Source organism: Chenopodium quinoa, unplaced genomic scaffold (assembly GCF_001683475.1).
Source record: "Chenopodium quinoa cultivar QQ74 unplaced genomic scaffold, ASM168347v1, whole genome shotgun sequence".
Lineage (NCBI taxonomy): Eukaryota > Viridiplantae > Streptophyta > Magnoliopsida > Caryophyllales > Amaranthaceae > Chenopodium > Chenopodium quinoa.
Window position 1 is genome coordinate 4418103 of NW_018742951.1, and position 58373 is coordinate 4476475.

The 58373-nt window shown below is 35.0% G+C and overlaps 1 protein-coding gene and 1 pseudogene across 1 annotated transcript; both read left to right on the forward strand.

Moving 5' to 3' along the window:
- The first annotated feature begins 17279 nt into the window (after positions 1–17279).
- Positions 17280–20135, forward strand: LOC110728540 (UDP-glycosyltransferase 76B1-like). Its single transcript, XM_021908180.1, has 2 exons — positions 17280–18320; positions 19164–20135. Exons 1-2 carry the CDS (start codon positions 17801–17803, stop codon positions 19589–19591), a joined length of 948 nt encoding a protein of 315 aa, XP_021763872.1. The 5' UTR covers positions 17280–17800; the 3' UTR covers positions 19592–20135.
- Positions 20136–22727: 2592 nt separating this feature from the next.
- Positions 22728–28665, forward strand: LOC110728542 (annotated as a pseudogene).
- Positions 28666–58373: the final 29708 nt, after the last annotated feature.

The window sequence follows — 58373 nt, forward strand, 5'->3', positions numbered from 1 at the left end:
ACCGGTTGCCTGGCGGCATTAGGAAGATTCCTCATCCGTTCAGGCGACAAGTGTCTCTACTTCTTCCAAGCAATCAGGAAGAGGTCTAGATTTGAATGGGGAGAAGAAGCTGAGGCGAAATTTCAGAGGTTAAAACAACACTTGCACTCTTTGCTAAGACTAGTGAGTCCCCTACCTCAAGAGGTTCTCTACATGTACTTAGACATCTCAGATCACTCCCTTAGTGTTGTTCTCCTTGCCGAGAGAGACGGCAAACAGCTCCCGGTGTATTTTATTAGGCATGTTCTCAGAAATGCTGAGCTCCGATACCCAATGATTGAAAATTTTGGGCTGGCCCTTTACAAAGCAGTCAAGCGGTTGAAACCCTATTTTTTGGCTCATCCGGTGATTATTTATACTAATCAGCCACTCAAGCGTCCAATGACTACTATAGAGTCATCCGACAGAATGATCAAGTGGGTCGTTGAAATACAAAGCCTGGAGATAACTTTCGAACCTAGGCAGGCAGTGAAAGGCCAGGCGTTTGCTGACTTCATTGTCAAAATGATCAGGCCGGTACAGTCAGAAAATACTGATCAGGTTTGGAAGTTATTCATAGATGGTAGTTCTAGGCGTAATTTGCAAATCTCCGGAAGGGGATACATACGAGTATGCACTACGGTTCAAGTTTCAAGCTTTAAACAATGAAGCTGAGTATGAGGCCCTGCTAGCTGGTAAAAGCATGTGTAAGGCGGCAGGGGCAAGAAAAGTTGACGCCTACTCAGATTCTCAACTGATTGTTAGCCAATTCAATGGTGACTATGAGGCCACCCATCCGACAATGATTAAGTACATGCAGGCGGTCAAAGAGGAGGCTGGGACACTTGATGAATTTCATCTAAGTCAGGTGCCTGGTCAGAGAACAATCAGGTGGATGCTTTGTCTAAACTGGCCTCATCCGCCACATGTGATACGCGTAGGTCAGTCTTTTGGGAGGTCATGGAAAAAAGAAGCATTGAACATGATCCCATTGGAGTTCTTGACCGAAGCTTTACCTGGATGGACCCCATCCGGGATTATTTGGTAGATGACACTTTACCGGATGCCCCTTCAGAGGCGGCATCATTGAAGAAGCGAGCTCTGAGCTTCAAAATGTATAAGGGGGAGCTCTTCCGGAAAGGCTACCTCCAGCCGTTGCTGAAGTGTGTTACCCTTGAAAGGGGAAAAGAAGTGCTAGAGGATCTGCACGTGGGTTTTTGTGCTTCACATATAGGCGGCAGAACTCTAGCAAAGAGAGCCAGGCGGAAAGGCTATTTTTGGCCCACTCTTGAGGCAGACGCCATGGAATTGGTGAAGAAATGTGACAAGTACCAGAGGTTAGGCCGGCTCATACACCGTCCGGCAACAGACTTGACGACTATCTACAGCCCGGTCCCTTTTGCAAAATGGGGCAAGGACATCTTAGGTCCTTATACGCCTGCCACAGGCGGCAGAAGATACATTCTAGTGGCTGTAGATTACTTCACCACATGGATTGAGGCAGAGGCACTCAAGGGAATCAAGACAAAGGATGTCATCTCCTTCATTTGGACAATGGCCTTGGACAATGGCCCTAAGTTTGAAACGCCTACCCTTAAGAGTTGGTTGGGAGATCAGGGGATCTCACATTGTTTTTCATCCGTTGGTTGGCCCCAAGCAAACGGTCAAGTTGAAGCCTTCAACAAGCTCATCTTAGACGGCATAAAAAAGAAGAATGAAAGAGCTGGCGGTCTTTAGGCGGATGAGTTACCTCAGGTCCTTTGGGCCATCGGAACAACTGAAAAGGGGGCAACCGGTGAAACCCCATTTCTCATGACATGCGGCATTGAAGCCGTCCTGCCAATTGAACTTTATGAGCCAACACTTTGAGTCATGCTTTATGATGAGGAGGTTAATTGGGAGGCCATGCGTCTTGCATTGGATTCACTCCAGGAGCGCAGGGGCAATGCCGCCTTGCGTCATGAGATATACCGTCTGAGAATGAAGAGGGCCTACAACAAAAGAGTACACAAGCGGCCCCTCAAAGTGGGGAACTTTGTGCTACGTGAGATGGAGGCAACCGGTAGGGCGAATAAACAAGGAAAACTAACCCCTAATTGGGAAGGCCCCTACCGGATTTTTGAAGAAGTTAGAGGCGGCACCAACCGCCTGGAAACACCAGAAGGCAGGCAGCTAGCAAGAACCTGGAATGTAGATAATTTGAAAAAATACTACTTCTAAGGAGTTGTAAATATTTTTGTAAATAGAGTATATTAATGAAAAGAATACTTTATTTCAATTGTTTTGTATAAAGTCCCATGTGCAATGCACAGCCGGGCATCTTCTAAGTCCCATGTGCAATGCACAGCTAGGCATCTTGTAAGTCCCATGTGCAACGCACAGCTGGGCATCTTCTAAGTCCCATGTGCAATGCACAATCGGGCATCTTTCAAGTCCCACCTGTGCAATGCACAACCGGGCACCCGTTTGCTCAAAAGGCCCAAGGCCAACATATTTTAAACCGCCTGCTCTAACCATGAGCAGGCATCCGCGCGACGCCCATTCGGGTGAATTCGTCGAAGAGAACATCTCCCTTCCGGGTGGTACATTTTTCTACTTGTCATAAACTCAAACGGCTTTAACCGATTAGGTTAAAGATAACCTATGGCCGTTCAAATGACCTGTCGCAACTAAGATACAGCCGGTTATTGCCTCAAGGCAATACAGACGGTGGAATTAAATCTTGTTAAGAAGCCGGCTTTTGCCCAAAAGCACTACAGCCGGCTCCCGCTTGCATGCTGAAGTTCAACCCTGTTGACTTCAAAATTCACCTGGCTAACCGCCCCAAGGCAAAACAGCCGGTGAATTATATCATAGATTGCAACCGGCTATTGCCCCAAGGAAATATAGACGGTTAAATCAACCTTGATCAGCAGCCGGCTTTTGCCAAAAAGCACCCCAGCCGACCCAAGCTCCCATATGTAAAGTCAAACCTTGTTGACCTCAGCATCCACCTGGCTATTGCCCCAAGGAAATACAGGCGGTAATCTATATTTTAGTACGTAACCGACTTTTGTGAAGAAGCATTACAACCAGCTACGATTTCAAAAAAAAAAAAACAAAAAAAAAAAAAACAAAACAAAACCCTTGTCGCATAACTAGCAATGGTTTGATATGCATACGTATGACCCAAGGCCGCCTGCATGCAACCAACGGCACTGGCAGGTACCCAAGCGGTAACCTTCAGCCGGGCAAGCGCGTAACCTGAGTTTGATTTAGTTGGCACAGCCGGCAGATTCAACTTGGATCAATCCTGTTGTAAAACGGTCAAGGACTGCCTATTCGTTCATCCAGATGCTTATGGACGGTTGTCTGCTTAGAGTTGGTAAATATAAGCAAACAACCATCCAGGGGCAGACAGAGCCAATGCATCCGGTATATAGCAAGATATTTCATTCACAGCAAAATTGCAAGAATTGAAGAAAAAAAGAAGTGAAATGAATAAAGAAAACCGACACAATCAGCATATATATATATATAAATTAAAAATTCAAATGTTAACCGGACCCCCGTTCGGTGAAAAGTGATGCATAAATACACGGCTCACAAGCCGGATGAAAAGAAGAAGTTTAGCTATTGTTGCTGCTGCTGCTGTTGTTGTTGTTGCTCCAGCTGCTGGCCCTAACCGGCAATAGGGGAACCTTGTGTCTCATCTTCCTCCTGCTCGTCCCCTATGCCGGCCCACTCCACAAAGGGCGCCAGCTGTTGAAGACCGAGTACTTGAGTATCAAGCACCTCAGTTGCTTATTTGTACCTCAAGTCGAAGAAAGCATAGTCGGTGTTTGGGTGGATCATGGACCATGCCATCTTCATGCGCGCTTCATAATCGCGCTCATTCTCGTTGACCAGCTAGTTCTGCTTAGCCGACAGCTGGTCCAGAGCCTCCTTCTTGGTCTTAACCAGCTCGTCCTTCAGCCGGGTGACCTCGCCTTTCAGCTCAGCATTCTCCTTGTCCGCCTCCCCCAAGGCCTTGATGTCAGCATTGAGTTTTTCGACTTGGAGTTTCTAGTCGGCAGCATTTTGATTGGCTTAATCAGCAGTAGCCGTAAGCTCCCGGATGAGTTCCTCTTGTTTCATCTCCCGGGCTTTAGTTTGGATTTCAAGCATTAGGGAGTTGTATTGATAGACATCAATTAATTTGGCTGCCTGTTTATGGGCATCCCTTACCTCTTCTTGCTTCTTCCACAAGGGGGTTTACATCCCATCAATCCCTCAGAATTACCTGCAACGTCAGCCGAAAAAGAAGTTAGTTAAGTTAACAACCGACAATTAGAAAAATTGCCCAAAAATACCTCATCCGGCAATTAGCAAAATTTCCCGAAGTATCCCAACCGGTATTTTACCTCAGCAAGCAGTGAGGTGATGTGGTCAAGGTTGACATGGTTGAATCCCGGTACCGCGTCCTTCTCGAACCAGGTGAGGGTTCTCAGCATTCTCTTGGCGTAATTTTGCATATCTGGCCAACGAGAAGTAGTATCTGCATCATGAGATATATTTGTTAAGTGTTAGGAATAAGCAACTCCTATATTCAGCCGGCCTCCGGAAGAATCCCCCGACTGAGAAGTTTGGGACTTGACTCGAACAGGTCCAAGCGACCAGGGGGGGTCAAAAGAGAAATCTGTAACTTCGTTTTCTGGCTGAGGGGTAAGACCACCCCCAGCCGCATTTGAGTCGGATGTAAGCACCCGGCCAGAAGGAACCTCAGGCTCCTTAGATCCGGCCTCAGCCGGCCCTGAGCTTAAACCCAGGCTTTGCAGACTTTTGCCTGCGGTTGTGGGCCTTTCAGGAGCTGGTGTTCTATCGGCTGAGGTTGGTGCGGGGCCGCTTGAGACCCTCCGCCTCTGTGAAGCTGGCTGAGGGAGTTCCTCCCCCGTCCTCCTCACCATCTGCCTTATGGAGCGAGGAACGTTCTGGCTCCCCGTCTGCAAAAGATAGCAAAGCAACAAGTTTAAATCAAAACTATTTGCAAGACATACAGACGGTTAAATATCAGCCGGTGCTTACCCCACCGCCTCTGGCCGCAAGTTGGGCCCGTTTCTGCTCGAGCTGCTCCTTCCTTATTTTGGCGGTGACTTAGCCGGCGTTTTCTCTGGTGGAGTCATCTCAAGTCCTTTCTCTACAAAATAGTAAAGAAAAATGTTAAGAGCATTCAAACACCACACAGGCGGCATAAATCGCATGTTAAGCAGTAAACCTTTGTCCCAAAAGGTGCTAAGATCGCAAGCGGAAAGGAACGCCTCGTCTCTAAACCAGTCCGGATGAGGGACCCAGAATTTGGGGACCATGATTTGTGTCCCATCATCCAGTGGCATTGTAGTCTTCTTAAATAGTCCCGGCTCCATGATGACATCCCAAGCCTCAGCCGGTACCCTTGGGAGGGCACATTTCTTTCCCATTAGAACCGGGTTCTTGTTGAAATGGCGCATCCGGTGATTAGCAGCCGTAGATGGGAAAGAGACGAAATAAAACATGCTCTTCCAGCTAGTCCACTTAAAGAGCTTCTCCAAGGTCATCATATATTCCGGATACGTGGTGAGTGTGTACCACGCATTCCAGCCGCCTGAGGCACGGCTCAGGTAATGCATGTGCGCGAACGCCTCCCAGCTAGGCGTCACGTCCGGCATCTCGCAGGCTGCGATATATCCCAAAATATTCACCCAAGATTTGGGTGTGAGCTGCCAGACGCCAAGGTCGTAACCCCTTAGAATGGCTTTGATTGTTTTGTGAAGGGGAAACCGGAGGCCGACTTTGAATGCCGCCTCATAGCAGCCAAAATAATTATCGACATTTTTCAGGTCGTCATCCCAAACGACGGTTGCATCAGCAGGCGGGACGCTGACCTCCCAGCCGGCCCCTACCGGGCGCTTCTCCAAAAAAGCTGGGAGGGTTGCGTTTAACGTCACAACATCCCGGACGCTCATGTGCGCCTCCGTTGGATTATTTATTGAAGGCCAGTTATATGCCTCCTCATCCTCTTGAGGGGCATCCGGCGTCATTGTAGACTCAAAAGATCCAGCTTCATGATCGGTTTCCTCACCTCTTGAGTTCCCGGATTCTTCAAGAATCTCATCACCGGGCGTACTCGGGACGCCCGGTTGGTCAAAAAGAACATCTTCAACCGGAGTTTCGGCTGAATCATCTGATTAGTACACGGGGTCAACATCCGTTTTCCTTGTCCGAGCCATTCTGTCCTGCACATGAACAGAGACGGTCGGATTCGTAGAAGAGTAAGGGTGGTCCACACCCCCCAGACAGCATCCCCATTCCTAGATTCAGCCGTATCCGGTGACTGGTTGACAACTGCCCTAGGCGGTGCCGTGTGTGTATTGGGAGAGTCCATTATTCTCTAACAACCTATACAACCGGTAAACTCAAAAGGTTACAAGGGGGAAAAGGTGATACCTTGAATTTGTGAAGACGTTTGTAGAAGACTTGGCTGAAATCCCAAAATGTGGCTTGAAGATGCCATAGGCGGAGAAGTCCGGATGCGTATGAAAAGATGAAGCACAAAACAAATAGTCAGGCATTTTGGAAGAAAATCACTTAAAGATACCCCAGACGGTATCACAAAAGCTTGCTCAAATATACCCCAAACGGTATCAATGATGTTTCTGAGGTTTTCTCAAAGATACCCCAGACGGTATCACAACAGCTTGCTCAAAGATACCCCAGGCGGTATCAATGAAGATTGCTCTAAAGTCCCCCAGACGGTGTTAAGACCGGCTGAGGGCCCTATAAATGCGAATTGAAAGTGGCTCGAAGATGCCCCAGGCGGTATAAAGACCGGTTGTGGGTCTATACAAGGAAAATTATGAAGGTTGCTCAGAAATGCCCCAGAAGGAACATTTTCGGCTAAGGACCCATTGAATGGTTTTATTGAAGACTTCTCTAGGATACCCCAAACGGTATCCGTGGAGAATTGCTCAAAGACCCCCCATATGGCATAAGGACCGGCTGAGGGTCTTACAAATTCAAGTCAAGAGCGAATTATGAAGAAAATTGCTCGAGCATACCCCAGACGGTATAAGCCCGGCTGAGGGTATAATGGATGCAAGCTTTGAAGGTCTTTTGTAAAAGGATACCTCAAACGGTCCATAACCGTCTGTGGGTCTAGCTTTGAAGATCATTTGTAAAATAAAAATAAAAAAATAAAATAAATGTATATATATATATATATATATATATATATATATATGTATAATACCCCAGACGGTCCATAACCACCTGTGGGTCTAGCTTTGAAGATATATTGTCTGAAGATGCCCCAGACGGCATGTAACCGTCTGTGGGTCTATTGAATACAACCCCTTGAAGACAATTGCTCAGAGATGCCACAGGCGGTATATCACCGTCTGTGGGCCTATGGAATGCATTATTGGAAAGTCCATTGTTTGAAGATACCTTAGATGGTCCAAACCGTCTGTGGGTCTACCAAATGCAAGACATGAAAGAAAGGGCTTAAGGTGCCCCAGACGGTGTGTGGTTCTACTCAAATCAAGAGAAAATCAAGAGTCAGACGGTACCTAAATAAGTTGATTGAAGAAGCACTCAACTGGTATCCGGATGCGTTCGAAAGAAGAAACTGGTTGCACAAAAAACAGCCGGTATCAGAGCTCTTAAGAAATTTTTGCAAAGTTTTGTAAAGTGAAGAGGAGGGAGGGGGTTGTCTCTATTTATAGGCAAACCCAGAAGGCGAACTGCCACCTTCTGCCTCAACCTTTCAAATTTCAAATTCAAGAGAGAGGCGGGAAGCAGACCAACCGTCTCCTCCCCAGCGTCTGACACCTGTCATAGGTGACACGTGGCTAAGCCACGTCACACCTGTGAGGGGAAAATGTTTAGGGTAAAAATACCCTATGCCATGTGGCCTAATATCATGATGACATGTGGCAGCCCACCAGAGGCCCAACGGGATCCAATCGGATGCTGACACGTGGCATTGTACCCCCAATGGGGGAGCAGATCTTCATCTGCTACCCATTCATAAATACAAACACAAAAATCGAGTAATATTAATTGCGGAATCTCTCTGAATCAGGGAGAAAAACCAATTTACTTTCCGCCCTTTTACCCATCCGGAATCATACTAACTTGATCGTTGGAGGCAGAACTCCACCTAACCGAAGTTTCGTGGTTTTGCAGGTATAGACGTCAGGCGCGCATACTCAGGATTGTAACTCTCCTGAGGGACTCCAAAATCCCCCGAAACACCTATCACTCACAATTGTTTTTGGCATACCATGCAACCGAACAAATTCTCTAAAATAAATATCAGCTATATGCAACGCATCATCAATTTCGCGACAATCAATAAAATGAGCCATTTTAGAGAATCTGTCAACTACCACTATGATAGCATCTTTACCCCTTTGAGTTTGAGGCAATCCAACTATAAAATCCATGGAGACATCCTCCCAAGGAAAATCAGGATCAGGTAAAGGAGTGTAAAGACCTTGATGGAACACACTCTTTGCGTTTTGACATGAAGCACACCTTGCAATCACGGATTGAATATCCCCTTGCATCTTAGGCTACTAAAAATGCTCTTGTAGAATACTAAGAGTTTTATTGATACCAAAATGCCTCGCAATTCCTCCACCATGAGCTTCTCTCACAATCAACTCATGACTCGAACACTTGGAAACACACAATCGATTCCCCTTGAAAAGGAAACCATCTTGAGTCACATAGGAACCTACGGCCCCCTTTGCACAATTCTCGAGTATAGGTGTAAAATCTTCATCACTTGCATAATACTCTTTGATCAAACCAAAACCAAGTAATCGAAAATTCAAAGCACCAAGTAAAGAATACCTTCTTGACAATGCATCTACAACAATATTACCCTTCCCCTCTTTGTACTTAGAAGAGAAATTAAATGATTGTAGAAATTCCACCCGCTTAGCATGTCTCAGATTCAATTTTTGTTGTCCATGTATGTACTTTAAAGACTCATGATTCGAATGAAGCACACAATTATTAGGACGCAAATAATGACTCCAATGATCTAAAGCCCGGACAATTGCATAGAATTCCTTGTCATAAGTAGAGTAATTCGATCGAACACCATTCAATTTTTCACTAAAGCAAGCAATAGGTCTCTTCCTTTGAATTAGAACCGCACTAATTCCTACTCCACTTGCATCAGTTTCCACCACAAATGGACTAGCAAAGTTAGGTAGAGCTAAAATAGGAGCTTCACACAATTTCTTCTTGATTAAATCAAAGGTGTGCCTCTTTACTCCATTCTAATTTAACTCTTTCTTTCTTCAAATATTCAGTCATAGGTGCAACAATACTAGAATTTTTTTTCACAAATCTTCTATGAAAAGAAGCTAAACCATGAAAAGAACGTATCTCCAAAGCATTCTTAGGAACCGGCCATGATTTAATTTCTTCTGCCTTAGATGGATCAACGGAAACACCATCTTTTGATACTATGTACCCTAGAAAAGTCACACTTGGTACAAGTAAGTAGCATTTTTCTAGCTTTGCATACAACCTTTGCTTTCTTAGAACTTCAAACATGCCTCTTAGATGGTTAAGATGATCATGCATATTTTTAGAGTAAATCAGAATATCATCTAAGTAAACCACAACACACTTAACAAGGAAAGGATTGAGAAATTAATGCATCAACCTCATGAAAGTACTAGGAGCATTAGTAAGGCCAAAAGGCATCACCAACCATTCATACAACTCTAACTTAGTCTTGAATACAGTTTTCCATTCATCTCCTTCTCTCATTCGAATTTGATGATAACCGCTCATGAGATCAATTTTTGAAAATATTTTCGAACCATGTAGCTCATCAAGTAGATCATCTAGCCTTGGAATTGGAAATCTGCATTTGATTGTGATGTTGTTCACACTCCTACTGTCTATGCACATGCGCCAACTCCCATCTTTCTTAGGAACAAGTAATGTAGGCACCGCACAAGGACTTATACTCTCACGCACATAACCCCTCACCATGAGTTCTTCAATTTGCCTTTGCATCTCCTTAGTCTCTTCAGGATTACTTCTATAAGCAGCTTTGTTTGGTAAAGGAGCTCCCGGAATTAAATCAATTTGATGTTCACTAACACGAATTGGAGGCAAACCAGGTGGTAATTCATCCAGAAACACATCATCAAACTCACTCAAAATAGGCTCCAAAACCGAAGGTGTTTGCACCTTAATTTCTTCTTTAATTTCCTTTGAAACTAACACTTAAAAGCAACCTTCTTGCGCCACTGCTTTATCAAATTCTTTCTCATTAATCATCAACAAGCCTTTCGAATTAGAAGTGATCTTTAGTAGATTTGAAATTAAGGGTGATCTGGGGACAATAGGTCGTTGGTCTACTACCCTAGATCAAATCAACAATTTATATTCCTAACCTAACTCTATCAAGTTTTCACTAGATAGTGGTAAGCTAGGGTCGAACCACAGGGAAACGGGGTATTGCACTATCAAGGTGAAATAAAGAATCTATTGCAACTGACAAGGGGTATATTGGTTTGTATTTGATAATATCCAAGATTAAAATATCTACTAAGAAGTGATTAAAACAAGCAAATAAAAGAGTTAAACTAGAGTCACTAAAATAGAGATGAAAGATAAGATATTAATGAAAATATGATCAAAAACATTAGGGAGTGGGGGTTCCAATCATGATCTACTAAGACAACAATGATAATCATCATGGATTCATGCCAAGGAGTATAAACTCTACTCAAAATGATTCATTCTCACGCAATCACCCAAAGCAAGTCAATGAAGTCGATCAAAACTAAACTAGATCATTCTCATGCATCTAATCTAGAACTCAAATATTGGGTCTAGAGGTGCACAACAATAGCTCCAAGCATAATAAGCAAAAAATCATCAACTCAAGGCAAAACCCAATCAAACATCAATATAAACTCAATCAATCATGATTTTCACCCCCTTCCCTAGCTAGAAATCTAATCTAGGGAAAGGAAAATAGTAATTTAAACTACACTAAGCATGTATGCAATCCCAACAAAACTAAACATGATTCAAAACCAAAGAAAAGGCAATAAAATAAGTAAAAGCAAGAATCTTTATGGAAATAAACACTATTAAGAGCAATAAAATCAAATAAGAGATAGGGATAAAGAGATTACTATTATTAAACTTGACGGATTAAGCAAACATGGACTAGTTGTATTGAAAAGTTGAAAGCTTGAAGAAAACTTGAAAATATCTTGATTACATCAATGGAAACTTGAAGGTTAAGCTACTTTCTCTCTTTAAAATCTTGATGCTCTCTCTCTACAATGTTTTTTAATGGAATAGTGAATGATAGTAAAAAAGAATTTGTCATGAAATTCAAGCTAAAGACTATATATATCTTCTTGATAAAACAAAGGAAATGGGTGAGGGAGAGACCTCTCCAGCAAGGCTGCCACGCCCTCTCCGTTGTGGGTACGTAGTTGGCAAAACCCATCTCGCCGCGCCTGCGGCCTAGAATATCGCGCCAGCGACCTTTAGATGTCGCCCCCGCGGCTACTAGGGACGCACCCTCTCCTTTCCATCTCCCATCCATCTCCAGAAACTGGAAGTTCTGATCAGGGTCTCTGTCCGCGCCCGCGGCAATGGCACCCGCGCCTGCGGCGATTACATTCCTGTTCGCGCCTGCGGCTGTAACCCCCGTGCCCGTGGCTTGCTGTGGCAGCGCACCCTCTCCCCTTTTGCCTTTCCTTTCCTTGTAACAAGAAACTCTAGCAACTTCGACTCTGCTTAGCATTTCCAATTCTGCTCACGAGTGCTAGGAGCTATCAAAGAGAACAAATAAAGGGTAAAAATCGAAAGAAAAGATAAAAGAAAAGGAAAAACACGAGAAAGAGCGAAAGTAACTAAAATAAAGGTAAAAAACGGTAAGAAGAGGTACAAACAAGTGACAAATAAGGGGAATTTACTAGTGAAAAAGGGTGAAATAGTGGCATAAACGCCACTCATCAAAGGGTTTCAAAGCAATTGGTTTGTCTTTTTCTCCCTTTTTAACAACATACACATTAGTTCTACCATCGTACTTCACAAATCTATTAAATTGCCAAGGTATCCCTAGCAATAAGTGGCATGCATCCACAAGACAAACATCACAAAGCACTTGATCATTAAATTTTCCAATAGAAAAAGAAATCAAGGCTCGTTTTGTTACCTCCACATCACTAGTGTTGCTTAGCCAATGGAGCTTGTATGGTTGAGGATGCTCGGTTGTAGGATGCTTCAATTTATCAATTAGAGCAGTAGACACCACATTAGTGCAACTCCCTGAATCAATGATCATGTCACACAATCTCTCTTTCACTTTGCACCTTGTAAGAAAAAAATTCTCTCTTTGATTGTTCTCCATAGGTACGGTTTGGGAGTGTAGTGCTATTCTCAAAACCAAGCTTTTACCATGTGTCTCGGGCTCTACTTCACTCACATGCTCCTCCTCTTCTTCATTGTTTTCTTGCTCCTTATCTTCCTCATAGTCGCCAGCATTCTCACGCAACACTTGCTCTTGTTCCCACTCATGTGCAGTCATCACTCTCTTTGAAGGACAAGTACTTGATATGTGACCATAGCTCCCACACTTGAAACACTTTCTCTTATCCTCACCTTCAAGCTTCTTGTTAGGTTTGAATTTAGGTTTATCTTGCTTGGAAGTAGACGAATTACTGAAATTCGGCTTTTCAAAAGTCTTAGAACCCCCTTTAGTGTACGACCCCTTCTTCCCTTTTAATTGCTTTTCAATTCGAATGGCAACCTAACACACATCATCATAGTTCCAATATGGTTGTATCTCCACCTTTTCCGCAATATCTTCATTCAATCCAGCAATAAATGTAGCTACTTTATGCTCTTGCCTTTCATCTAAATCACAAAGCATATCAAATCTTTCAAATTCAGTAATAAAAGATTCAACACTAGATGTACCTTGCTTGAAAGTTTGCATCTTTATGTAGAGATCTTGCACATAGTATTCAGGAACAAATTTCTTCTTCATGTGCTTCTTAAGTTGACTCCATGTTCGAATCCTATCCCTACCTTCTCTTTCCCTTTTCTTTTACAAGTTATCATACCACAAGCTTGCACATCCAACCAACTTGCATTCAGCCACCTTGCATCTTTTTCTCTCATCATAGTCCTCGAAATAAAATAGGATTTCGTCTTTCCTTACCCACTCAAGATACTTTTTGGGTTCAATTAGACTACCATGGAAACTGGAAGATCTAATCTCAAGCTTTTATCATCATCCTTGCGCTTATCTCTCCTTCTAGGCCTTGGAGATTCATCACTTGAACTTCCCTCATCACTTGAGTCTAGATTAGAGTCAGAATTGCCCTTCTTTGAAGAATATTTGTCACGAACATCAAATAATCTCCTTAGTACCTCATCCAACCTTGCTGCAAATTCGGTTATCTGTCGATCTCTTCGAAGGTTCCGTGCTTGTTCTAAGGTTAAATTCCTTGGAACTACTAGTCTCTCTTCGTCACTCATAATTTCTACACAAACACAGTTATTTTATGCAAAAATCTGAATTAAAAAATCAAACCTTGGATGAATAATAAAGCAAAACAAAATCGGGTTCTCAACCGCAAATCAGTGCAGCAATACCAAAAGTTTGAGGCTGTGTAGAACTCGTTACTTATCCAAAAAATTACGAAATTTTAGGACGTGGTAGCCGGACGTTTTTAGAGTCCAATGCAAAAAGAATCACTCAAAAACTCCCAGTAGAACGTTCCCAGTTTAAGTTTTACCGAACCTGGCTCTGATACCAAGATGATGCGTATGTTCAAGAAACTTAAACACACACAAGGATTATTCAAGCCTAATTCTCTATAGGATTCGTCCACCAAGAATTAAACAAGAAGACAAGTAGATTAATTAAGTTAATGGTCACATCACCCCTTAATTAATCAACTTAAACAAAGCTTAAAGAACCTAATTACCAGCTTCAAGAAACGAATGTTTTGATTGCAAAACAAACAAATACTTTGATTTATTAATCTGAAAAATTCTATATCTAAAAGCCATGAAATTACAACTATTTATAGACTAAAAACTAATTAATTCTAAGTCTAATAGGAGTAGGACAAGTCCCTAGCCTTTAGCCCCAAGTAACCTTAATAGAATAGGAAAACTAATTCCAATTCTACTTAGATTAGGAAACTAATTCTACTTAGTCTATAATTCCTACAATAAATAAAATTAATTCTAAGTGCTTAAACCAAGAAAACCCTTTCAAGTGACAGGTAAAAACTTGCAAGGAAAAACTAATTAAAAACCACTAAGTAGAGTAAGTAGAGTGATCCGGAACTTGAGCTTGTACTAGACACCAAGTTCCTTTGCTTGAACCGTCCAAGAACCGCCAATTTGTCGCTTCTAATGAGTTAATATTAAAGTTTAGGTTGTCCTTGTAAAGATTTAACAAACTCTCGAAGTTCTCAATATCCGGATCAATTAGAGTCCAAACCAAGCCCAAACTACTCCCTCTTATCACCATATGGTCGGCCACCTCTTATGAGGCCCAATGATGGGCCTCTTCCTTCGTTCAATCCATCACCACATTGTATGGCCTCATATGATCCATTCTATTGGGTTTTAGACTATTTGACTTGCTCAAATATCATTTATCACGTTTAACAACAGACAATAACGACCCAAAAGAAAGAAGTTATTATCTCCATAATATTGATCCATTATATATCCAGTAATTGCACTTGACCAGACATGAAACCTTCAATCTCCCACTTGTCTGAGATAAGTGTACAATATTCAAATTCCTTAAGTTAATTAGTGTCTGATTTGATAATATGATTGCATCACATGTCGAGATCATATTAGTCTACAAATCATGTCTTGAAATCTGAGTTAGAATTGCAAAGTAAATAATTACCTGAATAATTCATTTGAGCACGACCATGCATTTTCTCAATTCTCCCTCTTCAAGGGGCCATGACACTTAACCATTTAAAGGATGAGTCAATCTAATCATGTGGCAACAAAAACTCCCACTCAACTTTTAGAATAACCGAAAAGTACCCTGTATAGTCCCCTTTCACGGCATGGCGGTGGAGCACAATCATAGTTAAAACTAATCATCAACCAAGAATAGTGTTCTACTCATGTCAAAATAATCCACTAATATATTTTATACATGAACTTCAAAGTAGGTCAAAGTTCATTCATGTATCATCCATACATATCCATGTGATTGACTGAACATCTCTATGTAGTCCCTATAGCCCATGAAACTACGCTATCAATCAATTTTACATGCTACTTCATTTATTGAAATCATTTTTGTCCAATTTAATTATTTCGAATAAGGAACTTAAAATAATTTGTGAATTTAGTTCACCTGTGGGGTTCCAGATCATGTATTTGATGATCCCAACAATTCATAATTATTTTGGACATATTATTTAATATCAAACCACAATTAAATAAGTGAAATAAAATTTTATACTCCGTAATAAACATAAACTGTAAGTCAATGTATTACATTTGTAATAAGTTTTCTCAAAACATATACAACTTTAATTCCATTCAAGCACTTGCTTCAATCTTGCAGCCCTAGTGTGACTCTCATGCTTAGGCTGTGGAAGGGGTTTGGTGAAAGGATCAGCGATATTCTCATCAGTATGAAGTTTGCAGATCTTGACATCCTGCCTACCAACGATCTCTCGAATGAGATGATACTTTCTCATTACATGTTTGGATTTGTAATGTGACCTTGGTTCCTTTGATTGGACAATGGCACCATAGTTGTCACAAAACAACTCAATTCCTTCTAGATCTTACGATTTGATATAGTTTTGGTTTAAGTAGTTTTTTACCCGGTTCAAACGGTTTCAGGTTAGAAACAATTCGGGTTAACATTGGTTCAATTCTGTTTCGGTTTGTTAACACTTCAGTCCATTGACATGATCGATCAGTTTGGTTTGTAAATTCTTCGGTTCGTTAATAGGTTCAGTTCTTGTATGGTTTAGCATCATTCCAATCGGTTCAGTTTCGAGTTTACTAATTAAATAGCGGTTTGGATCAATTTTCGATTTCAATAATCGATTTTTAATCAGTCTTGTTTTCATTTGGGTCGGTTGATTTTGACTATTCAAATGGTTTCGGTTTGGAATTTGACGGTGCTAGTCCCACAACTTTTCTCTCAAATTAATTTTTCTTATGAAAAATTTAAAATAGAGACTTTAACGAAAGATGCAAACAAAATGGAACAGAAGGAGTACTACATTACATATGTCACCCCTAAAAATATGTGCTACAACACGAGGTTAGGATAGTTGACAATAGACTTGATCTCAGATTTTATCCAATAATATTATGTACTCCGTATCTCCGTAGTAATGCATGCTTCTTGTGCCTAAATTATTACTACAGGTTCAAATGTGCGCAGGTTGTTGGTTGCACATTACATATTGCCACGAAGTCAGTAGTCCAATTCTAAGTAATCAAAAGAAGTCAAATAAAAGTCTTTCAAAGAATATTCTAGGAGGGTCCAAGTTGAATGAGTCAAGAGAAGTGTCATAAGAATCGAAATTATAAACTACAATTAGCTGTTAGCATGGAACAAGTCAAAACTACAATGGATAAGTTTATGCAGGACGTGGCAAGAGATTCGGAACTGAGCCTAGTAAATGATTCTGAATTCTACAGAATCTGGGAGAAGGCCGTTGAAGCACCCTAGGAAGATTTTCTATTATAAATAGAGAAATAATCATTGTTAAGAGGTATCAAAAAATATCTAGGCCTTATATTTCACAGCAATTAGCAATTATTAGCAGCGTTAGAAATCTATAGTGTACTTGTATCAAACATCAACTTTGTAGATTGGTAGCCTCATAGCCACCTGCAGGTTTTACTCTTATTCCTGGGTTTTTTGCGTCATCATCTTGTGTCTCTTCCTCCCTTCCCCCTTTGTTCACTTCTTTAGATTATTAATCATTGTTTATTGAACCTGCATCATTATTTGCATATTGATCAATCTAGCTGTTGTCCAATTGAATCTGGTCTTATCTGGCAATCAGATTTTGACCTAAAAAATGCTCTTTAAGTAATTTAACTGGATTTAGTCGTAGACTTGTAGATCCACTAATTATGCTCTCTCTTACGGTCTTACCCAAAAACATGTTCACACGTGACTTAAAATGTAAATATAGTACTGAAGTAGGTATTTTTTTTTTTTTTTTTTTTTTTTTTTTTTTTTTTTTTTTTTTACAAATATTGTCTTGTGTAAAACGTGAATATAGTTGAAAGTAGCCAGCTAGCAACTAAGCAAGTACGAGTAGCCACTAGTTTGTTAATAAAAAAAAAGTAGCCACTAGTTAGTACAGACTGAGGATAACATAAAAATACAGTATTTAAGAGGAATCTGATTGAGAAATTTCAGAATTAAAAACAGTGAGATTCATTTAAATAAAATTGGGCAAAGTATATAGAATCTTCATCCATTAGCTAATCATCTCCGGTCTCCACTCTATTGAACTATTTTATACGCATACGGGTGTACCGTGCACCCAATTAAACCAAAATTAGTTTTTGCTCTTCATCTGATGATTACATGAAAAACACTAATCAAAATAAAAACAAAATGCTCATGGGGTGTACCATACCCCCGGGTGTATATAACAATCTCTACCACTCTATAACATAAAGGCCAGCAAACCCAACTCTTCTAAATCAACAGGAAACACAAGCTTAAATCCAGAGAAAACAACCATAAGCTCCAATGGAAGGGACCATGAAACAGATGAGCAAGCTCGGTCGTCGACTACTACTATTTCCTGCACCATTTCACGGCCATTTAAATCCAATGCTACAACTAGCAACTCTCCTTTACTCCAAAGGCTTCTCCATTACCATCATTCAGACTCCTTACAATCCTATAAATCCTACCGATTTCCCACACTTCACCTTCTGCTCCTTTTACAACAGCTTACTTGAGTCCTATTCCAAATCCCTTCCACCAGATTCTTTTACCATCATATCTGTCATGGAAACCTGCTGCGAGCCTTTCCGGGATTGCTTGTCTCAAATTTTACGCGAGGCTGCTGCTGCTGATATTGATACTGATGCGCGCAAGGAGCCTGTTGCTGCCTTGATAGCAGATCCTATGTGGACATTTGTTGGGTCTGTTACTGCAAGCATTAACCTTCCTAGGATGGTGCTCAGGACTGGTAGCATCTCGGCTTTGCTGGTTTATCTTTCTCTGCCTTCTTTACGAGAAAAGGGCTATCTCCCTGCTCGAGGTAACTTCTAATCTTGATATAGTTTGAAGTGATTTTTGCCAAATGTTCTGAATTAATACAGTTTATTTGATCTGACAATTAATAATATGTGCATATCAATACATACCTGAATCGCTGGATGTAACTAAACATTGGCACATACATCAGCTTTTCATCCCCTACAAATGCCAATGTATAAGGCAATTATGTGTTTAGATCGTGTTACCCGAGTGCAGGTAGACACGGCATTATTTTATTAGTTTATGTATTGATAGAGACTGCTGACCAGGTTCCCTGAAGAGAATTAATGGCTTTCTCAAAAAAATAAGGAAATCGATGAACTAGATTAAACAGAAAATATGCAGAATCAGTACTAGCTCCAGATTTTATTTTATTCTTAGGTACTAATTGCTTACTCAAATAAATTATGGAAACCAACAAACTAGATTAAATGAAGAAATATACAGAATCAGTACTAGCTGTAGATTTCATTCAATTCTTAGAATCAACCTCTTAGGCCAACACTCTCAGCAGCAGCATAGTAAGCAAACGAGTTGCAGGTTCCGTGTTCAACTGCTATGTCTATGTAATTGCAGGGTACATACAATCATACAATTCATGCAAACTCATATGTTTCAAAGGACTTCTGCAATTAATGTCAAGTAAATCAAAACGGTGCTAAAAATAGTGTTTAGAAGGAGACAACCTTCAAGACTGTACTTTCTATGTAATATTAATAATCTGCTTTATGACCCATTAAGAAATTTTAATTTTTTGGAATGTTTACCTTAAATTTTTGAATTTCAGGTTGTTGTATTTCTGTCAAATGCTTGACTTTTCTCTTTTTTTTTTTACACATTTCAGATAGTAATTTAGATGAAACACTGCCAGAGCTTTCCCCTTTAAAAGTCAGGGACCTTCCTTTAGAATGGCAACATCATTTACTGGAGGCACTAATCCGAGAAATCGAGACCTCTCATGGTGTCATATGCAATACCTTTGAAGAACTGGAAAGTTATTCAATGGCTCAAGTTAAACGATCCCTTCCTATCCCCATCTTCCCTATAGGCCCCTTACACAAACAATCGCACACTTCTGATACCAACATATGGGCAAAAGACCAAACTTCCATCGCGTGGTTGAATAACCAAACACCCAAGTCTGTACTGTATGTTAGTTTTGGGAGTGTTGCAGCAATGAGCAAAGCTGAATTTCTCGAGCTAGCTTGGGGACTGCTTGAAAGCATGGTGCCAATCCTATGGGTGGTACGCCCCGGATTGATCCAAGGTTGAGAAGTCAACAACTCATTGCCAGAAGGCTACCTTGGTATGTTGGGTGAAAGAGGACATATTGTAAAATGGGCACCTCAATTAGAGGTTTTATCCCACCCAGCTGTTGGAGGATTTTGGACTCACAACGGATGGAACTCGACTTTGGAGAGTATTAGTGAAGGAGTGCCAATGATTTGCCAGCCTATCTTTGCTGACCAGGATATGAACGCGAGGCATGTGAGTGATGGTTGGAAAATAGGGATGAAATTGGAAAAGGGGGTCAAAAGAGAAGAAATAGCAAGGTCGATAAGAAAACTAATGCTGGAAGAAGGGGAAGAGATGAGGAGCAGAATCACAGCTTTGAAGGAAAAGGCAAGTCTTTGTGTCAAGGAAGGCGGTTCTTCATATACATCTATAGAGAGGCTTACCAGCTATCTACTATCATTTTGATTTACTTATCTATTGTTTCATTGATTGAATATTGTCATCAACCGAATAAACTGAGAAGATATTTCTTTCTTAAGAAAAAATGCCTGTCCTATGGATGAGGTTTCGTTCCTTAAAATGTTGAGCACTTTGGTTTAGAGTGATCTCTCTGTGTGTATCAATGGAAACTTCATCCTGTAAATTATTTTCTTGGTAAGCAAAGTGGTTTACTGCAAAATTCTTCAGAACATTACATTCTACAGTCTAATGCAAGGGTATACACCTTAGAACGACTCCTCACAAGCATAAGAGTAAGCAACTTAGTTGGCGTTTACAGTGGCAAAGTAAAGGTAGAAACTCTTAACAAACTAGCAAACCAATTACTATTGATTAGGCTCTTTAGTAACTATACATCCGCTGCATAATGAAGCTGCTATAATCACCTTTCGTCTAAACTGTGTGCCTTAGGTAACTTCTGCTCACCCACATACTACTTTGAAAAAGGATGAATTTTATAGAAGAGACACCACTGAACTATTTGCAAGCATTTAGAGCTAAAAGTAGCAATTGAAGTGGATTTCAGTTGCACTGGCAAACACTAAGCAGAGATCAGTAGCACAGACCCCTGATCTTGATCAATGTTTTCTTTGTCTGATCTGTTGTCTTTCTGTTAGAGCAAGTTATAGGATAAATCTGTTTTTCGGAACAGAAATTCTATCCAGACCCCTTCCAACAGAGGTTGGTAACTTGGTACTGTGTATTATCAGCGGGTCAATCATGTATGGAGTAATTCTTTGATTGCCAATCATAAACTTGAAAACGCTGCTACTACTAATTTTTCAATTTGTATTACTCTATATTCTTATACTTCAGTGCTTTGATGTTGTCTGTGGAAACCATACAACAGTATAGATTGCTGCCCTGTCATTAATAGCTTGATGGAGGTAAAAAATGTTCCTGAATATAAAAAGCAGGCAAAAGAGAAACTGCCGAAGATGATATATGATTATTATGCATCAGGTGCTGAAGATGAATGGACTTCAGAAGAGAACAGAAATGCATTTTCGAGGATTCTGTACGTGTTTCTGTAAAATGTTTTTATAGCCTTTGTCTCTTTACCAGTGTCAGTTTTCAAGAATACTCTTTGTGCCATTTGTAACTATAACTTGCAGGCGTTGCAGCTTTCATAGAAGATAAAATTGATATCTTAATATTTTCTCATTACTTTTAAAGTCCTATGCTTATATCTATATCTTTGGCTGACTATTGCATTTTACTTTTAATTACTCTTAAATCCCAATGAAACTCAGGTTCCAGCCTCGAATCCTCATTGAATCATTGATGTAAGTCATATAGACATTACAGCTGTCTTGGGTGTCAAGAATCCCATGCCAATCATGATTGGTCCTTCAACTATGCAAAAAATGGTGCACCCCTGACCCCAAAGGTAAATATTCAAGTCCCTGATATTGACCTTAATCTCTAAGGATCCTACTTTGGTCGTCAATCTGTATTTTGGTTTGGTGATGCTCGTGTGCAAATATTAATGCAAGTCATTACGAATGTATCCTCAATCTTCGATTTGGAATTGTTTCTGCAATTCTTGTTTTCAAAATAGCTGTCAAAACTCATACAAAGCCGACAGATACCTGCAGTCCTGTAGCCTTTAGGGATTAGTTATGGACTTATGATCTAAATTTGTTAAAACTTAATCAACCTGATATCTTTTCTTTTCTTTTTTTTTTTTTTTTTTTTTTTATAAGCTGTACTAGATCAATGTATTGAACAAGATGCTGCAACTAGATGCTCTATCATATATGGTGATCTTAAAGCTGATATCATTATTAATAGCATTCTGACAATAAGAGTTTATTATTGAGCAAATGGTCATGAATCTCAGTCTCATAAACCATATTTGATATCAGTTCCTTCTGTGGTGAAGTGATCATTTTCTTGCAGGAGAGTTTGCAACAGGTTGGGCAGCATCCGCTGCTGGCAGAGTTGTGGTTCGGACTCACATTTCTTGTAGTTGTTTCCCTTCATATTTTTGGATTGAAAGAAATGGAGGGAAATGAAGGGATGAATTATCTTTCGTTTGGATAACAAATAAAGAAGGAAGGGAATTGGAGGGGAGAGAAATTGAAGGATTAAATTGTAAGAAATTAATCTCTCTAACAATAGAGAGATTTGGAAGGAAAACTCATCTTTCTTTTCCTCCCCTTCCTTTCTCTTCCCTCCCCCTCACCTCCCTCCCCTTCTTTTCTTTCCCATTTCTTTATCCAAACACACCATAAGTGTCAAATTCATTCTTTTATCCGCATGTGTGATGATTTGATCCAAACATTGTATACATTGGCCACATTTAGTGTTGAAGGAGTTGCCTCAACTTGACTTGGAATTCGATTTTCCCTGCTTTATGTGAGTAAAAGTGCAAAATGGACGTCTGCCCGTATGTCCTCAAAATTCATCTCTCTTTTTCAACTGCTAGCCCTGATGTAATGTCCTACTTGCTCCAATTTTATTTTACAGCCTTATTTTATTACTTTTTTCATTTTCTTTTTTATAAACCTTTTATAATATTTTAATAATTTCTTGTCTTCTATGAACCCCAACTTTTATACTTTAATATAATATTTTTATATTCTATCTTCTCCCCTTTATAATACTTTATTTTTTCAGCAATCCCATTTTTTCATATTTTATGAGTACTTTCTACTCATTTTCCCAAAGTTTGAAACGAGACAAGTAATAAAATACATGGAAAATATTCAATACAAATAATATAAATTTAGTAAACAAAAAAAAAATTAAGATTAACTGAATATGGCCTTCTGCAGTGAAACGCGATTTGGTAAAAAAAAAAAAATAAAAAAAAAAATAAAAAAAATAGCCGCCACCACCTGATTCGTCGTACCACTGTAATGGCAGCCTCTTTGAATATAAAAATGAAGATATCCCGACTCATTTTTCTGCAGTTTTGGTTCAAACGCTCTCATTTTCTCTTGGACACTACTTCAGGTTAGTCACACCAACCCTTTAACAATGTTTCTTTCTTTCAACTACTCCGTATTTTGTTTTTTATTGTTTGTTAATTTTACTTCATAATTCACAACTTTGTTTTTCATTTTAACATTCATTACTCCATTTTCTCTACTATGATTAGCAGTATTTATTGCCCATCTTTGATTCTTCAATCTCCATAACTAATTTCGCAATACTTTCGATCTTTTGTAAATTACGGGGTAATTGAAAAGAAAAAAAATAAAAAAAATAAAAATTATACGTTGTGTAGGTTGTATATAATTACAAATTAATTAATGCATGATAATTAGCTTTAGCTAAGTAATAATTTCATTATCCAGCTCAAGTTATTTTTTTCTTGATGATCAATCAAACTTTAAATATAATACAAAACTTGGGATTAGAGATTAAGTTGCATAAATTAAACTTAGTGGTTTTTTTTCCCCTGTTATATGTTCTGAAAATCACATCTCTGAAGCACTAAAAAAACGGAGGGAGTTTAAACTATTATGATTTTCCATGAGACTAGGAGGTTTAATGAAGAAGTTAGCCATATACGAGTATAACAGTCACCTAATGATTTTCCTTTAGATGTTGAGCACTGTTTGCAAAGTGGCTTATTGCAAAATTCTTAAGAACAGTTTGCATTCTGCAGTCTGATGTGAAGGGACACACCTTTGAAGTATCTCAAAAAACTTAATAGTGGCGGAAGAAACTCTTTACAAATTAGCAAACCAATTACTATTTATTATGATCACTAGTCACTACACAACTGCTGCATAAGCTGCTATAAGCACCTTCCGCGACTTAGTACTTCTGCTCACTCACATACTACTCTGGAAATGATTATAAATATTTCTTTGGTCTGATCTGTAGTCTATCCGTTGTAGAAAGTTATAGGATGAAACTGCTTTTCAGAACAGAAAATCTATCTTTACCCCCTTACACCAAAGGTTGGTACTGTATAGTTTAGGCAAGTCACATCTTGGATGGAGTAACTCTTTGATTGCCAATTATAAATTTGAAAACGCTGCTGCTACTAAATTTTCAATTGGTATTGCTCTTAGTTTTGAAAATGAGTCAGTGCTTTGACGTTTTCAGGGGAGATCATACAGCAGAATCGTTAACAGCTTGATGGAGATAACAAATGTTTCTGAATATAATAAGCTGGCAAAAGAGAGACTGCCGAAGATGATATATGATTATTATGCATCAGGTGCTGAAGATGAATGGACTCTAGAAGAGAACATAAATGCATTTTCGAGGATTTTGTATGTGTTCTCTTTCATGTAGTGTCATAACCTTTATGGTCACTTGAATGTTTCCGTATCCTTTGTCATTTGACTAGTGTCAATTTTCAAGTATGATTTTTGTGCCTTTTGCCACAGCAACTTGCAGCTTTCATGTGCCAGGATATTTTAGAAACATTAGCAAATCATTATTATAAAACAACCGTATAGAAGATAAAAGTGATATCAGAAATATATTTTCTCATTCATCTTATAGTTTTATATCTATTTCTATATCTATGGCTGACTATTGCAATTTAATTATTGATTACTCCCAATTAAATTCAGGTTCCGACCTCGCATCCTCATTGATGTAAGTCATATAGACATTACAACAACTGTCTTGGGTTTCTAGATTCCCATGCCAATCATGATAGCTTCTTCAGCTATGCAAAAAATGGCTCACCCTGAAGGTAAAAATTCAAGTCCTTGATGTTATTTCTATTCTTGTTTTCAGGATAGCTGGTCGAAATTAACGCAAGGCCGGCAGACACCTGTAGCCATGTAGTCTGTAGGTTTTGGTGACTTATGGATTTATGATTAGAATTTAGAAAAGCTTAATCAGCCTGATATTTCATTTTACTTTATAAGCAGTACTGGATCAATGCTTTGAATCAAATGATGTAACTTGATGCTCTATCATATATAAATATGGTTCCGAAGATGATACAGTAATTAATGGTATTCTGACTGTGTTTGGACCTAGGAGTTAATTCTTGAGCTAATGATCATGAATACTCTAGTCTCATGCGCATATATATGATATATGAGTTAATTCTTGAGCTAATGATCATGAATGTTCTAGTCTCATGAGTCATTTATGATATATGAGTTAATTCTTGAGCTAATGATCATGAATAGACACTTTGTATTCTAATTCAAGAAACTGGTTTGGAAAATCCTCCTTTTTTTGAAGTGATCATTTTCTTGCAGGAGAATTGGCAACAGCAAGGGCAGCATCCGCTGCTGGCACAATTATGGTTTGGACTCACATTTCTTTCCCTTAATATTTTTCCTCTTTTTCTGACTGTCAAACTCATTCTTTGATTTGCATGTGTGATTATTTGGTCCAGGCATTGTCAACATTAGCCACATCTAGCATTGAAGAAGTTGCCTCAACTGGACCAGGAATTCGATTTTTCCAGCTTTATGTGAGTATAAGTGCAAAACAAATAGTAAATTAATAACTCCAGCATTTTTTCCTTCCATCTTAAATTAATCTGGCCTGGCAGATAATTTTCCTTAATAATGTGTATTCTCCAAATCATATATGCGTATTCAGTATCAAAGAACATGTTTTCTGAATTTCTGGGTTTTAAGTCCTCTTAAATTGTATGATTATGCCAAAGATTCATAATCTTAATCTTCATTTTCTCATGTACATTGTGACAATCTGGACGAATGTCAGTATGTCATCAAAATTCTACTTTCTTTTTCAACTGCTAGCCCTGATGTAATGTCTTGTTTTTTGTTTTGTACAATTTGCAGCATAACATAGATACAAACTTGTATCTCCAATTTTTGGTTCATTGCGAAGAATATATTTAGTGCAAAAATGCAAATGGTTTAAAGTTCTAATTTTTTTAGTCTGTATGTAAAATTTGTCTTCTTTAAGCTTCTGCTAAACTGCAGTCAGGCTGATGATGATTGTATGTATCCATATAATCAAGGTAATGAAAGACAGAAGTATCGTCACACAGCTTGTTGAACGAGCTGAGAAGGCTGGTTTTAAAGCTATTGTTCTCACAGTTGATACACCCAGGGTAGGTAGAAGGGAGGCAGATATTAAGAACAGGTAATTATATAATTTCTACTGTCTTTTTGCTTTACTTCTTCGGTGAAAGGAGAAAGTTGTTAATGTTATATTGTGTTTAAGTTCATTTCTATAAGAAGTACGAATAAACATGTGAGTATGATCTTACAGTTTAACATAACATCCCTTGCAGATTTATTCTCCCACAGCACTTGACATTAGAGAACTTTGAGGGGCTGGATCTTGGTATGCTTAATCGGGTGAGTGAAAGTAAGACATCAAACAAGACTACTGGTACCCTTTCAAGAGGTTGAAAATAACAGTCCCATTCTTTTTCTGGAATGAACTTGCAGACAGACAGTCCCATTCTAGTTGATCGGTCATTGAATTGGAAGGTAAATAACAGAATAATTTACCCTTTTGTTTGGCACTTTGCAGTGCAGATTGTTTTATGTGTTATCTTTCCCTGTTAACACCTTTTGCAGGATGTAAAGTGGCTTCAGACCATCACCAAGTTGCCAATTTTGTTGAAAGGGGTGCTAACTGCTGAGGATGGTAAGTAGTGTATTTGTAAAAAGTGTAGTTCGTAAAGGATATTGTGTTTGTATGACCTTTATGTCAGAAAATTATCTTATCTGCAGCGAGAGAATAATGGCATTGGAAGAGGTATTCAAACTTAACCTCCATGCACTTATAAACCTGCATATCTGTAGATCTGGATTATTTTAACTTTGCATCTGATTTGGAAAAGCTCCTTTCGAGTTATGTAATAAGTTCTTGATATTCGGTATTCTGGGTGTTGGATAAGAACCTCTATCAATAACCTACACTAATCGACAAACAGTTAATGGTGGGTGGGAAAGGGATTTCTAACTTGACAAAGATCTTTTGTTGCAAGGACGCACATTTTTCTCTGCATCCCTCTTATCTCTGTATTTGTGGAGAGTATCTGCACGGAAGAATTTCTAAAATCAAGTACAGGCATGTATTTCCACTTCAAAGATCTTCAGCTAAATTAATTGACTCCCAAAAATCTGCCACTTTTCATTAGTGCTATGACTGCTATCTCTCATCATTCCTACAATCATAGAGTTGAATCAATAAGCTGGTTGTGCTTAACTATCTAATATTAATAAAGTTGGAAAAAGGAATGTTTTAAGTATATTGGGTGTGAAGAAACTTTAGCCAAATGACAATTGTATCTTTAAGCTATTATAACTTACATCCCTACCAACCCAAATTGTTACCCTATTATTGTATATATTTGTCATTTCATATGTTCATATAACATCAGAACTACAGGTTATCAGTAATTTTACCGAACACTGTTGTATAAATACTAACCAGCCAAAGCAATCAATGATTTCTAGCACAAAACGTCTAATGCAAGTATCTAACCAGCCAATGTAACCATCTACTTGCTAATTACTAAACAAGGCCATCAGTACGGTCTGACCATCATGTCTATTAATGTAGCAGAAAATCATTGAAGCTCTGAATAAGGAAACAAAAACAATTTTATTTGTTATAAATATACTTAGGGGGTGTATGGTATAAACATCGTAAATGAAACGGAAAGGATTGAAATAAGTAGGGGAAAGGGTAATGATAACCGTTACCTTTACTATATGTTTGGTATCCTAGTGGAATGGAAACACTTGTGATTGAGTAAGGAAACGTATTTTGTTTCCACTACTTTGTCAAGGGTAACAAATTGGGGGATTTTGTTACCCTCCGGAAATGGTATTTGCTACTTGTAACCCATACCAAACAACTAGAAATGGATACAATTCATTGAATCCGTTTCCTACATCTAAAATTACTATACCAAACGCCCCCTTAGAGTACTTGATATTGTGGTTGTGGCATTCTTACATATGTTCCCCATTGTTGCATATGGCAGATTGTGAAAGATGTGGAGCGTCGAATTCCTGTTTTCTTGGATGGTGGTGTTCGTCGAGGCACAGATGTTTTCAAAGCATTAGCACTTGGAGCTTCTGGAGTATTTGTAAGTGACTCTTTGTTATATTTTTAGTAATCAAGTTTCCAGTAACTTGGATCTATAATGTGCTGTAGACATTATTAATTTTCAAATATATCAGTTGATTGAAAATGCTGTGCATGAAACTGGCTTGTAAAACTGGTATCTGCTCTTGTATTATAACTACATAAAAGCCTACTAATAGTTATTATCCACTCTTTGTTTCCAGATTGGAAGGCCGGTAGTTTTTTCATTAGCAGTTCATGGAGAAGCTGGTGTGCGAAAAGTGCTTCAAATGCTTCGTGATGAGTTTGAGCTTACCATGGCGTTAAGTGGATGTCGTACAGTCGAGGAAATTACTCGTAACCATGTCATGCTAGACACCAAAACTCCACGAATTTCCCCCAACCTATAAGTCGTTTGAAGTACAGTCTGCGTGTTTCATAAGATAGGAGTTCAGGATCAAGAATTCCATTCAGGTGTATAAGGATTTCTAGACCTTCTAGTTGTTTAATTTTAAGCTAAAGGTTAGACTTAATAATTTAGAAATTGAGGTTGCACCTCAAAATAATGTAAGGAATATATTTATATTATCTATAATCTAATCTAATCTAATATTATCCTATCATATCATATCACTAATAAATAAAGTTGGTCTCGCAGTCAGGCCACGAGGCAGCGACACTTGACATTTCAGTTTTTCGCCAAGTGTCGCGCCACATAGGAGAAAATAGGTATTATTGTGACACATATAGTGCTAAGTAACCGATTTTTGGATAGATTTTTTAAGATAAAAATGTTGTATAGAGTTTTATTATTGATAGAATTCTAATGTTTCATATATGCAAAATTAATCATAACTTTTAATAAATATTTTGTAACTCAATTCTATTTCCATATCATATTCGTTTTAAAAAGTTCTATAAAATAGAATCCATTTATAATATATTTAAACAAAAACTTTTATACGTAGCTTGCCTAACTGTGTCACCAACGATTACAAAAGTTATTTCGTTAATGCTATAGGGTTTACTTAGTCAATGTTATAGTGGTTACTCAATCAGTGTTATAGATAGGGGTTACTTAATCAGTGTTTGAGGTTAATCATTAGTATTACAGGGGTTACTCGGTTAGTTATATAGAGGTTACTTTGTCCGGCTAGATGGTGTGGCTAGCCGTATACAAAATACATTGTTACTTAATTTATTTTAAAAAATAATATAGAATTAGTTAAAATAAGTTTTAATCAGTAAAATTAATTTTAGTTTGGTAAAAGTACTTTCAGTTCAGTAAAAATAATTTAGGTTCAATAAAAATAATTTCAAGTCAATAGTAACTTTATAAACAAAACTACAAAAAAAATATTACTCCTCCGTTTCGTAATGTTAGTCTCATATACTATTTTGGGCGTTTCAAAAAGATCTACCCATATTGTATATGTTCCATTTTTAACTTAATTTTTTTGGAGTTAATTGGTTGTGGATTGATGACATGACTCTAAGTAAGGAAATCTCTACCTTGAATTATGCAATTATAACTTATGCTTTCCCAAAAAAAAATCAAAAAACTTAAATAAGGTAAACTAATTATGAATATTTTATACTTTAATGTTAGATTCCAAATATTCTTGTTTTCTTATTTTATGTGATTGATTCCATATGTGACTAACATTATGAAACGGAGGGAGTATTATATAAATATAAGCCATATGACATCGTATGTCTAAATATCCTACATTATCAGAACGAATTATTTGACTGTATTTAACACTCAAGTAAATTTTATTTTAAAATTTTATCAACTATTTGGCCCGGGCACAAAACTAGTCACTAATATATATAGCCGGTCTCGTAGCCAAGCCACGAGACAGTAACACTTGAAATTCCAGTTTTTCACCAAGTGTCACGCCACGTAGGAGAAAAATGGGTATTGTTGTAACACATCTGATGCTAATTAAGTAAGCGAATTTTGGATAGATTTTTTAAGATAAAATTTTTATATAGAGTTTTATTATCGATATAATTCTAATATTTCATATATACAAAATCAATCATAACTTTTAATAAATATCCTATAACTCAATTCTATTTTTATCATTAAATTCGTTTTAAAAAGTTCTTTAAAATAAGATTCATTTGTAATATATTTAATCACAAACTTTTATACGTAGCTGGTCAAACCGTGTCACCAACTATTACAAGAGTTACTTCGTTAGTGCTATAGGGGTTACTTGTGTCAATGTTATAGTGGTTACTCAATCAGTGTTATAGATAGGGGTTACTTAGTCTGTGTTAGAGGTTACTCAATTAGTATTACAGGGGTTACTCGGTCAGTTTTATAAGGGTTACTTTGTCCGGCTAGATGGTGTGGATATCTAGTCGTATAAAAAATGCATTGTTATTTAATTTATTTTTAATAAAAATATTAGAGAATTAGTAAAATTAATTTTAGTTTGGTAAAAATACTTTTAGTTAAGTAAAAATAATTAAGTTCATTAAAGATAATTTTAGGTCAATAATAACATAGATATCTTTATATTTTACAAACAAAACTACAAAAAGTATTATTCTATAGATATAAGCCATTTGATATCATACGTCTAAATATTCTACATTATCAGAACGAATTATTTGACCCTATTTAACATTAAAGTAAAAATGTTATCTAAAAATTGTATCAACCATTTGGGCATCGCTTGGGCACAAAACTAGTATATAAATAAAGTAGGCATTTTTGGAGAGCATTCGGAGCACCACGTAAGAAATATAATTATTTCGACCAATAAGAAAAAAGATTTGTATTTTATTTTTGAATTAAAAAACTATATCGCCACCTAGATGAAAGTAACGAATTAGATTTGATATATCTAAAATTTTAATGCCACGTAGATTATAATCCACGAATAAAATTATTTTAATGGAAAAAATTATAGGAAAAGATAAATTTATTAAATCAATACTACGAGTTTAAGAAATCCAAAAAAATATAGAAAAAGATAAATCTCCAAAAAGATATTTAATTGGGTTCAAATTATGAAAATATCCTACTTGGTGGTTTAATATGGTGGATTCAAATATTAATTTTGTTAATTTATGATATGGTGAAAATTATCGCCACGTAACTATACTTGGTGGAGAAATATGGTGGGTTCAAATATTAATTATTATTAATTTATGATATGGTGGATTCAAATAGAAAAATACATAACTATAATATGATAATTTATGAGTACATGTAGATATACATGGAATGAGAATATGACTTCATGATAACCCAATAAAGTAAATAAAAATATTCAAATGATAAACGATTGTAATAAAGTTTGATACCTACCATTATAAGATAAATTTTGATAGTATTTATAATAAGAAATAAAAATTGTTCATTAATTTAATTAAATTAAAATTTGTGATACCTACAATTATAAATTGACACATCGTACGACACAAACAAAATTTCGTATCAATACAAAACCCAATCAAGCGAATTTTGTATTAGTAATTTTGTGTTAATTTTTTGTCATCAATGGCCGGGTAATTTTTTCCTTAATTTTTATATGTTTATGTTTTATATACTAAAGTTTGTTTTTACATGCAGATCTAACATATCATACGACACTAACAAAATTTCGTATTTAATACAAAACCCCATCAATCGAATTTTGTGTTAGTAATTTTTCGTTAGTTTTAGGTCATCAATATCCAAGAAAATTTTAAAATCCTATGTTTAAATTTATATTTGTAATTATTACTGACATTGTATTTATTTGGGATACTTAACGATTATCTTTTATGTTTTGTTTACTGAATTTAGGTTTTACATGCAAATCTAATTTAATTAGAGAATTAAATTCGAGCAAAAATGATTGGAAAATCAATGTACAAGTTTCTCGCCTATTTGACGTACTAAATTTTCGTAAACAAGATAGCTTAAAAGTTTGGATATGGTCTTATTGGACGAGGAGCTAGTTTTTTTTTGTAAATTGTTTAATTTACATATATTATATTTTTTTATAAACCTCTTTAGTTTTTTATTAATTAATTTTATTAAAAAATAAATAAAATTTGTAATTTAGGCTTAATCAAGTTATTGAATTAACTTAATTTCTTATTTTTAATTACATAGTGATTACGTTCATACCCCAATTAACACCAACTTTGTTCAACACTTTCGTCCAAAATTAATTAAAGAAAAAGTTTACTTCTTTAGATCTTTTTCAGTCGATCCAATCCAATGCCTTGATTTTTGTCATTATATTGATTCAATCAAAGTTCCATGCATGAATAAGTATAGGGATGGACCGCATTTTAATTGCAATTAGTGGGTCTTTTGATGCTAAGTAAGCGAATTTATCATTTATCATTCATAATATTACAAAATTTATCATATTTATTGATAAAAATTTATCACCACTTTAAATTCAGAATTTTGATTCAAATTAAATGTATAAGAAAAGGTTTATTTTAACTTGAAAGAGATTTGTATTTTATTTTAAAATTTTAATGCCACGTAGATTAAAAACCACAGATTAAATTATATTATAAATTAATGGTAAAAAAAAAGAAAAAAATGTAGGAAAATATCGAAATCTAATATATATAAATAAAGTAGGCATTTTTCAAGAACATTTGGAGCGCCATGTAAGCAATCTAATTATTTCGACCAATGATAAAAGAGATTTATATTTTATTTTTGAATTAAAAAATTATATCGCCTCCTAGGAAAAATTAACGAATTAGGTTTGATATATGTAAAATTTTAATGCTACGTAGATTAAAAACCACGAGTAAAATTATTTTATAATATAATGATAAAAAAATAAAGGAAAAACATAGGAAAGAGAAATTTATTAAATCATTACTACGAGCATAACTAATGTCCTTAAAAAAAAAGTTAAAAAAAAAGTAAAACTAATCCAAAAAAATGTATAAAAAGATATATTTCAAAAAAGATATTTAATATTTAATTAAAATCATATCAGAAATAAATATTAGATTTAAATGATAAACGACTACCATAAAGTTTGATATCTACCATTATAAAATAGATTTTGATAGCGTTTATGATAAGAATTAAAAATCATTCCTTATTTATAATTAAATTAAAATATGTGATACCTACCATTATAAATTGACGCATCATATGACACCGACAAAATTCTGTATCAATACAAAACCAAATCAAGCGAATTTTGTGTTAGTAATTTTGTGCAGTTTTAGGTCATCAATGACTGGGTAATTCCTAGCAATTTTTAAAATTTATGTTTAAATCAAATTAGAAAAAATAAGTTTAGATCAGATCATTGTTATATGTGCGGGTTTTAATTGCTAAATATCTTTAATTATGTAATGAAAAAATTATAAAAAATACATATTAATAATATACTCCCTCCGTTTTTAAATACTTGTTCCACTTTCTTTTTCGGCCGTTTTTAAATACTTGCTTCATTTCCTTATGTAGAAAGCTTTTACAATATTTAATTCATATCTCTCACCTAGTGAACCTAACATAAATAATACTTTATTAATTTCATATTCCATCTCCTCCAATTCTCTCAACTAATTTTGCTTTTTATAAATTTTTATTTTTCCCCCTACCCCACTACCTTCATATTTTATTATAATCTCCAATTTCTCTTAAAACTCTCCGCATGGAGAAATGGAGCAAGTATTTAAAAACGGAGGGAGTACACATTAATACGAATTTAACAAGTCCCCACTTGATATATTTTTTCTTTGTAGATTATCGTACAAATAAGGTCAAAGTTTGGTCAAAACAAACAATCAGATTAGATTAGATAAAAAACAAACAATAAGGTCAAAGATAAATATGTGACAAGAGTATCTTCTACTGACTACTGTTACAAACTCCTCTAAGCAACACTAATAGTAAATCAGTAACTACATTTGTGGTGGAAAAATATGTATAAGTCTTGTGTACAAAAAGTGTACATTAATTTTATTGTAAAACGGTTAGTTTGAGCGTAACTTTAACTATTTTTATGGTAACTTTAACCATTTAAAGGGTAACTTTTAATTTGTCGTTGGTTAGAATTTTATTTTAATGTGTAATTTCTTATAGATACGTGATTACATATTATAAAGACTAATATGATTAATCTAATACATTATAAGTTTTTTGTAAGATAAAATTTATCAATAGAAAAATAATAACTTTTGCATAATAAAGGGTAACTTTTATAGCTTAGAGTTATAGAAAAATATCAACTACAACCGATTTGATGTAAAAAAAAAAAAAAAATACAAATTTTTATAGCTTACAATTGATAAATGAAACATGTGGTTACACACTGTCACACCATACGAACCAAATTACCCAATTGAAGATATGATCTTAAGCATGATTGCTAAATCATTTGGCCTAAAAACAAAACACAAAAGCAATTATTAATTTCTCCCATATAAGCTCAACACACCCCTCAAAGAATAATATGGAAGTACATTTTTAGTAAACACAAAAAAAAATTATTAAGTAGTGAGTTAAGCATTATTTAATTCAACTTATTTTTACTTATTTCAGAAAAAATAAGTTCAAATCAGATCAGAAAAAATAAATTCAGATCATATCATCGTTATATGTGTAGTTTTTTTTATTGTTAAATATCTTTAATTACGTAATGAAATATTAATAAAAAGGATTTTTTGTCCAAAACTGCCTTTAATTGACTACTTTTTGTCCATAATTGTCTCATAAATTTTTTCGTCCACAACTACCTTCAAAAGGAGTTCTCTTTGTTGACCACTACCTAAATTTTTTTTTCAGACGTTGACCTTAATTTTTAAGTCACTTAAAGTCATGTGCAGGGCACATGTTATATTTTTTTTATGATTTTGTTAAATTTTTCCCATTTCTCTCTCTTCTTATTTTACCCATATCATCTCATTCACTTTCTTCTCTGTATTATCATACCCTAAAATTTTAGAGTGTAGCAAGCACCATGAAATGACACTAGTGAGCAATTGACATGATGATGGGTTCGAAATTTATAGTAGTGTAAAAAACAATTTCACATATCTTCCGATTTGTCCCCGTCAAACCCACGTTATAATTTTGTCTCCTCCACTGTGGTTGTGGTACGTTGTGAGCGCCTCCACCACACTCGAACACTCGTCCGTCGTCTTTACAAAATTCAGGTTACAATTCGAACCTAATTTTGTGAATTTTGTCAATTTTCGAAATTTTGGTGGGTAGTCAAAAGAACCCTAATTTTGCCCCTTTTTTACAAAAATAAGTTTGAGGTAATTAAATCTACAAAGTGAGATGTTTGCTCACGTAATTCAAACCAATTAACGTTTTTTGGTTTGAAATTGAACGTTTAAGTAAGAAATTCTACTTTTTATTTTTTTTTATTTTTGTATGTTTAATTGTTTGAATTGTGGCTATGGGTTTGAGTTGTATTGTTTCGATTTATTATTGCATGTTGTTTGGTTGATGATTGAATTATTACTTTATTTTCAACTTTATGGACTAATTAATGTTAGGCTGTATCATGGGGGTCACTTCCAAACTAAGAGATGGAAGACCACTTATCAAGGAAGGGGGTTAAGTTTGCATTTGAATCAAGATGAAGTATGTTACTTTAAGATTGTTGGATGGGTTAAAGAATTGGGGTATATTGAACCTGGTAGAATTTGGTACAGGAAGCGTGGTTATACTTTGTATGTGTAGGAAAGAAATGAGGGATGATAAAGACTTAGCTGATTTTCTAGGTTCCCCGGAGGATGATAGGTTTTTCAATATTTATGTGGTCCATGAAAATAGTCTTTTTCATAGAATGGAGAGTGGAACAAGAGTGTTAGGTTCTTCCACATCTAATATGCATGGTGACTCAGGAAACAAAAATGTGGGCCCACTACTTCACCCTCATCCAACTTTAGGGTTAAGTGCTGAAGATGCTCAATTTCAGTCACCACAACCTCCCAAAAAAATCAATTCTATTCATAAAACATCCTCCTTCCAGAAAAGTAGATTTGAATCTAAAACACCTTCAGCTACTAAACCTTCCCCTAAAAAGTCAACTGTAAACTTGTGTGAACCTATGTGAATGACATTGGTTCATCTAAAGACAGTGATAGCACTGATAGTGATGTAGAGCTCAGTGGTGAGGACTACGAGGATAAGAGTGATGATGACCTTTTCTCTGAAAATGTTGACTTATTCATCAATGAGAGAGTGACTAGGAGCTTGGGTGGCATTGGATCTGATACTTTGGACAGAGCTTTGGTGCTTTTACGGGAGAATAGTGATGTCGATGGGGGTAGTGGAACTGATAATGACATCATTGTAGATAGTGATGAGGTGTTAGATGAGTGAGAAGAAGAACTTCACAGTCCAAACAACTCTGACAATGAAGATAATGGCTACAGAGTGTTTAATCCCTTAGTTGATTTCAAAGGTAAGATCCAACTCTCCCTTGGCATGAAATTTCCTTCAGCTAAGATTTTTAGGAAAGCATTACAATATCATGTTATTTAAGAGGGTTATGACTTTTATCTTCTTCATAATGGAGTTAAGAGGTTAAGTGCATATTACAAAAAAAGGTGTGAATGTGACTAGAAGAAAGGAAGATTTGTTTTGTGCACTTGTAATTCAAAGAGAAAATGTAGGTTTAGAGTTGATTGTAAGCAACTAAGTGGTAAAAAAGAGGTTCAAATTAAAACCATGAACCTTAATCATGTTTGTGGATTTCAAAGTTACAATAGTAAGGTGACATCTGAGTATCTAGCTGAGAAGTATTTGGATGATTGGAGGGACAATCCAACCTAGAAGTTATCTGCTTTCATGCTGAAGTGTAGAAGGGACCTTGGAGTTGAGGTTAAGTATTACAAGGCCTACAATGCTAGACAGAGAGCTTTGTACATGATCTATGGGGATGTAGCCGAGTAATACAAGAAGGTGTGGGACTATGTAGCAACGGTGAGGAAGTACAACCAAGGTAGTAGTGCTTTTGTGAAGGTTGATTCCATTGACAGACCACCTCCATTGTTCCAAAGAATGTATATTTGCTTACAACCTTGCAAAGAAGGTTTTATGGCAGGTTGTAGGCCAATTTTAGGTGTTGATGGATGTCATTTAAAGGGTGCATACCCGGGCAAATTGTTGACTGCAGTTGGCAAAGATGGCAACAACAATATATTTCCTGTTTCTTGGGCCATTGGAAAGCTAGAGAATTCAGAGACATGGACATGGTTCTTAGACTAGTTGGTCACAGATCTTGGATCTGTTGCTAATGCAGTGACTTTCATGCATGAAAGAGATGAAGTTGTCACATACATGAGTGATAGGAAAAAGGTAAATATATGTCAATTTATTTCATTCATTTAGTGATGTGAATGAACAAAGTGATCTGAGTTTTTTTACTTTGTTGTACAATGCAGGGTTTGTTAGATGCTTTTAAATCTGTTGTCCCAAATGCAGAAACTAGGTTCTGCTGTAGGCACATTTGGGATAATTTCAGGAAGCAATTTCCTGGTGAGGCTCACAGACAAGAGTTCTGGAAGGCGGCGAAGGCTTCAACAAAGGTATAACAACCTCTTTTTTTTATAAAGGAAAAAAGGTATAACACTTTAATATCATTAAATATGTGCATATTTCTACAACTTTTGTACAAGTTGCTGAAAGTTTTTTTTATTACTAGTGCAAGTTCAATCAGGCTATGGAATGCATCAAGATGTTAAGTGCAGATGCATTCAAGTACTTGAGTTCAATTCCTGCTTCCAGTTGGTCTAAACATGCTTTTTCAAGCAAAAGCAAATCCGGTTACGCTCCTTAACAACTGTTGTGAAAGTTTCAACGGTGTTAATAGGGAAGCTAGAGCCAAACCTATTTTGACAATGATGGAATGGATAAGAAGATGGGTCCATGAAGAGATGTTGTCAGAAGAGGGAGGGTTTAAAAAACTTTGAGGGACACATAATGCCTTTCGTAGTAAAGATGGTAGAAAAAAAAGGGAATATGTTAGGAATTGCATTGTTACTCAAGTTGATTTGTGGGAGTTTGAAGTGGACTGTGATAGGGACCCATATGTGGCCGACTTGGTGAGTAGGAAATGTGGTTGTTATAGGTGGGAGTTGATGGGAATTCCATGTACACATGCTTTGGCTTACCTAGACAAAAAAAGGTTGCACTATGAAGATTATATCCATGAGGCAGATCATGTGGAGGCATATAAGGCTACATATGCTCCTGTTTTCCACCCAATGCTAGGTCAAAGTAATGGGAGAAAGCTGGACAAGAGGAGCCCCTTCCTCTTGCTATAAATATAATGCCAGAGAGGCCTAGTCAGAAAAAAAGAAAAAAATCAACCAGGGGAAGGGCAAGTGGCAAGAGAAAAGAAGAAGAACAAATGCTCAAATTATGGTGGTGTTGGCCACAACATCAAGAAATGCAAGAATCCTACCAAGGTAAATCCTCCTATACCCAAAGGAGGGAGACCTAAATCAGCTGATCCAGTAATTGTGAATCAAGAGAAGAGGAAGAACAAAAGGAGAAAGAGGAACAACAATGGAGAAACCGGTGAACAAAGCAGCCAGTAACACAATCATTCGAGTCAAGCATCCCAAGCAAGCTGCATATCAATACCATGATGTCCATAATTGCTGTTTTTTTTTTTTTTTTTTTTTTTTTTTTTTTTTTTTTGCAAGTGTCTTGATGATGTAATTGAAATTCTGTTAAGTGGTTCATGTATTTTATTATATTCCTTTCAAACTATATTGGTATGCTCTTTTGTAATTGCCTTTAAAACTTTAATTCAGGTTTGGTTTGTTTAAAATCTTTTGTTAAAACAAATCAAAAAATCAGAAATGTTCAATGATATGCAGGTTTGCAGGTTCATGATAATTGTTTTGTAAAGTAAGTTATTTCAAAAAAAAAAAAAATATCGTAAGTACCAAGTTCCATATATTAGCACAACTTACAACCAAAAGAGCACATTATTTACTGCTCAAAAGATCTAATACATTTGTTCATAATTTTTTCAAATTTCCACCATCATTAACCAAATAAAAATATACAAAATGATGATGCCACAGTAGCAGAACTCGTTCAAGGTTCGTCAACCGTCCTCCAACATGTCACTTCCTATTGACATTTACGTTCTACAAAAGAAAAAAAATTATTAAACATAAAACCCACCAAATTGAAGGAAGAGAAAATCAAGGAAACCCACCAAATTGAAGAGAGAGAAAGATCATTTTCGTTAAAAATGAGTTACAACAATTGGGAGAGGTCATTAATGTTTTCATGTGATTGACTAAAAAATAATTCAAACAAAATTAATTAAGGTAGTGTGGGTTTTTAGGGGGGATTCAATTATATTCATGAGTTGAGATTTGAGAGGGATGGAGTATCAAATTTGTGGAAGAGAGAGAAAAGGGGGAAAAAATTAACAAAAAAATAAAAATATAAAACATGTGCCCTGCACATGACTTTAAATGACCTGAAAGTTAGGGTCAACGTCTGAAAAAAAAATTTAGGTAGTGATCAACAAAGAGAACTCCTTTTGAAGGTAGTTGTGGACAAAAAAAAAATTTATGAGGCAGTTATAGACAAAAAGTTGTCAACTAAAGGCAGTTTTGGACAAAATATCCTTAATAAAATACATATTATTATGAATTTAACAGACCCTATTTGATATATTTTTTCTTTATAGATTATATTACAAATAAGGTTAAAGTCTGGTCCAAACAAGAATCAGACCAGATCAGATAAAAAACAAACAATAAGGTCAAAGATAAATATGTGGCAAGAGTATAAATTATTGTTACAATCTCTTCTAAGAAACCCTAATAGTAAGTTAGTAACAACATTTGTGGTGGAAAATTATTTCTGTACAAAAGAATGAGTCTTGATTAGGAGCCAAGAGTAAACTCATTCTCTTCTACAAACCCTAAGTAGATACATGAGGCCAAGATATTCCAGAAATGCAGCAATGGCTAATGACACACATAGGAAATCAAGAATGCTATTCGGCGTCACATAAGCAAAGGTATTATTTCGACCAATTAAAAATTAGATTCATATTTTATTTTAGAATTAAAAAATTCACACGCCACCTAAAAAAAAGTAATGAATGATAAAAAATTATGTCGCCACCAGGTTAAAGTAACGAATTATATTTGTCATCTAAAATTTTAATGCCACGTAGATTTAAAACTACAAATAAAATTATCTTATAATTTTTTTGGAAAGGAATTTATTTTATAAACTAATGGTAAAAAAATAAAGATATATGCACAAACTTATAAGATAAAATTTGATAGCGTTTATGATAAAAAAAAAAGGTTCCTTATCATGATTAAATAAAAATTAAAATTTAACTAAATTAAAAAAATGATAAAATTAAAATTTGTTATACCTACCATTATAAATTGACGAATCATACAATACCAACAAAATTTCTTATCAATACAAATCCACATCAAGTGAATTTTGTATTAGTAAATTTGTTTCAGTTTTAGGTCATCAATGGTTGGGTAATTCTTAGCTTAATTTTTAAATTCCATGTTTAAATTTACATTTGTATTTGTTACTTAGACTGTGTTTATTTGGGGTACTTAACGGTGGTATGTTTATGTTTTGTTTACTGATTTTGTTTTCACTTGCAAATCTAAATATCTAATTTAATTAGAGAATTAAATTCGAGCAAGAATGATTGGAAATCAACATACGAGTTTCTAGCCTGTTTGACGTACTAAACTTCCGCAAACAAGATAACTCAATAAGTTTGGATATATTTTTATAAATTGTTTACTTTAATTGATTTTTCCATAAACCTCTTTAGTTTTTATTTTTTTTATTTTTTTTTTATTTTTATTTTAATTTCATATATGAAAAAAACAAAATTTGTGATTTAGGTGGCTTAATTAAGTTATTAAATTAACTTAATTTCTTATTTTAATTTACAAGGTGATTACTTTCATGCCTTTATTAAAGCCAACTTTGTTCATCACTTTCGTCCAAAATTGATTGAAAGAAAATTTTACTCCGTTAGATACTTTTCAGTCTTCCAAATATAAAGCAATATTGCGTTATCAATGACAACAAAATAGATTCAATTTTTCCATAATACTGTTGTGGGACAATGAAAAAAATTCCAATGCATATATTTGATTTTATACAAATACAATTTTTAGATCATTTTTGCAACAAATTTTCACTTCCTGGTAAATATATTGATTTATTTTATATAAATGTAAAGATTTATTTTATATCAATTTTATTTTTTCTCACATTTTAGTGTCGTGGAAGATTTTGCCGTGTCGTGGCAGATTTCTCCGTGTCACGATATTTTTGTTTTCTAGAATTCCGTCCAGATTCATTTTTATATTTTTACTTAAGCATTAAGCACGTAATAATTAGGCACCGTTTCAGCTGCTCCAGACTTATATCGGGTTTAGGGTTTTATTATTTATCAATCGGGCTTAATTAATAAATAACACAAAATGAATTAAAAAGGGTTTGGGCTAAAATGATGGTTGGACTATGCTTTGACTAAACATTAGGACTGCTCTGTTGTCTAATTTGTAAGCTGTGTTTGACTGAATGTGGGTTTTAATTACTCCCGAGATTAAATACCCGACTCGACCAATAATGGCAGTGAAAGGTTGTTCATCATCGGGTTTGGTTTTGGGGAGACATTTTTAGATGTCTACATATAACCTCCTTAATTAATTATTTTCTTAACTCCTTAGTAATTGTACAATAATAATAAAATCTAATTAGCAAGTAATTAACCGCACTAATGGTGATTCATTGGATACTTATAATCTAGATTCAATAAGCAACAAGATATTTTACAGAGTAACATTTCATCATTTATTATTTGATTTTGTAATGTAAAATGAATACAATTTACATGGTATTGATCTTGTTCTTTTGTTTCGCTAACTCATACGTCCATCCATTAAAAGAAATTGTAGGTCAAAAGTTTTTATTTTGGTACTTTTTTCCTCGATCTTTTGTATTGGCTTGGCTTTTTAGTATGTGCCTATAATTTATAATTCTCATTCATAAATATATTTAAGTAATACAATTTCAATTACGCTTATGAGTAAGTGTTTATAATTTACGTTTCTCATTTATACTATGAAGGTAGTAAGTTTCAATTATTTTCATCTCTTACATTAAAGGTAATATTTTTTAGGTGACACATTGCACATTCAATTAATGCGGGGCATCGCCTAGGCCAATAATTAGTTTATATATTAAAAGGCGTTCCAAACAAAGTATATGTGCCACATGACACTCGATCTCCAATAAGTGTTTTCCATTGCATGTCAAATATCACCAATTTATAATAAACAACGTTACCCACAAGATTAAAAAATGCAACCACTAATTGCAAAATTAAGTGGCTTACCATCAAACTATGTCATACATTATGATTTTTTTAATGCAAAATCTTAATATAATGTAGTGAGTAACAATATGAATAACAAATTTAATTACCAAAAATTGAGTCATAAATTAAAACGTGATATTTTAATGTCAACCCCGTGTGATGACCCGGGGCAGTGCCCGGGTCTAAATACTATCTATATCTATACTAATATATTAAAAGGCATCCTTTTAAATTGCGCCAAGTCACTTCACAAATACTTCATGACGCCATATCACCTTCCCAACATCTCTTTATGCCACATCATCACTGAATTAACCTTAATCGTTACGCCACGTCACCCATATAAAAATATAAGGTTAAGGGGATTCAAACACCCAACCACTTATAACAAAGTTGGGTATTTAACCATTTTAGCCCATTATCAGTCCATGTTATAAATATGAAAAAGAAATGTACATAAGTGTAAACAGCATTATTTAATTATTAAAAAAAACACACATTCAAAAATATCGATTTCAGATTTCAAAATCTTTTTAAAAAAAAAAATACCCCAATTGCATGATTACAAAAGTAGCAACCCTGGTCCTACATTTATAGTACTATGTGAGTCAAATTACATATAAGGGTCCTACATTTATATTGTTATCATAAAGTAAGAAGTACATCATACAATAATCCCTTTTTTTAAAACGTATTGTGTGAATCAGACTCATCGTGAGTCCAACCACACAAATTGAAAAAAAAAAGAATAATTATTTTAAACCCCTTTAACCACATCTCTTCTTCACCATTTGCAAAAACAATGTAGTCCGCCTTTTTACTCTCCAAACCCCTTCTTACCACCGTCAAACCCACCCCTCTCTCCCCTAACTAGCCCTTCTTCTCCTTACAACCTCACCACCCACAACCACTGCACCATTAAAGTTGCAATCAGTTGCATAAAGAAGGAAGAAACAGTGCAAAAGTCTAATATGAAAAAAGTGATTTTAGTCTTAAGGGCCAAGAACTTGAACAAAGTGCTTTCACCAAGTAACGTCGAAATTAGCGAGCAAAGGGAACTTATATTAATCATGTTAGTATCATGCCCAATGTTGTATAATAATTGTTTAGTATCATGTTTGGATGCGTTAATTTGTTCTTCAAATTATTATCGAGTTGCTTCCAATATTTTAAGCATGCTTATTTGACTTATTCTATTTGTTGTTATCACAATATTACATATATACGTTACTCAAAACTTGTAATTGCGTAAAATTCAACCACATAGATTAATTAGTTTGGAACGAATTGGATTTTTTGTACATGTCTTTTGGGTTGCCATTATTACATGTCGTTATAAGAACCGAGTAGAGGTCAATACAAGCAAAATTGACTTACTAATTCAATTTCATACCATCATCCCCCGAATATCCAGTTATGTTTCAGGACCACTATTGAGTTAGTAATCTCATATAATATAAATGGGGTGTAACCTTAGCTTCATAGATTAATATTCGTGGTTGTCTTTATTCCTTTCTAGAATCCTTGAACAATTTACAAGTTGCTTAAAATTTGTTGGCGGTTCCTTACTTTTACGTCCTTAATCTATATATCATTAAATTCAACTTCCTACGATTGTCAATTCAAGCATACTCACGCATGCGAAGATACATCAATCAACACCTAAAGTAATACTTTTAAAAAAAAAAGCCACAAAGAGAAAGTGTAACACTTACAAAAACGAAGGGAGTGCTTTACCTCCCCCAAGTCTTCTTTGTCATACCCATTGTCAAATGGCTTACTCATAACCTTGAATGTACTTGGTTGCAACAGAACTATTGATATCATTTATTGGAAAATATGGCTAAAAGGAAACAATTAGCTTTTCAATAAAATTTCTATGTCCACTGAATCTTGTTAGAATGCAATCAAATGGCTATCCTCACAACAACTTCTTGGCTCCTTTTCCCACCCTCCAACTCAAATCCTAATTAGGTCCAGCCAATCTATCGATGATGTTGCTTACCTGTTGAACCTTAAGAGGTTTTGATGATGATGGCAAACTTCAACTAATGCGATTTCTCCAAGTGTTAAATTAGAACATGTGAAGTTGACTTTGGAAGTGGAAGAGTAATCTATCTATGAAGATCCAAAGAGAATTAAAGGAAAGATAAAGAGAATAGAAGAAGAGTTCCTCATTAGAACTAGAAGTGAAGCAAGTGATCCCTAACAGGAACACAACGAGAAGTTCCCTAACGGGAGCTAGACAGCAAGCTAAGAAGACTAGCTTTGACTACGTTGAAGACAGCAAGATCCACAAGAACTTGGTCTTCGAGTTCCAGCAAGGTATTGGAGAATTGAAGACAACATAAACTTAGACCTGGTTTGCGTAGAGCCCAAGTATTCATACAATGCGATGCTTGAGGAGGAAATTCAGCAATAGACTTAAAGTCTTTTTAATAAGGATATGTTAAGTTATTTTTGTTAAGATTATGTTGTACATATGAGTTGGTTAATGAAGCATGAAATCTATTAGAAGCGTTACAAAGCTTGGCAAGCTTGATAATATGGAAAGTTTTAAAAAGATAAGTTTTAATTTATGGAAAATATCTTAGAGAGATTTTATCTTATAAAATCTTGTTTACAAAATAATAAATCTTTTTCTAATTTATATCTTTGTTAAGTTTTCCAAAAAAATTTCTTCAAAAGATTTAGTTCACGTTGGGTTTTATAAAACAGCAGTTTTCATTATTCTATCTTTTAGAAAACCCAACTTTACATACAAGTGTTTCTTGTATATAAAGGAGTGATCATAATTGACACAATTTGTGAGCTTATGCGTGAAAATCTGATGAAGAGTGCTTAAGAGTAAGTTTTCCAATTTTAAAGCTTTGTCATATTAATTTCGGGTTTCATGTGTAGCTTTCCAATCTTATATTAGAGTCAAACATTTGTATTGTTTTGGGATTTGGGTGAGTGTTTGATTCTTTGCATATAGTTTGTAGGCTTCTAGCGTGAAGCTGAGGTGTGAGTACTCTGGGAGTGCCGAGTGAACTTAGGTCTGTGACTTAAGTTGGGTAGAATAGGGTTCTATTGTGTAGCAAGTTCAGTGTAGAACTTGTGAGTAAAGGTATGTGAGTTATAGATTGTAACTAGGTGTGTTGCCCTATTATAGTGGATTAATTTGGTTTGAAATCCCTTAGAGGGTCGAGGTTTTACTTCCAATTGGGCCCGTGAAGGTTTCCTTGTAAAATCCTGTGTGCATTGCAAGTTTCTACTTTATTCTGTTTTATTATTTCGCGAAAAGTAGTCACTAGGAACTTACTACAATTCACCCCCCTCTTATAGTAGTTCGTCTCAACTAACATTACCCCTACATTCTTGTAGATGCTTCTTTCTCTGAAAGACCTTTATCTGCAGGCATTGCTTGCATTATTCACCTAGACTAGGAGGGAAACTGGAATTGGGGCTTGGCTAAGCTACCCATATCCAAGCAAATGACTCCTTAGTGGTAGAATGTATCGCAATCCTTCTTGATCTACAATGGATCGACCAACAGCAATATATCAATACCCACATCATCACTAAGTTATACATCTTTATCTAATGTGCAGGCAACTAAGCTTATAAAGGGATAGTATGTTGCATCACTATCCAAGAAAGAGCAACATTCCAAGAGGAAGATTTTCAGGCCAGGAAATTAAGACAAGATATTACATTCTAATATGCATACTGATAAACTAGGGTTGTATATCTAATGTCACCCGCTATTTTGATTAAACTATGTAGTTACTCTAATCAAGTGCGTCACCACTTTTGACCCCTACTAATTAAGTGGGGCAATGTAGTACTTTATTGTACGGTACTTTTAATCTAGTATTCTAACTTCAGTTTCTACCAAAAAAAACGAGAACTTTTTAAGCCACGCTTCACATTCTAAACTTTTAGAAATAATCTTATTAAGATTTTTAGATGTTTTTTTTACATTAATTTTTTAATTTTCTCTCATAACTCCTATTTAATTTGCTTTTCCTATTGCTCTATAAATGATCAAAACAATATCATTTCTTGAATCTTTTTGGTGTACAAATTTATGAAGAAGGTGTCCTTGTAATGTTTGCATTTTAGAAAAATTTCAAAAAAAGTTTTGAATGTTCGTATGTATAATAACAATAATTAACCTAAGCATTGTTCAGGCTATAAATTAAACTACTAATGAATATAGATAATTGTGGTATGTATCGGGATGTGCCTTCTTATGCTTGTATGTCTTGAGCATAGTTAGACTTGGCATACATACGGTCGTGCCCATTCACTATGTGTGAAGTCTTAAAGGCGACGTAATTAAGCACGACCAATGTGCTCATATGCTTAAATTTAATATAAAAACCAAATTTAACTGTGCTCATGTGCTTAAATCAAATTTAACTTATTTAGTGTATATAGTGCTTATTTAGAAAAAGAACATGGCATAAGCCCAGTGTAACACCCTCAAATCTCTCTCTATGGAAATACTAGTATAATACATATAATTATACCGTAGAGATATACTTAGGCGTATAATCGCCGCGTAATTACGCAAGACTACTCAAAACTACTAACCAAAACCAAAACTTTGCAGCGGAAACTCAAACTCTTCCTTTATTAATACTTAACATAAATAGTAACAATTGTTATGAGTACTCAAACATAGAAACAGACCAACATTCCTAAACTAGGTGAAGAATATCCCGAGACTCCCAAATGCTCATTTATTGATAAGTAAATAGTTAACACTGCTTACCATTAAGGTAAACAGGGCGAACCAAAACAAATAGGAAATACAGATTAGCAAATTATGCTAAATACGATAAGTGCAAGATAAGTAAACTCAATTTATTAGCAAACATGGTTTTAAAACCAATTCCAATAATTAATTAAATAATTCCAAACTCATAATTCAAAACCAATTCTCAAGAATCTCAAAACAGTTCCAATAACTCAATAATTCAACAATAGTGATTATTAAAATCAATTCCTCCTTTCAAAAACTCAATTCTTCTCCTAAGTGTGCACACCCCCCAAACTAGTATCTTTATATAAAAAGGTTATTCTTGAGGAAAGACTAGGTCATACAAAGCCCATAGTCTTATCAACTAAATCCGCATAGTGAGATTACTATAATCATGCTTGTAAAGCTTTAATAATTCAATAAATCAATAATTCCACTTTAAATCAATAATTCCAAACTTTATAATAAATCAACTCAAACTCCTTTTTATTTAATTCAACATGCTTTAAAAATCAAATTTTTTACACATAAAAAATAATTCCATTACTCATAACATGATATTAAAATCAATCCTTTAATTTATGTCAAAACCAATTTCTTTAAACATTCTTTATTTCATAAATCATAATTCAATTCAATTTAATTCAATCATCAATAAAATCATATAAAACATGCTTTTTCAATCCAATTAATTTCAAAGATATCTAGCCACCTAAACGTACCTTCATCCTTGCTTAGCAAACACACAAAAGGGAACCTCAAGAACTCTTGTAAAAAAAACCCTACTATTATATATAACCTTAATCAATATAAGGTCAACAAATAATCACAACAATTAAAGTAAAACCCCCAATTATATGTACATGAACCTTATAAAATTCCTTTTTATAAACTTGAATAATAAACTGATTTTATTTAATTAAAAAACTCATAATAATTTTTATAAAATCCCATAATAATAATAATAGAATTAATTAGGAGAAGAGAAGAAGAAGTAGAAAACCGAGAAGAGGAGGAAGAAGAGGCACGGCCAACGGCGGCAGCACCACGACACGTGGCTGCTGGTGGCCGGAAGTGGTGGCTTGCGTCGGTGGCTGGCCGAAGGAAGTGGCAGCCGGCAGTGGAGGTGGTGATTTATGGTGGTGGTCGTGCAAGAACCGAGAGAAAGAGAGAGGAAAAATTAGAGAGAAATTAGAAAGAAGAAGAGAACTTTTGGTGTGAGTTTTTAGCAATGATTCAAGAGGTTTTTATAGGCTAGCTCATGCAAGAATTATGGTAGAAAAATGTAGGAAGAATTATGGTAATTTTGGTTTAAGGAATTACTTGGAGAAGAGAATTAAAGAATTAAGGAAAGTTTAGTTTTATGGTGATTAAGCAATTAGGAATTATGGTAAGTATTGAAGGAATTATGTCTTCGTCAAGTCCAATTACTAAATATATCAAGGATCGCTGTTGTGGAGATAATTAGTTCATTCTTTTGGGTCGTCATTGTCTGTTGCTAGATATGATAAATGATCTTTGGGCTAGTCAAATATTCCAAAGCTTAAAATAATGGATCATATGAGGCCACACACAAGAGTTTTGGATTAACAAGTATGAGGCTCATAATAGGCCTCATGAGGCTATGACAAACCATGTAAGGGTTTGGGCTAAAGTTAGGAATTGGGCTTGACATGAACTCTTATTTCTAGATATGATCTATAAATAAAGTCCATGCCTAGGGTTGACATAAGTAACAATTAACAAGTCAGTGAATTGTGAAACAAGGCAACTAATTCCCAAAACTCTAATCTCTCTCTCTCCTCCTCACACACGCCCTCCCCCCTTCACCAAACCGTATGGCCGGCCGACCCCCTTGGTGATTTGTGGTGCTCGTCGTGGTGGATCGTGGTTAGTTCGTTCCTCTCTTCTCTGTAGAAGGTTGATTGAAGGGTTCAATCACAACTAACTAGCATTAATGGAGGTTCAATCCGTACTTGTGGACTAAGTAGAGGAATCACACTTTGGGTTCTTGTTCTCTTATTGTTCTTGCTCGATCACATGTGGAATCACGCTTCAAAGGTATATTTATGTTCTTTATGTGTTATGCATTGATCTTGGTTGTTAGATGCTTATGAATATGATTAATGCAATTCCACTTAGTGCATCTATAGTCCTACAGTGGTATCAGTTAGCCTTTGCATGTACACATATTGAATTTAATTCTTTGTTGTCTACAAATTTTAATTCAATTAAGAGGGAGAAATCTAATTATGGTTCAATCTTTATTTTAAATGGAGATTTAAAGGTTTTGAATTTGTTTAAATGTGATTTAAATTGCTTAATTATTCATAGCAAGATCCGAATTAAACCCTAAGCCCTAATTATTTTCGAAAATTTTGATGCATTATGAATGCGAATAATTTTCGAATTTTAAGTATTTAATTAATATAATTTGATCTAACTTAATTATTCATGCATGAAATGTTGTGTGTGATTAATTAATTCATGTAAAAGGGTTTTATGTGAATTATTGATTAAATTTTAGGAAAAGACCCAAATTAATTGAAATAGAGATTTTGGATTAATTTTTAAATTAGGCATAAAAATGTTTATGTTTAATTAATTAGATCACCAAATTAATTTTGCAAAAGTTGTGAAATATATTTAACTCAAAAATAAAAAAATAAAAAAATAAAAAACATCAAACAATTGAGTGGGAGCAGCCACGGCTGGGTGGCAGAGCCACCTGTTGGTGGGCCACAGTGGCTGCTCCGGTGGTCAGGTGGGGTAGAGGGCAGCAAGGAAGGCGACATTAGGGAGGGCAGTGGCTGAAATGTGAAACAGTTGCACGGTTTGGCTGCTGCTCTCCAAGCTAGTTGGCGTGGCTGAGCATTCTGCCTGATTGCGTGGCTGGCCGCGAGTACGGCTGGGCTTCGGCCTGGCTGCGGCAGGAGCTGTGTGTGGCTGGGCGGAGTGCTCAGTCACGGAAGAGCAGCTCAGGAGTTTTGTCGAGGGTGGTGGCTGGACGGTGCAATCGTTGAACGTCTAGTTGTTGTCCTACTGGCTGCATAGCTGGGGTTGAGGCCTGGCTGCGGTGGCTGGGCTGAGCCCTGGCTGCTGCAGTAGGTTGTTGTGGTGGTCGGGCTTCGGCCTAGTTGCTACGGTGGTTGGAAGTGACTAACAGTGAGCTAAGTCGCGGCATTCCCAAATTTCCCAAAAAAAAAAATGTTTTATTAAAATTATTTGTTTTATTTTAATGTTAGATAAAATCTGATTTTACCTAAGATAATTTCAATTTAAAATTTTTTTTTAATCTTTGAAATATTTAAGGATAATTGAGCAAGATTCCAAAAGATAAAGATTGACTTGGTAATGTGATTATCTATAATTAGTTAGGTAATTAATTTAAAATTTTGTGATAGGCTAGTAATTAGGATAGAATCTCCTAATTCTTTAGGATAATCTTTGAGGATAAATATGATTTATCTTTTAAGATTAAAATAAGATTTGATTCTATCTCATGCCTAATTTAAAATATATAATATTCTAAAGATGGTCATGAATAATATATGATATTATCTAATTACAAATTAAAATATGAGATATTTAGGTGTCATGTTTCCTTAATTATGAACATTCGATGTTGTATTTTAGGAAAGCATGATGAGCGATTTATTATATGGCAATTTTATAATATATGATATTATGTTTCTATATAATGATTAGTATGGCTTAATAGATTACTAAATACGATCTACGCATCGTGATGTATTTTTGTAATCTAAGTACGATCTACATATCGATAAAGTATTTTATTTTATTTAAGTAGTAAATAGAATAGGGTAGAATTAAGGTTGCAGTTAATCCAAGAAGCCCATGAAGTGAAGGCCCAAAGGAGCGAGGTGGATGAGATCCATGAAAGTTCAAGTGGGAGCATTTACTTTATTAGTTTTTCTTAGGATTAGGGGCCATGCTATGTCTTGTTTATGCATTCAGTATATTATGCATGCTAGTTTTATTGATGTTAATGATGATGTGCTAGAGTTCACTAAATTAATCATAACATAATATATCTAGGTCCCAGTAATATTGAGTTTGCTTTTCCAATTAGATACCCAACAACCCTTTGATTGTGAGTGATGGGTCTGCCTCCGCAGGGTGTCACTTGTTATCTTAGGTAATTTGGGGTGTATCACGTTCTACATATTTAGTTGGTTACGCTCAACAAGGTTTCCTAAAGCGTTTAGAACCTTGAAGCAAAGGGTAATAATTAAACATGTGATGGTTAATTATTCAACCAAGAGTTGCAGGAGTCACAATCAATAAAGAGTTTAATTACCTTGAAAATGTAATGCTTGATGGTAGGGCCTCAATCCGGTCAACTATTACACGGATAAAGGATCTTGGAATCACTTATTTCAATTGGAACAAATAAATATTGAATAAAGTGTTTTAAAGTAACCTATTTAATTCGCTTATGGTACTTTAAATTTTATTAAACATAGTTGAATTTTGCATTTAATAAATAAGTGATATTTCGTTCTAATTCATTTATTATATATATAATCTCCTCGATTGAAAATAAAGTTGAGAAACGTTCTCAAAAGGTTAAAAAATAATCCATAAACCTATATTCCAATTTTGCTAAGATGGTTCTAAAATATAAGCTTTAGAAACCCATGTCAAATGTCTAAGGTTGGATTCCTTCAACTCAAAATATTTGAGTAAATCGCCAACATCATCTTCATTTTGAAAATGTTTCAAGGGTTATAATGAGATGGGAGGTACGAACCCTCTAAAAGACAAGTATGGAAGTCCAATAAAATATCTTATCTTCAATATGATTGAATGTAAGAAAATGATTAGAAGTCTCTATGATCAAAAGTTGATAAAATGACATTATTCTTCATCCATTTTATATGGAGTTAAATAGCTTATTAAACTCTAATTTGAATAATGATTGAATAGACTTAGCAAAATCATGAAAAGTGCTTAAAGAAGTTAAGAAAAGTATCATTTTGAACCTTAGAGAAATGTTCTAAGTGGTTCAAAGGGAAAGGTTTAAGAATACATAAGGATTGCATTAAGAAGTTATAGGCCAAGAAATGCAAGCAAGTTGCTACTTCTCAAACCTAAAACTACTTATATGTTAAAAGATGTTATGAACAACAAATGTTTCCGATTAAATGGACCAATTCCAATTGATTAGAAACTACCTCATACAGTTGGAAAGTAAAAGAATGGAAATGTTCCAATTTAAGAAGTATATTATAGAAATTGATTTAGCATATTACTACTTCTTGGACATATGATGTCATGTTTAGTTCTCTCTCATTGAGAATGTGATTCAACTAAATGAAGAAGTATGGCTAAGGGAGAAATAAATCTACAAGTTTAGAAGCAAATGTTGCTACTTCACAAGCAGATTCTACAAGTTTAGAAGCAAAAGTTGCAACTTTACAAGTAGAAGCTTACATTTTCACCTTACCTAGTAATTGGCTGGAATTCAATAAATGTTATTTATTCTTGCCATTATCAAAACACCAATCAATGTTAGTAATAACTAAGCATTGAAGATTTAAAAACATGGAGTAAATGTTAATCTATGCTTATTTGAATCAAAGTGTGTTTTGAATAGCTAAATAGGTTAAAAATTCTATATGTTAGATGTAGATAACCATTTCTATATATATATATATATATATATATATACAAATTGTCTCTAAAATTTCAAATGATTCAAATAAAAATGAACATTGCATACGAAAGATCCAAAGGGATGGACTTTCAATATCTATTGATATATGTAAATGTCATTCTAATTTGACAATTGACAAAGTCATCCTTTAGAGAAATGATGACATGAACTCGAGGACAAATACATATTGATGTAAGAAAATCTAAGGTTCAAAGGCTAGATATGGACAATGAAATTTCATTTGTGATATGATCACTTGTGCTTAATTGAAGCATAAGAGTGAAAGTTTTGAAAAGTTCAAAAGTCCAGTATGAAGTTTAGAATCAACTTGACAAAATAATAAATACATTACAATATGATTGTAGTGGGGAAAATTTGAGTCAAGACATTTACCTGGCAATATATTCAAAGTATTGCAATATGATCGTAATAATAAGAAATTAAGCCAAGACCTTGATAAACATCCAAGAGTTGTGAAATCGTTCTATAACAAACTCCGAAAGAAACCCTTGTAAAGTGTTTATGAAAGGAGCTATCAATTTATATGAGATATATTTGAAAATGGATGAAAATACCCTATCTTCCAACCATTATTCAAGGGATATACTTGTAAGATGAGCTACAAAACTAAACAAAACTACATACTAAGAAAAGTTCTTATAAAGTCTTACTACAAAGCAAGGAATGAAAGATGTATTAAATTGTTTAATGCACGTTCAATTCCTATACAGAGCACGGGGTACTACCACACAAGTCATACTTAGTACAAAAATGTTTGTTGCTTAAATAGGTGCCCTTATGGAAAACATGTCATTTCCAAAAGGTCAAGTGGGAGTAGTATAAATCTCGAAAGAGTTCAAGAAAAGCAATAAACAAATATGGTTCAAACCATGGTTGGTTCACCCAACGCTAAATGTGCATCTTAAAAAGGCAAGTGGGAGTATAAGCATCTCAAAAGAGTTCGAGAGCCTTGAAAGAGTTCAAGAAAAGTTAATTCGAAAATCTTGAAGAAATTCGAGAAATAATCGAATAAAAGCAACAATATGAGCATGATTCACATAATGTTATAAATGACAACGCGTGGTCTCATTAAGTGTAATGGGTTTAATAACCATGTGTCGAAGGTAGTACATTCCAAGTGCACATCCTCTATTGTCGTTTCTCAATGAAAACTAAACAAAGTTGTTGTATAAGTTTGAATTGTTACATAAAGACCCACAATGATGACTAGCATATGTAAAACTTAGCCAAAGAAATATGATTTCATATTAACTAAGAGGTCTAAAATATTGATTTTGGAACATTATGATTATGCAAGTAATAAAGATGATTTGACAAGTTACAACTCCAAATGGTTTAAAAACTATGGAAATCTGAAATAGATTCTAAGTCTGTAAGCAAGTGTATGACACTTGATTAATTTGCCCAATTGGATAAGACTCATTATAAGCAAAACGAACAAGAAAGAAAAATGTTTTCTAGCCAAAACAAAGACTTGTTAAAGGATTCAACAAATTCATAGTATGACTATGATTACGATGAGACCTTTACATTAGCTATGTTGCAAAGATATATTAAAGATATTTTAGTGATTTCTACCTTATAAGATTTGGTAGATGGATTTCAAAACACTTTATTGAAATTGTTCGTGAACGAAGATTTGTATATGATACAATCATAATAGTTTTGAAAACCCAATAATCATAGGGATGCATAAAAGATCCTTTAATGGATTGAAGTTAGCATCATGGAGTTAATATCCTTATTTTGTGAGTTAATCAAATCGTTTGATGTTCTCATAAAATGAAGGAAAGTTCTTGTGTATACAAGATGTTTAGTGGGAGCTATACAGTTTTCTTGGTCTAATACAAAGAACAATTGTTCATTACTTGAAGGGTCAAGTGATGCCTAATGCGTTTTGTATGAAAAACCTTGAAGAGGAAGATGAGTATAGTTGGTATTCAAGATCTATAGAGATAGGTTTTGAAGGATGTTTGAGCTTAGTTAAGAAGCTTATATTGATAAGATTCTTATGAGATTCCACATTATATTGAAAAGAAATTCAATCCCATATAACATGGCACATTGCTTAAAGATTCAATGCTTTGAGAAAGGTTGATGAAACTAAGAGTTTGTGTGATGCTCCTTGTATTTTGCAAAGGATACATCATGCGTGCCATGGACTATACTCGTCTATTTGATTCACATATTTTAAGAACAAGTGATGATAGATTTCAATTGAAAACCAATATAACATTGGAGTACAATTTAGAAATTCCTAAATTCCTTGCGGAAGGATGAAGGAAAATTCTTAGTGTATGGAGATGAATATTATTATAAAAAATTTAGAAGTTGCAAAATTCATGAGAATGTCTCATGAATTCTACTTACTAAACCCCTTCCATAAACCAAAGTATGAGATTTGTACTGAGGTTCTTGGATTGAAGCAAGTTATGTAATTTAAGTTTTGTATGTTTTGAGAAAATGTATCACATAAGTAATAAATCAAGTTGCAGAATTATGTTTAATCAAGAATTATTATTTCTCTTATTTAATTATGGGTTTGATATTAAATAAAATGTCCAAAATAATTATGAATTGATGGGCTCATCAATTTGATGACTTGGTGAATGAAACCCCACAGGTGAACTAAATTCATAAATTATTTAAGTTCCTAGTTCGAAATCATTAAATTGGACATAAATGATTTCAATAAATGGACTAGCATGTAAGATTGATTGGATAGCGTAGTTTCATGGGCTATAGGGGCATAGAGATGCTCGGTCAATCACTTGGATATGCATGAATGATGCATGATCGAACTATAGACGTACTTTGAATTTCAAGTATAGAGCTTCCGGATATAATAGTGGATTCTTTTGACATGAGTGGAACATTGATTTCATTCAATGATTGATTTAACTATGGTACATTCAAATGTCGTGCGGTAAAAGGAGGCTATAAAGAGTGTTTCTCGGTTACTTCAAGAATTGAGTAGGAGCTTTGGTTGCCACAAGATTGGATTGAGTCTGCCTATTTAATTAGGAATGTGTCATGGCCCCTTGAAGAGGGAGAATTCAGAAAATGCTCAAATGGATTATATAGTAATCATTTATTTAGTAATTCTAAGTCAGTTTTCAAGAAAAGATTTGTAGATTAATAAGATCACGACATGAGATGCAATCATATTATCAAATCGACACACATTGACTTAAGGAATTTGAATTTTGCGCACTTGTCTGAGACAAGTGGGAGATTGAAAGAATTATGTCTTCGTCAGGTGCAATTACTAGATATATCAAGGATCGTTGTTATGGAGATAATTAGTTCATTCTTTTAGGTCGTCATTGTTTGTTACTAGATATGATAAATGATCTTTGGGCTAGTCAAATATTCCAAAGCCTAATAGAATGGATCCTATGAGGTCACACACAAGAGTATTGGATTGAACAAGTGTGAGGCCCATTAATGGGTCTCATGAGGCTATGACAAACCATGTAAGGGTTTGGGCTAGAGTAGTTAGAATAGAGTTAGGAATTGGGCTTGACATGGACTCTTATTTCTAGATATGATCTATAAATAAAGTCCATGCCTAGGGTTGACATAAGTCACAATTAACAAGTCAGTGAATTGTGAAACAAGGCAACCAATTCCCAAAACCCTAATCTCTCTCTCTCCTCCTCACGCACGCCCACCCCCCTTCACCAAACCGTACGGCCGGCCGCCCCCCGTGGTGGTTCGTGGTGCTCGTCGTGGTGGATCGTGGTTAGTTCGTTCCTCTCTTCTCTGTAGAAGGTTGATTGAAAGGTTCAATCACAACTAACCGGCATTAGTGGAGGTTCAATCCGTGCTCGTGGACTAAGTAGAGGAATCACACTTGGGGCTCTTGTTCTCCTATTGTTCTTGCTCGATCACACGTGGAATCACGCTTCAAAGGTATAATTTTATGTTCTTTATGTGTTATGCATTGATCTTGGTTGTTAGATGTTTATGAATATGATTCATGCAATTCCGCTTAGTGCATCTATAGTCATACAAGTATGTTGTCATGAAAAATAATATGGTAAATGGCTTTCCTCGGGGAATAATCAAGAATAGTTTTAACGTAAATAAATAGGATGATCAAATCTTTATGAGATGGGAAATAAGAATTAGGGAAATGTTAAGAATTAAGGAAGATAATTAATACAAAATCTACCAAAATAAATTGCTCAAAATCACCCAAGATGGCCGAAATTTTTGAGCATTCCTAAGCTCAAATTTTCGGCCCTCTTGATTAGATTTTAGGAATTATTTTGTTAGATTTTAAGGATTAAAAATGATTGTGTAAATAATATATTTGTATAAAATAATTAATTAGGAAAATACCAATTTTTCACGAATTAAATTAACAAAGAAAATCAGATTTTCTTCACTAAGAAAATCCGAAAATTCCTAGCTAATTAATTAGGAAATTTGGCCCTATTTAATTAAATACGGAAATATAATTTTGCTTAATTAAAATATCCGAATTACATATATATAATCCGGTTACTAAAATAAAATAAATGGATAATAAATCCTATCCAGAATCCAAAAATAATAATTAAGTTTTAAAATACTTTTGGCGCCAAAATTCAAATATCATTTTAGCTCCCAAAATTCAAATAGTAAAATAAATTACTAAAACACCCTTTTGTGAAAATATTAATTAATTAATTATAAAATACATCTCAAAAATATGGGGTATTACACCCAGCCACAACGGTCATCTAAAAAATGACTACCATACATTAAACTAAGTGACGCAATGTGACTTGCTGATATTTTACACGTGCATCATCATTATTTTTGATTTAATTTTTAATGCCAAAATTAGTAAAATTTTTTTTTTTTTTAAATTTCTAATATTCTACTTTTAATTTCAAAAAACTAAATAATGTAAGTTTTAGAAAACATTATTTTCATAATTAATTTCCAAAAATCATAATTTAATATTAAACGGCTTTTTCACCAACTGCCATCGAGCTTTTTGAAAATTCATCAAATGCCATCTAGTTTTTCAAAATTCACCAAATGCCATCGAATTTTTCCAAAATTCACCAAATGTCATTAATGACTAACGGCCGTCAGCTACATTAGTCATTATGGTTAATCATGACACGTGTCGTGATATCATTGGTTCCTTTTAATCATTTATTTTGATTAATAAAAATAACTTTTTTCTCGATTTGCGAGCTGAAAAATATTGCGTTATGGTTTTGGGGATCATTTTGGTTCTTTTATGGGTCCAAATTAAGCTTATAATTAGAAAAAAAAAATAACATACATGCCCTGTTTTGCGTGTCAAAAAAAAATTCGATTTGTGTGTCGTTATTTTTTAACCATGAAAATTATTCGGGTAAGAGTTTGGGGGTCATTTGGGTCCTTTTTTGATCCAAATTAAGCTCGAAATTGGAAAAAAAAATGACGTAAATGCCTCGTTTTGTGTGTTAAGATCGTTAATTTTTTTTTATCGTGAAAATTGCAAAACGGGGCATTTACGTTACTTTTTTGCCAATT

What these genes read in the sequence shown, in the direction of transcription:
- LOC110728540 (XM_021908180.1), top strand. Translation starts at nt 17,801, where the DNA reads ATGGAAGGGACCATGAAACAGATGAGCAAGCTCGGTCGTCGACTACTA. An exon ending in GGGCTATCTCCCTGCTCGAG is followed by an intron (nt 18,321 to 19,163) that starts GTAACTTCTAAT and finishes TACACATTTCAG; the next exon opens with ATAGTAATTTAGATGAAACA.